Consider the following 72,089-nt stretch of genomic DNA (forward strand, 5'->3'; position numbering starts at 1 on the left):
ACTACTCGAAGAAAAAGAAGAAGAAAAAAATTGTTGGTGTTTGCTCATTTGGTTTTTATGTGTGTGAATAGCTCATGCATGACTTGTCGCCGCTCTGCATGCAACCGCACAGAGGTGAGGAGATCCATGTGACCATTAATCAGAATCATTCAGCAACCTTCCTTTCTTGAATATATACATTTTTTGTAATTTTTAATAATGGGAAAAAGAATACAATTTACGATTCAAACATAATAAATATTTATAGCACATCTGTTTGGAGGGCTATATGTGGTTTGTGATCAACTCTTAGTGTGAATTTTAAAAAGGGCGTTAACCCAGGCTTTGATATAGATTTAATGCCTATCTGACTCTGAACAAAATGTGCTATCTCTCTCTCTCTCTCTCTCTCTCTCTCTCTCTCTCTCTCTTTCTCTCTCTCTCTCTCTCTCTTTCTCTCTCTCTTCATTGCATGTACATGTAAGCTCACTCCAAGCCTACTTACAATCTAGCACTCCAGATGAGAATGCACAGACTTCATAGAGATGATAATAAACAAGATGATATGAGCATTCATCTCAATACTTGTTATCTGTCATGAAGTAACAGTGCTGTGATCACTACACGATTATAGGCCTCTTCGTTTCATCTCTCTCTCTCTCTCTCTCTCTCTCTCTTTCCCTCTTTCTCTCCCCTCTTCTTTGTTGTTATTCCTTCCTCTTTCCTTTCTGTCTTCGCAGTCCCCTTCCTCTCCCCCATCCCCTCCCTCTCCCCCATCCCCACTCTCTACCTATCCTCACACCAAGCATCCCATTCTCTTTTCCTCTTTATCTCCATCTCTCATTTCTCTTTTCCTCTTTCTCTCCACTCTCTTTTCTTGTTATTTGTTTCTCTTTCCTTTCTCTCTACCCATTCCCCTCCTTCTCTACCCATCCTCACACACCCCATTCTCTTTTCCTCTCTTTCTCCATCTCTCACTTATCTTTTCCATCATTCTTTCTCTCTCCCCTCTCCTCTCTTGTTATTCCTTTCTCTTTGCTTTCTCTCTACCCAGTCCGCTCCGCTTCCTTCCCCCTCCTTCTCCCTTCCCCCTCCTTCTTTCTTCTCCCACCCCTCCTTCTTCTCCCACCCCTCCTTCTCTACCCATCCTCACACCCCCCCCCCCATTCTCTCTTCCTCTCTATCTCCACCTCTCACCTCTCTATCTTTCTACCTTGCCCTCTCTCTTGTCTGACCCACTTAGCAGCTTTGTCCATCCCAATGGAAAATGGAATTTTAAGTGTGTTTATTTTCAATGCTTTCCCTATCCAGTAGATCCTCCTTAAAGGGATAGATTACCCACTTCAATTAAGATATGTGGTGAATTAGGGATCCACTCGTATCCTTGCCGTATCGTACAGATGTGTCGTGATCTAGTGGATAAGACACAGGACTGTGGATCGCGTGGTTAACGGGTCGCGCTATGTCACTAATGTTTTTTGGCAAGACATCAATCTACATTTGCATCTCTCGACCCAGGTGATGTGAATGGGTGTACCTGGCAGGAATTAATTCCTGGAAATGCTAGAGCTAGAGCGCCATAGTGGCAGCAATGCTAAAGCTGGGGTTAATTTAGGAGTGCCAACAGTGTGAAGTCTGACAGACATGAGCACTATACAAAAATCTCACTGTTATTATTATCATTATTATTACTATCATTATTATTATCATCATCAGTATTAATATTATTTGTTATATTGTTATTATTATTGTTGTACAACAAGTGACAATTGGGAAGATCTACAGTGTACCTGTATAAATGCATGCAAATGGATAGTAATAACTTGGTACACATTTGAACCCATGCGTCCAGAAATGTCCTTTAAAAGAAAATAGCAATAGAAAGTGCAGACACATCTGTACCTCATAATGGTTATTGGAACAAATAGTTTTATTCATTTATTTCCGTATTATTAAATAAAAAACATATGGTAAAGATAATTGCATTAAATCCTTCTGAATCTGAGAAGTCTTTGAATTTCAAATTCACCTGTGGAACTCTAATGCAAAGATAGGTCATTCATATTTAGATGGTAGACGTAGATAATTATCCAATGAAGACTGACAAAAAAGGAGGAGAAAATAGGAAAGATCCTTAAAAGAATAGACAGTCAGAGGGAGAGTGGACAATACCTCAAAGAACTGAGAGCGATTTAAGAGTAATTGAATTTCTACGACAGCTTCAACTTGAAATTGTGAAATGACCATGGACGCTAAAGTACAGTTACCCGAGCGGCCAATAAAAGAAAATACCTCAACAGGACTAAAATTGCCAGAGCTAACACAATAAAGCGGGAAAACACTGGCAAAGTTGGTTTTATCGGTCCAAAATTGAATTAGCCAATTGTCTCAGTCAGATGTGCTAAGCCGCCGTCGTCGTCGGTGCTGGAGGAATCTAGTCCCCCTTGGTCAAGGATTCGAAACCGACAAACGAAAGAAACAAGAGGGAGTGAAACGGGTCTCTGAAATACTCCATCAGCGTTACCATGGCGACTAACAAGCAGATGTATCTAATTCGAGCGGAGGGGCATGTTCAAGGCTGTTGAGTTACACCCAAGGGGATGGGTAAAGGAGAATAAACAGGGGAAGAAAGAGGAGGATTTCTAAGAGAGAAAGAGAGAGATCTACAAATCATGCAAATATTTAAGTCGGTTTAAAAAGAAACCTCTAGGAAGATAGGGGCATATGATTACCCAATTTATCAGCAATTTCTATGAATCAAAATTAAATTACAATGGCGACAATTCCTGTCTTTCAGAAAAAAGAGGGGAAAAGAAAGAATTGGAAATGAGCTGGGATGTAATTATTCAGAGTAAGAAACTTACTTTTGCTATAAAACAGATTTGCATGTACATTTAGATACAAGTGATATCTAGTGTACAGTAATCACTACTTTTTTTATATAAATAACTTGAACACGCTGAGATAATCAGTTGTTTTCTTTTGTGAATATAAGCCTGGCTCATGAAAATACAACAACTAATAACCCATATTATGTACAATTGCATCATTATTTTTTTTTTTATTCAAATCAGTATTTCACAAGCAATTTTCGTGTTCTGGATTCCACCTTTCAAAAACTGATATTTTTCTGTGTAGACATCCACCAACATTGTAGACTACACATGTACCTCGAAGCCTTGAATCAGTCGAAAGAAAATCTAAATTCATACCACATGTCTTTATGTTTTTCTTTCATTTCTGTACATTTCAAGTCACTGCTTTTGACATTTCCATATCAATCTTTCTCCTATTTATCTTACGCCCGTCTGACCTTCAGGTGGCAGTTATAAAGGTTTAACATGAATCAGTATCTTTGGATTAGGGATGAGAAGGAGACGTAGATATACTTGCACTTCTAATTAAACCTGGGGAGGATGTGACGTACTGTGGTCTATCTGATCAAATATCTTGGCTTGTATAGATAGAGGAGGGGGAAGAAACATGACTGCAAAGGTTATCTCCATCTCCTGGAGTTGCTTTTAAGGGCACATTCACACAATGGGTTATATCGTATAAAGAAACGCTTTTAAAGGGAATGTTAAAGTGAAGTGAAAGGGCATACTTGATGTTTTCAGCAAGTTGTTATTCTGAAAAGCATGGAATTGTGTAAACTTATGTAAAGTTCTTGTACTATACCACATTCAGTCCCCAAAGTACGAGACAAGAGTCATTCTGGAGACGGTGACTTGACATTTGCTCTTGCGACAGTTGCTCTGGGCTGTATATTTCAACAAAGGTTTAGGGTTGGGGTTGCAATTGGGTTTTTGTTTAATTTTAGGGTAAGAATTAGATATAGTGTTGGATCCAGGCTTCAAGTCAAGAATTGGGTTAGCAGAGATGCCAAACAGTATGATTAAATGGTATTTAGTACGATAATAAGAGTGGAATACAATAATACGATATCACCTCTTAAAATACAAGTTTTCATCTTTTTAAACCCATATAAACCCATAAAAACATGTAAAAATAAAACCCCACAACCCCAACAAAAGCTTTGCTTTACAATTTTCTCATTAAGTTTTAAAGAAAGAGCAAGCATATTACTTGACCGTAATTTTCAGAGTTTTCGTGAAAATCTGATAGTTTAGGATACTCTGTCTGTTTTTTGTGTCAAGAGGTTGTCACCTCTGGGTTAGGGTACGAAATTGACATGGAACAATTGTCACAGGAAAAGTTTCATACAATCTCTGGAGACAGTTCTTGTTGAAATTACACCTAAGCCTGGATGCTGTAACCAGTGAACAACTGCGCTATGTTCACATATATGCAAACTTTTCATATATACATCTAAAGTCAATAAACAGTCTGAATGGGGTTTAGGTACTACGGAAGTGAATGTCAGGGGGTGATAGCTACTCTATACTCTATACTCTATTGATACTTACCTTTTGATTTACAGCCTAAAGAAAGAAAAAGATCGAGAGCGATGTTTAGAGACCTGCGGAGCTGGGAGAGCGAGCGAGCGCTGGACGGAAATTGGCCTCTTGCCTAACAAACCCGACAGAGCAGGCACGAACGTCGAGCCAGAGCTCCCCCTTTCATTAGTGCGCTGGTGGCAGGAAACTCAGAATGCGTGCTTTTGTCCCAATTGTGACTTCGTGGATACGATGAAACGCTGGCGACCTGGGTGTATATAGGCTCTCTCGTTTAGAGCTGGAGTGGAGGACTGAATACATAGATAGAGAGAGAGAGAGAGAGAGAGAGATAGAGAGAGAGAGAGAGATGGCGTGAAGAGGAAAAGAGAGGGTTAAAAAAAAGGTTGTTTATTTCATTCAAAGGATTTGTCTAGAAATGAAGTGACTTTTCAAATGAGGTTTCTCCAACTTGTTCCAATTTCGGCCCACTTATTTTGACACTTCGTCGTAATTAAACAGTGTTCAATCTAGGCTAGTTCAATGAATAAATTACTCATGAGATATTAGTGAAAATTGGAAAATTGTTTTTTCTAGATGAAATTTTGTTTATGTAGGAAAGGCGTGACATAGAATGAGTGAGAGGATAAGAAAAGAGAGAGTTGAATAGAGATAGAGAGAAGGGGAGAGAAGAGGGGGGAAGAGAAAGATATAAATAGAGACAAAAATATAGCAAGCAGGAGAAAAAGAAGAAGGAAAATGTGTGGGAAGGGCAAGGGCAACCTAAAAGGGAGATAAGTGGGGGAAAGGAGTTGGAGAGAGAGAGAGAGAGAGAGAGAGAAAGATAGCTACGGTAGCTAGAAATAGGTGTATTAATAGAATGAATAGAAGAGAGAAGAGGAGGTTTAGAGAGAGTGAGAGATATATCTGTATATAAATAGAGACAGAGTAGATGGAGTAGTGGACTAGACAGGTAATGGATCACTCCAGCTTTGTATTTATCATGCCCTGTTCACACATACTCAATGTACGTCAAACTAGCGGAGGTACTGTTCACGTTATATCACAGCAGTCAGACAGTCCATGTATTAGTCTTCAGTATCTCCTCTCCTTTCATTTGTTGTTTTAATTGAGAATCATTCACAGCTTCTCAATTCAAAACCTGCAGAGTATGAAGAGTTTTACCCAGTATGTAACCACCAACCCTATAGGTTATACCTTGAGCCTAAAATAATCTGCATATTTGTTATGTTTGAAAGATGACAAATCCTATGTTTCTAACCAAAAGGGCATTAACTTGCATACTGTAACACCGAGTTAACACCATTCTGCCTCCAAACAGATGAAATATAAGATTTCCAATTTCAGATGCTTCATTTTGTAACACCAAAGAGATATCATACAGCTCTGATATCTTATTTGGTGATACTTCATATTGTGTAAAATAAAAGTATTACCACAAGCCCAGGAGTATATTGTTTGGAAATCTTCAGAGGGTTGTGAATGTGAAGCTACAAACAAATAATTTCAATTGCTTTGTTATGCAATATGCCTCAATTTTTTCTGTAAATTTTAGAATTATATAACTCTTGCACATGAATAAAATGCCTATCAAATGTTCTTTAAGTCTCTGCTATCTCCTCACCCTGAAAACACTCACTTTATAGGTTTCATACCTTTATCTCTCTTTCAAAATGTAGGTTTTGTGATGCAGATCGTGCAGCAATTCTTAGGTTTCTTGACATTTGTCCTCTTCTGGCATTCATCTTTTCAATACAGGTTGTGATGGTTTGAGGCTAGTCGTGTAGAAAATTACTTCACACAAACTCTCCAGAGAAATTAGCTAAAAAAAATCTTTCATCATGAATGTGATGATAAACATCTATGTTAAAGAACCACCCATTTATTAAGTCAACACAGTAGAAAAGGGAGGTATGAATGCAGTAAACTGTAAAGAATGCAAAAATCAAGCATTCCATTTGTGTTAAAATTCTGTTTGTACAAGAATTGAAACAAACAAAAAACTTGACTGTTGCAAATCATGCAACTTTATAACTCATTTTTGAATTTTGTCATCACAGATATCATGCAATCCAGGTATTGGAGAAGGTATTGAACACTTTTCATAAGCATCTAGATTCCATGGCCCTCTTTTATAATACTTGTTATCATTAACAAATGCTAAATTTCTATGACAAATCTGCTCTCAGTCTCAACCAATCAAATGCAGTATTTCAGTAGCTTTTAACAGTTATTGTAACTTGTTATTGATAAAAAAAAACATTATGAAACAGGGCACATTTATGTACCTTGCTCTTTAACTGCTTTCTTTAAAGGTAAAGACCAGTATTGGAAATGCCCCAATTTCAAAAAATGAAATGGAAGCTCTCATTACCAATCATGTGAAAGAATATGTTTTGACTAATACATGATGATAAAATTTTTGCTGGGAAACCGCCTACTAATTCATATATTTGGTAAATTTGTTTCTCTCATGGTCTGTGAGAGATATAGGGTAGTCCCATATACATATTTCTGTGTATAGTGCTTGTAACTTTACGAAGAATGGGCCAAATTTCTTATCATTTTGATGATTCCAGAACCTTGCAGATGCTAGATGCTAGATGATCAACCTTTTCTGATTGATTCCACAACATTTCTTTCACAATGCAATCGCATGACCATAACTGGTCTTTACCTTTAACTAATGGAACAACTTTGGACTGCCATGGTTATCTTTTGTCACACAATCAATATGTATGGAATGTAATGCACACAAAACAATGTGGCAGTTAAGGATTTCAGTCCGCAGCGACTAAACAATTTATATTTACAATGTTCCCTGTTTTTAATCTTATCAATTCCATACTAGAGACCTGAGCGGCAATTACAATAATGAGTAAAACAAATCATTTGTTAATATTTACTATGTTTTTCCCTTGATATTTTTCAGTTCCATCCCAGAGGCCTGTGCAACGATTACGATGACGATGAAACGGAATTTGGAACGGTTGCAGTGGTCAACCTGGAGTCTTCCTACATTGATCCTCATCCATGCCTCTCTGTGTATGACAAGGTCAGTAGATGGTCAAAGTTAGGGTATGCTGGGACAACTCGGCCCGCTGCAAATACGGGCCGAGTTGTCCCAGCATACCCTAACTGTAACCCTAATCCTAACGCTAAACCCTATCCTAACCCTAAAACCTAACCCTAACCCTAAGATATTTCATTCAAAATTCAATCATGCCGGTACAACTCGGCCCCGTATTCGTAACGTGTCCGAGTTAGCCCGACTCCAGCTCAAGATACTGTATAGAGCTAGACATTTTTGTGACGTGACTCTTTCATGATTTGTTAATGAGAGTGATTTTCTCGGAAAGAAAATTGTGAATTTTAAACTTGTGAATTGCAAAATTTCAGTTTTTGTGTCAAGATCAACTCCTTTCACAGCATCAAAACTTTTGCCAACCCGAACCACTCGCAATATTCATGAACATTTCAAGTGCACAAAATTTTCTGGTATTACATTACTTTGTCCCATATATTTCTGATAGTCATCATTCTTAGTATATAATATATACCCACTGATTTTATCAAGTTGACTGCTATAACAGAGTTTCTGTCAGACCTACCCAACAAGGAAAATGACACTTCCGATTATAACTTTTTAAAATTTTCAGTATTGGTAATTTGTGGGACATCAAATGACCAAATACGTTGGACTTTACGTAAAATAAATCTTCGCTATAGACACTGGAGTACAGACAGCAATTAACCCTGAAAAGCTCCTGGAAAAAGTCTGAAAACAAAAACAGTCAGGATAGCAGAAATTACACTTAAGAAATTTGCCATAAATCGTTCATGACGGAATCTTATGCAGAAAAGTAAACATTTCCTAAAATAAATACATATTATCAAAATGATGATACAATCATTCTGAAAGTTATTGTATGGAAGGCTCTTTGTTTCCTTGTATAAAGGTATAACAATGATAAACTCAAGTTACATTTAAAGAAACTCATTTGGGCATTATCCAATGAGCATCAGCATTTCCTATTTAATTTGTTAAAATTTATTTCTTATTATGTATTAATATGAAGAAGTGTTGTTTTAAAGTATCACAATGATTCGGAAATGGGCACTGTTTGACTTCAAAGCTTGTCTATTGGGGTCAAATGAACCAATGATATTTCAGTCATCACATGACCATAGCTAGTTTCATGTAATATGCATACAGGCTCATGCACATTAATTATAAATAATAATATTCCGCTTTTATATAGCGCTTACCGTAATACAATGTCTCTCAGGGCTTTACATATAAACTATTACCTTGGTCATTGGATTCAATACTTGCCCATTGAAAGTAATCATTCAAGAATGACATTCCGTATCTGATGTTCAATATTATACACGCATGGTTACGCTTGATCATTTCATTTAATAACAAAGGCAGCAAGCTTGATTGGCGACATTGTGCAGAATAGGATTGAATTCATGTGGTTTTCTCATGTGGAAATTTCCGAGAAACCTCCCCCATCAAAGACCCATCAATAGTTGAATGTCCAGTCCATTATATGTAGCTAATTATTGTGTTGACTTACAAGATATTCTATGGTATGACCTCTGGACATTGTTATGTTCAGAAACTCTTTTAATCAACTTAGAATGAGGGGCTGATTGGGGTGGGGGTGGGTATAAGGAGGGGGTGTGTGGGGGAGGGGGGTAGAGAAGGGGGTGGGGAGAGGGTAGAGAAGGGGGTGGGGAGAGGGTAGAGGAGGGGTGGAGAAGTGGGTAGATTAGGGGGAGTAGGGGAGGAGGTGGAAGCAAAAGGATACAAAGTGCTAAGAAAGGGGGAGTTGGGGGGAGGGGGGGGGGGGGGTTATGTGAAGGATTCAAATAACCCATTAAAAAAAAATCTGAAAATTAGCATCTAGTATGGATGGGATAGTTCCCAGGGGTTAAAGTTCAAATGAATAATGTAAAATTAAAAGTACAATGGTATCGAAAAGATTGTCACCAAATACAAGAAATGGTACAGTAATTATTTTGCTTTGGGTATTAGGAATATTTCTGACATTTAATACTGTCCTAATGTATACTAATCATAAGATACTTGCAATTAAATATAAGTTTACGTTATAAAACAAATAAAAAGAGGCTGTGTAATGTCTCATACACCTGTAGAATGTTATACTATTATGGGTAAATGTATAATCTTTGACTTTTATAAGCAGTTTAATAACTTTTCTTGTGATACCTAAAGAGAAAAAATTCACCACCCAACTGTAAGGTCCATCTTGAATTATCATTTATATTTATTCCACTTTACTTTCTTCTTAGAATGTGATGGTATCTGTCTGAGTCTCATCCTTCACGTGGCCCATTCATTCACGGTGATGGTGGTGTAAAGCATTATAAGCTGATTAGACTTGAATTTTGACAATGCGCATTCCAGAAACTAACAACCATCACAAAGGGACCGAACAATTATGCAGATTAAGTGCATGTTTTCTAGTGCAGAAAAAGGGAAAACGTGTTTGCATTGAAGATAAATAGCTTACAAATCCAGTTACTGACAAAGTAGATCAGACCGGAGTTTGGCGGTCTCTTCCTTTGATGTTGGCCCGAGAGAGAGAGAGAGGAGAAGGGCATAACAAGCGCACTCTGTATAGAGAGCCTGGTAGAATGCTTTGGTGAAAAATGGGTACATTGGTGTACCTTTCAAGTGCCGCCTTTCTTTCTCTGGCTTTTTCTGGCACTCTCTCTCCCTCCATCTGTCTTTCTCTTTCTATCTCTTTCTCTCTCTTTTTCTCTCCCTCTCTCTCTCTTTCTATCCCTATTTTCTCTGTTCCTCTTTCTTTCTATCTCCCTCTCTCTTTCTCTCCCTCTCTCTCTCCCCCCTCTCTCTCTTTTTCTCCCTCTCCCTCTTTCTCTCCCCCTCCCTCTTTCTCTCCGCCTCTCATTCTCTCGGCCTCCCTGTCTCTCTGTCTGATCTCCTTATTGTCGATTTGTTTGTTTAATCCTCTAATAAATTTTCATCCCTCTAATTATTTCTGTCTGACTTTTGCTAATTTTATTACTGTATGATTAATGCAGATCTTTTTGCGTACATGTCTGTTTTGAATGAATGTCTGTCTCTCCCTAGAAGGTCTTCCTTTCTTTGTGAATTTAATATAACATCATTACTTGCTTCGTACATCAAATTAAGGAGCTTTCTTTTCATTTCTTAATCTCTCGCTTTATTCTCTCTCTTTCTCTCTCTCCATCTCTGTATCTACATGTATCTTTGCCTATTTCTTCCTTTCTTTATGTAACTCTGTCTTTCAAAGCCTCATTGTATCACTCTCTATCTCTTCATGCCTCTCTGTTGCCCATCTCTCTCTCTCTCCCCCCCTCTCTCTCTCTCTCTCTCTCTCTCTCTCTCTCTCTCCACTTTGATCTGTATGTACATGTACATGCAGCTTTTCTTCCTTCTATCCCTCTTCTCTGTTCAACCTTCCTCCCTCCAATCATCCTATGGCAATAGGTCAATTGATGTAACAGTCTTGAGGATGTCTGTGATAGACACCTATAGAACAGGAGTTCAACAAGTCTCTCCTAGCCAGCTCACTTTACCCTTGATCTTCATAGCAGATCATCCAACATATGCTACATAACTTCTCTCTTTCTTCTTCTTCAAGTTTTTTTGTTAAGATGCCTGGAAGATTGTATTCCCATACATATTCCCATGGCGTATCTGCTGCCATTGCTCCTTCATTCGTTCTAGTTTTGTTGCAAGAGTAAGAATGTCCAAAGGGAATAGAGATTGTGTTTCACGTGAGATAAAAGCTTCTACAAAAATCTTGGTCATTTTATCTTGGTCTAGTCCATCAAATCTGATACAAAAGCCATGAGGAGGTGCAATATGGGCGATGGCTCATTGGCCTCGTAACCGGGAGGTCCTAGGTTCAAAACCAAGTCGATGCCCTACATGTAGTGCTCTTTGGTTTGGTAGTAATCCTCATTACCAGGACAAAACCATTGGAAAATATTTTATTTTTTGATGATCGTCTATTCATTTTCATCATTTCCCAGTCAAAAATTCATTCTAAAGGAAGATTCATTTTGTGTCTTCTTCGTGCAGTTGCAAAGCATTTTACAATTTGCCTCTCGTGTAACTTGGTATTTACATCTTCAATGCGGAATAAGGAAAATTACAATCCAAGATATCTAATTTATGCTCTCTAACCATATACCCTCCTTCAAAATCCAGGCAGTATGCACGTACACCCTCCCTTCAGAAGTGATAGGGGTATCTGGAAGGTCTATCCCTTTGTAGTTCGCACAATAGATCCTTTATCCACAGGACAATCCCCAGTCATCAGGGGGATAATCCCTCAACATAATTGCCTCATTCACCGGATAACATAGCTCAAAGGAGCGCCAATTTCTTAGAGCAATGTCCCCGCTTGGGCGACACAATGAGAAATTGAAATCAATCTTTGACTCCGACTCCTCTAATTCTACGGAGGGGTGTGGGGAGGAGGAAGAAAAAAGGCTTGCCCGTGATCCATTATTCGTTGGAATAAAGGAAGGCTAGAATTTATCTGGATTATGAGGGCAAGCACGGCTCCACATTAACTTTTAATTTGTAAGAGGGCGGTGATCATGATGATGTGAAAGATGAGCGGTCTAGTTATACCTTGTAAGTTGTAATGGAATAGGTTTGATTAAATTTGGGGGAGTTTTATAAGAGGGTCGTTAGCCCTGGGAATCATTGACTCTCTACGAATGAGATTTGTTTTTCTTTTCATGATTTTTTTCTTCATTATCTGTATCATCATCTATTCAGAGTTGTTCTTTTATGAGGGGATTTAAATGTAGAGCTAGTAAAGACTATATGCAAACTGCTACCCCCTCCCCCATTACTGCATTAATACGTTGATACATTTATAGATATAACATTTACATTTATCTTTTTTTAATTTTTTTTTGTTGTTGGCTGTTCAGCATATCTCACACTGTAATATGAGGCGTAATCAATACAGTGAATTGAAAGATGACCAATAAAAGGAACAACTGGTGCAAAATTTTGCTGGTAATTCCATAGATCTACTTTGTTTTGTGCAGGGTCCAACTAGTGCATACCCTTGAAATGATATAAGAAAGTAAACTATCTAACGCCTCGTAGAACAAGAATCCCTTTCCTTCAAACTTCGAATGCACATTTTCAAGAAGTTTAGTAAAGATTTGCGCACACGTTTAACAGTTCCACTTTCTCTTGAAAACTTTGAAAGTAGCGCCTTGCCTGGTCCCCTACTTCTCCTGCGCATTTTAGTTATTCTAGAACATTGGTCTTACAGACGGTAAGTCTGAAAGGTGTGGATAATGGTTGGATATGGAGGATTCCCATGCCCCGAAGAAGGCTTATTCTTGGAGGAAATTGTTTTATTCATCAGGTAGAGATAGATCGGATCGAAAACATGAAAGCGTTGTTCTGGAGGCGGTAGAATACTTGTCTCCATTTTCTTCCATGGTGCGTCATATGCACGAATCAAACTACATATTACCAAACGTGAACCTGTGCCCTCCTTTTGCATAAAACAAAGTTGAGTTAAAAAGTTACTAAAAACTTATTAAGCGCAAGTCCTGAACATGCGATTTATTGGTTGAAAATCAAGTTTAGTTTAATATTCTAGTTGTGCTTAGATGCAATGTGTTGTATGCAAGAGGCCCCTGAACCTGTATCTTCAGACTTCACATGAGGGAGACCTTTTTATCGTACAGTCAGACCTGTTTTAGTGACCTACAAAGACCTCCTGACTACAAAGACCACATTTTTTGTTTCCCTTGAAAATGGTTTCTCATTGAAACGTGTACTATAGGAACCTGTCTACAAAGACCACTTTCTGTGTTTCCTTTGGGCGGTCGCTATAGACAGGTATGACTGTACTTTCCATCTTTGATAACAAGGTTTCATACTTAGTGGAACCAACTCCAAACAAACCATGGGAACTAGTCAAACAACAAATTCAAGAAAAGTTTTCACTCTGCTTTTCAGCACTCTCTATAAACGGAATATTACGCTACCAATCTTTCAACCCTAATCAGTAGCCTGATAGTCAATTGCTGCACTAATAAGTAATAATCTTCTCTTTCAACTAAATTAAAAAAATTATAAAACTTGAAACAGAGTATAAGGTTGTTACTGTACTCTTAAAGACCAATTTACATTTGATCTTGGTACTTCAAGACCATTAACCTTAATGCTTAATTTTCCTAAACGTCCCTCAAGGATAATTTTCTGAAATGTTCTATCAACGGTTTCCTATGGGGTGCCTGAGTAAAGACCACATTAAAGGTACTTTGTCCCATTTGCAGGCCCCAAAAAATGAAAAGGTTAAATTCCAAGGGCATTTGAAAGATAATTCTGATTTAGAACTTCCCTCAAAACGAAAGGGCTTGAAAATAGCTTTAGATGGGAAAATAACGACCATTAGTTGTTGATTCAACTTTATTGATTGCAATCCATTTAGTAATAGTCTGAATTTTAGAGGTACCGGTATCTGTTGAATGCAGAGAGGCAGTAACAGAAACATATTATAAAACATTTTCAACCCAGATAAAAGAAAATGTACTACTTTTTTGTGCTTTATTATAGTAACTAAACCCCTTCTGTGCTGTGGGCGGCAAATCCTACCCAAGAACTTGAGGCTTGAACCGTGGACCAGAAGGTCCATGCTTGAACACTGCATTTGGACCATGACAGCCAAAACAAATTCTTCAACCAAAAAAATGCTACAACTATTATGTCCAGAAACATGGTGGCCAAGGGATTTAGGCAACTGTACTAATTTGCTACTTCTTACCAGTATTCTAAAGTTGTCTGTACATATTCTATTAATGTTTTTGGTTGTTATCTTTGTGTTGTGTTAGCTGTAAATGTTAAGTACGTAGGGAACCGTGTTCTTTATTGCTCTTTGCAATATTTCTACTCTCCTTTCTAATTTACTACCCTTTCTTCTTGTTTATTACAGGCCAAAAGAGCAATACATCGTGGCGCCACAGCAGTCATCTTTGTGGTGTCGGACAGCCCTTCAGCCATTTCACAGGTAAGACTCAATCCAGATATGACAACGATGTATGAGTTTGAGTTTGGGTTTGAAGTTTTATTATCCAAACAAAAAGTACATCAATATAACAATCAAATGTGAATGTTTAACATTGAAAGGATAAATGGGACCAGAAAATAGCATTTAATGCTAATCGTGTCTGGTACCGCTGACACAAAAAGATATCACAACAGTGAATGAGAATGTAATGAATAAATATGAAAAACTATTATGCATATGATCGCAAGGTAGTATCTTTATGAAGAGAGATCAATTGCACCAGCTCATTCATTAGATATTAGACAGATTTCACCCTTTTCTGTCATTTGACAGGTAAATTAACTCTTAATTATTCCCTATCAAATACTTCTGATTTGAACTGCATCTGAAATGGTGGTGACTTTCATATCATTATGAGCTGCCAGAGCACTTTGTATCTGCTGTAGCAGTTGTTCCCATGGTAATTATACCTTTCTTTATATATGGAGCTTTTGGGTGTGGGTTGAGTATGATACAACCAGTTTTGCATATAATAGAAACGGTATTATGCATTTAATGGATTTGTCCATCCTGATCAGAAAACACAGATTTCAAGGATTTATTTTTTATTGAACATAGTTTTGATAGAAACAAGGTATAATGCATTTATGAGACTTGTCCATCTTGATCAGAACATGCAGATTTTAAGAATTTATTCATTATGATTAAAAGGAATATTGATTCAGCTAACCATAAAAGGCTACTAGCTGTATTCAGTGTGCCTTTAAAGTTTCAATATTGTACGTCTTGCTTTCATTTGAGATCAATGAAGTATAAATTATTCAAAAAATAGTAATAATAAAAAAGTTAATAAGTTTGATTGGAAAAGTTCTTCGACCAGACTAGCAGTCGCCTTTGTCCTGCTTCTTACAAGTCCTTACATATGTTGAAACACAGTTTGAACAGAATCAATGGGCACTTGTCTACATTACACTACTCTGTAGTGTTGTGACTTCCCTCTGTACTGGGAAACTGTCAAATTCTTGCAAGTGCCACGGGGGTCAACTTCAAAGGTTAATGCGCTTTTAATGACTGGTGTTGCCGAATTTGGGAGTCCCGGCTTCTGTGAAAAATGCACCACAAGTTTCCATCTTGAAGCCTTTAACCGGGTTAAGTTGCGGATTGATGCCAGCATATTAGACCACATAAAGAATCAAGAAGAAGGAAAACAAATTAAGGGTACCTAATTAATGAAGAATTGACATTTGGACCTAGACTTCTACATATACGCTATAGCCTATGACTTGTCAGAAGAAACGTTGGCTATTTGCAAGGTGTTTCTGATGCCAGAATTATTTCAAATGTCTTCAATAGCAGAAAGAGGATAGAGTCTAGCTAGTGTTGCCATTTGAAACTCTTTAATGAGAGGGCCAAACTTGAGGCCATGTTGTCCTTTTGGCAATTTAATCTGTTAATATTAATTGTGAGCGTAATTTATCCTAAGAGAGAGAGAGAGGGGGGGGGGGGGTGTTTAAAACATGCAAATATTAAATATGAAGAGAAAGATATTGATGGATAGGAGGAGTTAGGGAAGTGAGATACATCATTTAATAAAAAGTAGCTCTAGGGAAAGAAAGGACAGAACATTAAAAGCACTAGACAGAAAATGGAAAAAAATGAACATTAGGGAGAGGGAGAGAGAGAAAGAGAGAGGGGGAGAGAGAGAGGGGGGAGAGACAGAGAGGGAGAGAAGAGGGAAGTGATAATCGAGATGAAGAGAACGAAAATTAGGGAACAAAGTTGGGAAAGTAAGATTTAATGGGAGAAAACAAGAAAAGGCAAGGTAACACGCGAACAGAAAAATCAAGAGCTATAGATCGACACAAAAGGGATAATAGATGAGCATTGAGTGAGAGAGAGAGAGAGATAGATAGAAAGAAGTGATGCTATCTGGAGAACAAAGGAGAGAGAAGGAGGAGAGAGAGAGAGGGAGGGAGAGAAGAGAAGAGAAGAGAAGAAGAGAAAGAAAATTAGGGAACAAAATTGGGTAAGTAAGATTTAATGGAAAAAACAAGCAAAGGTAAGGAAAAGAGCTATAGATGGACACAAAAGGAATAATAGATGAGCACTGATCAAGAGAGAGGAAGAGAGAAATAGAAAGAAGTGATGCTATCCGGAGAACAACAGCTTGCTCTTAGCAAAAGAAATATGTTACTGCATCCTGTTGAGATATAATATTTCACGTTGGCAGCGACAATTTATTTGCCAGGTCATCCATCCCCATTTGACTGAACCAACCGGACTCTGGAAATGGGCAATAAAAGTTTGTAAAACAAATCTAGCTGCTGAAACAAACAATCCAGTTGATATATGAGCTATATCTAGTCTCTATCAACAGACACAACTTCACAAGATATTCCCGCGCAACTTAATGTCATAGTTTTCCATAAAAATTTTTAAAAAGAGTTATTGCAGGACAGTGTTATGAATTACATGTAGAATGTCTCATGTGTCTTTTAATATAATTTGGTCAAAAATATTTGTTGGTGAGCTGTCATTGATTGAAATTGCTCAAAAATCTTATCAATAACTTGGTTTAACTTCTATTCATAAATTCTAGACCATCTCAAAGATGATTGAAAAGATGATCGAAGATCCGATTACCTAATTTCTTCAATTTATCTGTCAATCTTTTCAATCAAGCTAATAAAACTAATATTTTGATCTGAATTTTGTTTTTTGATTAAGTGATTTTATAAGGAATCTTGTTGCAATCACAAATTAATGTTATTAATATACACTTCTTTGTTTTCTTATGTTCTCAACATGTGAATGTACAAATCCCAGAGATAATGTAGAGATTCCCTTAAACTATAGTGATATGAAGACTGAGCTACATTAGGCCTGTACTCATCAGCTCGAGTTTGCCAAATAACCCACTATTTTAACTATCCCGATCGCGTCCTCATCAGCCCGTAGTTACAATTAGCGAATTATTTGGTCGAGAAAATATCCTGAGAAATGTTGGGTCTCTGTTCCATAAAAAATATCCCGTTATTTGGGAAAAAGCGGTTAATTTGCGCCCGTCCGAGTTAGTTTGTGATGAGCGTATCGGTCTGGTGAAGAAGCAATATCGAGCTTCAGGATAATATTCAGAGTCTGCAAATAGCGGTGTATTTGGCAAATTTAAGCTGATGAGGACAGGCCTAGAGTTACAGTGAGATGGGTGGTGGGCAGTATAGTCCTAAGCTGCTTGCAAAAGTAGCATCATCGTACAGTGATCTCAAGTACCTCATTTCCATTATCACTCTCCATCCATGAAAAATGGCCTGTTCGGACTACAGGAAGTTTTATGAAAAAACGTATAAATAAACGTAAAAAGAATCAATGTATCACGAAAGGGGCATTTAGACTAGATAATACCATCATATAAAGAAATTAGTTTTGAGGACGTCAATTGACATGGTAGCTTGTCAATCATTGATGTATACTCACGATAAGCTCCACCCAGTTATACGATATTCATACGATTTTCATACGATACAACGTTCAGAGTAGAAGGGGACCATGAATCTTTATCAAGATTTCATTTGAAACGATGCTCTGACATGCATTGCATTTCGCTATTATTCATGATGTTTCTTTATGAGACGTTCAGACTTAAAGGGTAATCACTTTTCTTACACATGTAGCTATATAATGTATTGGGTAGTCTGAACGCGGATGAGGTCAAAGGAACATCCTGCTATCAGCATGTCCACACACAAAACAATTTATCCCGAAACTCTATAACGAAACGTCGTATAAAGAATCATAGTATAAATTTCAAAGTGTCCACACACAAGAAACGTCATATAAATAATCATCGTATAAATTCAAGGATGTCCATAAACAGAAGAAAGTAATCCCGAAACTCTACAGTCTGGTCTCCTTTCGCTCGAGGTCACGTTAAGCCCCGCCCAGTTAGTTACACTAGTTACACTCCCCCTGTCCACACACAACATTTTCGTGATTAGGCGTGATTCTTTATTGAGTTTCAGTTCGAAACGATGCCCAAACCTGCGTTTCGTTAGACTAGTTTCGTTATACGACGTATCGTTAGTGAGCGTCCACACACACAATTTTATTGTAAAACTATCGCGAAACGGTATAGCTAATCACGGAAAATGTTGTGTGTGGACAGGGGGTATGTTGAAGAAGCTAAAGAGGATGATAGGGAATTTCCCTTATCTTCCCAGTAAATGGGCTCTTAAGGAGAATTTGAGAGGAGGGATTTATAAGGATCAATTTGATAGATTCTCCTAAAAAAATATGCACCTTTTATTACAACCTAGTTCCTTGCATTTTATTTCAAGGCTTGCTTGTACTAACTATGCATTTGCAAAATTTACATATTTTTTTTTTAGAGATAGATTTTGTAACGCTGATGTGCAGTTTACTTTATACCTATTTGAGTACACGTACGTAGGCTTACATACTGTGCATCATCACACACGGAAATACCATATACCGGTAGGCCTACTGACTATATACAACATACTTTCTGTAAAGGCTAAAACTGATATTCTTTCCTGTCATAGATAATCCTTTTTTTCTTCAAAGATTTTCTTTTGAGCATAGGTTTAGATTTTTAAATCAGACCACATGATCTGCTTAGAGGTCAGAATTCTTCTATACCACAAGGGTTTGGGCAGAGAGATGAAAAAGAAAGAAATTCTCTTCTATATTTCTGTCCAGATTTCAGAAGCCGATGATCCAGAAATTTGGATGACCCAAATTCAAACCAAATGTCATCCAGGAGCTTGGGTCAAAGGTCACTGGCATCACCCCCCCCCCCTCCCTCTTTGTTTTGTTTTCTATCTTGTTTTTTTCTCATATTTTTTTGAATATTTATTAGTCATCAGTTGAGAGGAAGTAGAGTGCACCTAGATAATGCCATTTTGGATCTTAGCAGATTCTTTTCCACTTTCTTGATGTTTGTTTCTTATTAAGACCCCTCTTAAAGTGTTGGGAGCCCAGTTTTATGGCAAATTTCACTTAAACTGTATCATAATGTGAAAGAGGATGTCATTAAGGATACATTTCAGCAAGGATTTTCATAATATTGATGAAAGAATACATAATTTTGGTTTTCTGCATACAACAGAAAACCCAAATTATGTATTCTTTTTAACCAATATTTGTCTTCAAACACATTTTTTTTTTTTTTTTTTTTTTTTTTGGGGGGGGATCTTTGTAGAAGTGTGTCATAAAACGACATCCTCTTTCACATTGTGATACAATTTAAGTAAAATTTTGCCATCAAATCTTTGGCGAATTTGGGGCTACCAACACTTTAGAAGGGCTTTAAGTAAAAACATATCTGTTTGGAGTCACAGGGGGGCATTAATGAACTCAAATTATTCTTCACTGCTTTGAGACCCTCCTGCCACCAAACGGATGACAGGTTTCTCCATTTTTTTCCATTTTTTTCGTCAGAATTCTTCAAATCAATATAGTTGCTTTGGTTCGACCTTGGTAATGTTCTCCCATTTTAGCAATGACGTATATGGTGTATCGCATTTCATATGCAATATTCACATCAATCGGTTACCTGTGGCAGCTTTCAAGAAAAAGGAATTCAACACATATCATTTGGCCTTTGGGTCGCTCGGGTATATTGCCATGACTATAACAGCCACAGGTGGAGTTCTCTCCATCTCCTTTAAGACGCGGAAAATCTTGGTGGATTTATTTAACCTTTCATTGAAGGGCAAGTGGTGATGAATAAAAAGTAGTTGCGTTCAAGAAAGAAAGTTATTTATCCCGTTAACCATGTTTTGTAATGCTTTAAAGGGATTGGGTATCTTTGCCTCAGATTCTAAAAAGAATCCTGGATGTAGCTTATGCTGCAGTCATATATTAGAAACCTTTAGGTCAGACAGGAACCCCATGAAATTTACAAGCTGATCGCCTGTCTGATTATCAAGTTATTTATGATTGGAATTTGAAATTTCAAAAACCTATTTCCCAACGGTGTTTATAACACTACAGTCTATTGGGGGGGAAATGAGTTCAGTAAAACTGGTCACTCAAAGTTTTAATTTTTTTTTTTTTAGGCACTTCATGATCATTTTGAAGTGCAATTTTGTTAGGGCTTCAATATTACACCATTTCACAGACACTGGTGACACGTAGGGCCATGCATATCAGATTAGCAAAACTGGAAACATTGTCAAACAATGCCTTTAAGTATGTGACAAAAATTGATTTGACCCGATTTGGGTTTCTTGAGAATGTGACGTATTTAAGTTAACAATTAAACGCATTCAACAAAGGCCCTAATTCAACCAGTCCACATTTTATTCATGTGTAAGAACATTATACATACGTCTTTTTTTTTAATGCAAAGGGGTTACCATGGTAGATGTGAACGAGTCCTAGAACATGCCAATTCTACCACAGTGTGAATGCTAGGTCAGTTCAGTGACTTAAAAAAAAAAGACAGATTTGATCAATAAATACTACCTAATCTCATTGAAACTATTTATGAAAAGCTCATGAATTTTTATTGATTTTAGAGTACGCTTTCATTTCCGTTTGGTCTGCAATACAGCCTGGCCTGGAGATCGATGGATACTGAAAGGACCTCGAAAATGATGGCCTGACATTAAAAGAAAATAATAATGATTGTGGCATAATTTATATCAGGTGGAGCATCAAGAATTTGTGGTGTTGAAGTCTTGCTTTTTATTTCTGTTTATTTCTTTATTCAAACGTTTAATTTTTTATTTTGTAATTATCTTATTTTGAACTTGATTATGAAAGTCAAATCTTCTAATTTTTGAATTTGTGTGAAAGATTTTTGTTCTTCATTTCAACTGAATCTGTAACTTGTGCAAATATGTATTTTAATCGAATTGATTCGTTTTTGGCTGGCTTCAAAAATGCAATTGACCTGTAAAAGGGCTGCATGATTCTTTGCTCTCTCATTGCTCTCTCTCTCTCTCTCTCCCTCTCTCTCTCTCCCTCTCACTCTCTCTCTCTCTCTCTCTCTCTCTCTCTCTCTCCTAGTACAAAAGCTATTATTTTCTGATCAAAGTAGCTAACGATCCGCTTACATTCCTAAGATACACTGATAGAGGTCACATTTCGACAGAAAGAAAGAAAAATCAAATTCTTGTGTGTGTTCAAGAAGAACAAAAACATTCCTGTAATTTGTAATCCACAATACAATTGACAAACAACACATTTAAAGGGGAAGTCCACCATTCCATGAATTCATTTTAAATGAATGTATAAAATCAGAAAAGCACCTTAGAGTCTGATTAAAATCTGATAGAGAAAGAGAGGTAAAAAAAAATGAATTAAAACATCACAAAATTATTATTACCCTCGCATCATTTGGTAATTCTATTATTTCCATTTGCAAGGTACAGTCTTTTTTCTTTTTTTTTGTATGTAGAATTTATTATTTTTTTTTGGGGGGGGGGGGGGGTAAAAGGGTGTACACATTTTAAAAGAGGTACACTGGAGAACTGGACACAGAAGAGCATTTTTTTAAAGGATACATGCTTGGTGCAAGCTTGAGAAAACATTTCTATTTAAACTCTAAGAGAAAATTAAACTGTATGAAATCTTATACATAACAAATGGAGACTAATTTGCAATGGGAATGCTAGACTTACATGTAGAGATCGTGCATCACCACTTTGGTATTTTTTTATTCATAATCAGATATTTCTAAAACATTCAATAATTCTGGTTTTATTGCGAAGGATGGATTTCCCCTTTAACTTCTTTTCTTGAGACTATGGATGTAATTTATGTTATAGCAGGTGAAAGGAGACAGTCTCATTTCCTCTGCTCGATATGACCTTAAATGACCTCAGATGGGATGTGTTTGGGTTTTTTTAGTGGTAGTTTTCACAAGAATTCACTGTGTCATTGTCATCGACTTAAAAAACTTACAATAAATCAAAAATATATATATTGTGTTTCCAAATTGCTGCAATTGATTGTAATTTACCATGCACTGTTTCTATCTGTAACATAAAATTAATCAGAATTTATTGGTTATTGTAAAGTTACAATTAAATGATACAATTATCATAACTTTTTATGTAACAGGGCCCAGAAACGTTCAAGGGAACAAGTTGGGTTAGACGAAAGCATTAGACTGAAGGAAAACAGGACCCTCTTTCACAAAACTTGTCCTCATTGACAAATGACAGCTTTTCTCATAAGCTAGTGCAATCCTTGCTTCTGATTGGTTATCAGCAGATTTGTCACTGATTTTTGTCATTTGTCATTGAAAAAGGATTTGTGAAACTGGCCCCAGATTGGTGAAAAATTGAGTGAAATCTGATTTTTTAAATGAGGAGGTTAAGTGTTTATTCAATTCAATTCAATTAAAATGAACATTTATTTTCTTCCAAACAATACAATTTATAAGTAGGAACATAAATATAATTAAAGAACTTGTATTACAAGGAAGAAGGCATGAAATCCGAAAAGCATAGCTTGTAGTGGGTACGCCCGAATACATAAATACAATTATACATTATAAATGGAGAAAGGAAGAAAGGGATAGGCAAAGAGGAGAGGAGGATAGAGAGCTTGGAGAAAGAGAAAAGAAGAGAGGACTGCAACATAGTATCAATGGAGTGTATGGCATGCATAAACAACATAATGGCAAGATATATATATATGTTGCAATTGATCAAACACAAATTGGCAACTCCCTAATGTACCCTTTGAAAACATGTTCATGTTCAGGGAATAGACCCTTCTTTCACAGCAACCAGTCGGAGCAGGAAAAAAATATTCAACTATTAGTTTTAGAAATGGGAAAGGTGTTAAATTGCAAGTAAATTATAGAGCTGTCAATTTGTATTTAGGTCAACTACAAATTTCAAATTCCATAACTTTGTCAGTGAAGATATATCGTTATGATTAAGATATTAATTAAGTATGCAAGGATATGAGGATAGCAACTGTTGAATTAATATTTACAATACAATACTTGGGTTTCTGTAAAGCTGCAATCTAGACGTTGGATTTGAATATAGTCCCTTTTGATTAGATATACATGTATATATATTTATATTTATTTATATATATATATATATGTATGTAATCACATTGCCATTTGGCATATGGAATGATGTGAGGGTGTCAACCGTGGTTTACTTAATGCTGCAAATACTAAAAGAATCCTGTTAGCTTATCTAATCTAGATGAAAGCATTATTGAATGCTTTTAATGTCTTACCTGAGTCAATCCTCTCATAATACCCGAAGGGAAGTTTCAGGATTGAAACTCCATGGTAATAGTCATGTTTTCAAGTACATTGGATTTGTCAAAAACTACGATGGAAATGTATAAATATGTCTCTGGAAATAGTTTCCTGAAAATTAAAGCTTTTTGAGGAAGACAGCTTGAGAAGAATTTGATATGAAAGAAGCAGAAATTGAATAACTTTCCCTTCAGCAAAATTAAAGGTTACAAAGATGTGTGTGAGCAGATCGCGGTAGCTCTGAAAATTTCAGAAGACTTCTGGCGAAATAAGATTAGGAGAGAATGAGAAAGAAGATACATATATTTCCCAAGGGAAAGTTCATGAAAAACAAGTCTTATTTCCAGAAAGAATTAAAGACATGAACATTTTTTTTTCTTAACAACTCTGAAAGAACATACCATGATGATTGAATTCCCTGTTGAATGCTTCATAGTCCAAGAAATTGGAGCACTAGCTGCTTTTTTTCATACTTTCAATTGAAAGAAATTTGAAAATGTTTGTATCTTTGACCAAACCTAAGATTGCCTCTGGAAACACACTGGTGAAAATAACAAATAGAAAGAGAACCCTCAGAACAAAAAGAAAAACCCTTGCAGTTGTAGGCCATTTCATTTCCTCTCGGTGCAAGCATAGTTTCATGCTGTAATTTGATAACACTTGAAGATTAAAAGCAAAACAAAAAATGAAAACAACACGATGTCGCTCTGTTTCTCGATACCCCTTCCCTTACCAATACGTGGGACTATTGTCCGGTTCTACCCATGAGAATGGTCTTGTGTAAGTGTAAAATATACTGATTGAGTGAAAGTTTATCTGCTTGTTTGTCAGTGTAAAGAATGCCACTTATGAATGATTGAATATCTTCCTTTTAGCAAGGCGTATCGGTGTTACAGATTCCTCTGATCACCAGGGAGGAGCGGGAGATACTAAGAAGGAGCCAGGGGGCGGGTTGCGGATGGGAAGGGGGGGGGGGGGGGGGGAGGGAGGGGTGGAGAAGGAGGAGGAGGAGAGATGTAGATTTCATTTGGATAGTTATAGAGAAACTGTGTCTCAAGGTCCATTTCATTGTTGCCCCAACAGCCTTCAAACTATGGGACATAGATAGCTAGATAGAAAGAAAGATAGATAGATAGATAGATAGATAGATAGATAGATAGATAGATAGTGAGTGAACACAATATGTGTAAGCTGTAAGGAACTCATTTGTTGCCCTCTCCTTTTTTTTTCTTTCTCCAAAGTTAGATTGAGCAGTTTTAAAACTTGGCACGAAAGAAGGAAACTTAGAGGGATAACTCTCTTTCAATTTTACAACACAGTATCAATGTTTTATTTTATTTTTTATTACAAAGGGGCCACATCTAAGCCTGCGTGCCATCTAATCATTTTTAATAAACCATGAACTGTAAAAACCAGAATATTTTGTTGTAGATTTCTGTGGCAAGAAAATGTTGTGATATGTATGCGAAAATTCAGGGGTCTGAATCAACTATTTTATCAATCTGTACCTGTTGTGAAATTATCAAAAGTATTTTTTCCACCCATTTTTTAATTATGTATCCTAGATTAGGACTAACACCAATTTTTACTATTGGAATATTCATGCAATACCTGGATAGCATTCTTGCATGAACCTTAAGAACAATTTATTAATATAATCTGTATGATCTAATATTTTAAATGATTAATTTGAAGAATTGTAGTTCTGTCCTAATGAAAGGAAGGATACTGGATACCCCCTTTAAAAATTGGTCCTGTATATATATTTGAAGCGAGCCCTGCTTGGCATTCCGTGGTGTAGGTCACGGGCGGAGATTTTCTTTGATGTTCTGAGATTGTATTCGGGGGTAGATGGGGGAAGGGAAGGGAAGGTGATGACTTCACCAGTTGTGAGGTTGGCGCGCTAGCTGGCTGGCTGGTGGCCTGGCCCATGGTAATGATGTTGAATTATAACGGTCTGCTCTGGACTGATAGGAATAAGGGATGGAACGAGAGAAAGACGGATGGGGAGAAAGAGGAATGATACTGGAAAACAAGAAACTTTCTCTTGCATGAATCTCATAAATCACAAGATTCACAAACGTTTCATGCCGTGAAAATTACTTACTAATATATGACCAAACTTTACAATTTTTGCACCTGCCTGAAGTTTCTTGCTGTGAAAATGGCATTCAGTAAAAAAAATTAAAAAAATAAAAAATAAAAATGTTTATAGGTGTTTTGTTTGTTTGTCTGTTTGTCTGTTGTCTTGTTTAGTCTTGTTTTGTTGTTTGTTTGTTACCAATTAGGTTTTTTGTTTTACAGTACAATGATAAGTAGAAATATAATTGAGAGAGTAGGGGGCTAGGTCGAGAGGAGAAAGTTGGAATGAAATCAAAATGATGAAGTGTGAACATGGAAAGATCGAGAGAAAGAAAGCCGTAAGCTTTTTAGTGTTTGCAAGCTCAACAAGGGCTTAGGTGGAAGGAGGAAGGATGAATAAGTAGAAGAATCGCTGCTAGCATTCTCCTGAGAAAATCCGAAAAGAGCTCTTGTGAGCAAACAACCAACAACGAAAAACAAAACATAGCAAATTCACTTGGGAATATCCCGATGTAGTGGGGATAAGTCTTCACTGCTGGCTAGCCAAAGTGATTGTGACAGGACGCTTGTTTAATGTCCACCGGCGGCACATGATGTCTTGATTAAGCATACATTTCCAAAAATCATTGGATAATTAATAGAGAGAGATCTCAGTCCCCTGTGAGAGCAATTAGAATGGTTGGAAGGTCTGCGACAATGACAATGTGTTTTGCATAGATAAGAGGCCAAAGACCCTTTTTTTTTTTTTTATTACTTCTTACTTCTTCTTTTAGTTTTTAAGCTATAAGCAAGTTCTAACAGTATTTTCTTGCTCCTGTATTCTTCACTTCCGGATATAACCCTTACTTGTGTGCCTCTACCTCTTTCACTTACTATCTCTGCCCATTTTTAAAAATAAATTTCTGTTATTTTTCACTCTAGTCTCTTTTTTCCCCTCAAACCTTTTCTCATATCCTGTTTCTATCATTCACCATCTCTGTTGTATACTCCATGCCCATATTCTATTTATATTTAAACCCATTGCTGAGTTTGGGCTTTCATCCAAAATGGGTTTAACAAAAGAATTTAGGCTGAGATCCTTTAGTTAAACATGATTTTAGAACCTAGCTCAGATTTGACTGAAATAGTATAGTACAGACCTTTATGTTTTCTCGGCCGAATTCCTATCCTATAAATTCTTTTTTTATCTGTCTTTCACCCTGGCCCTCTGGAAGACTCCATCGCTTTGTTATCAACCTGCAAACTGTTGATTCTTGATGCGATCTCCTCCTGACTGCTTCATCATCACATCCTATATCCATCTACCCACCACCCTTCTCCAATCATCCCAATCCCCTATGCTGTGAAGATCATTCTCCATATAGGCCTGTCTCCATCAGCCCGAGATGGCCAAATAGCTCGCTATTTCCAAACCGGGAAATAAGCCAGATCCCAAAATAGCGGGCTATTTGCTCGGGAATCTTCACAAGATATCTTCGGCTAGTTTGCAAAATAACCCCACTTTTGTGGTCCATCTTCACTAGCCCAAAGACTCAGGAAGATATCTTGATCCCTGCATTCACGTTAATTTGTTAGCTCAAAGGGTCCATCACGCACTACGCATGCGGGAACTCTGAGGACAAATTTCTCGAGCTTGAGTTTCGAGCTGATGAAGGCGTGATTTGTATCTTCGGGCTAATTTCGCCGGATCACAAAATAGCCGGCTATTTGGCCAACTCGGGCTGATGAGGACAAACTATATGGAGCTGTATTCCAGTACACCGGTACACACAAGTTAGTCTGATGTGAGTCATTCAGAATCGTGTGTCACATCATTTTACAGTCAGAATCTTCAAAGACACCATTTGGATTTGGTATTACCAAAACGTTTTTTTGTAAAAATTACCCCCAAATTTGAAATTTGCTTTTAAGTGAAAAACACCAGGACAGCACAGCATACACCTATGAAACTTTGTATATCGTACTTGAGGCCCCATTTCTCTTTTATTGTTTCTCATTTGTTGTCCATATACCAAATAACCTAAATTCTCCCTCTTCTTCCATTTCCATCTTCTTCCATTTCCATCTTTGTCTCTTCTACTGGTATCCTTTTTTCCCTGTGTTCCTTTTTTTCCTGTGTTCCCCCCCCCCCCCCCCCCCCCCCCCCCCCGTGTTCCTTTTTTGCAGTGTCATTCCTTTATTGTAAATCACTGTATTTTTTGGAACCAATTTTGTTAATATATTGTATTTTAATGTCATTTTGTATCTTTTGTAAATTCAAATTGTTCCAGCCGTTGGCTGCTATTTTGAATGTATGTTTTTTTAAAATTCAATTAACCCATCCAAATCAAATCAAATATATTTTAATCATTTTTGATATTGTTAATTGTATTATTTGATATTCAACCTTTTTATTATTTTTAAATTCCTTCAGAATTTATGGTATACGACCGCCAGATTTGGAGCGAGCCTTTAAGAGGCGTTCTCTGTCTCTCTCTCACCCCCCCCCCCCCACACCTCTCTCTCTCTCTCCCCACCTCTCTCCCTCCTTATTTATATCCTAAACTTGATAAATGATGAGTTGATCGCTCCAAATTTTCCATGCGCCAAGCGGCCATGTAGAGCGCCATAGTGGCATGAACTATAACAACTCTGGCAAATGGTTGACTGCAAGCAAGAAATGATTCATCCCAGTTATACCAGGGATTCAATTCCTGTAATTTTCAACAGTGAGAGGACGGGTGTACAAAAATGCAGATAACACAAGCAAACATTCCCTTACAAATTCTCCCCTTTTTTGTACTGTGAGTCATTTTGTTGACTCTTTGGTTAGCTAGGAGAATCATCTCTTCGAACTGGTTCACAGGTTCTAATAATTGAAGTGGAAAATGATTAAAATATTGAGGGAAGATGAGTGACCCTAAATTTGTGATAGTTCTCACTTCTTTAGTTTTGCATTTTTTTTGTTGGGGGGGGGGGGTGAGGGAGAGGGGGGGGGGAAGTTAAATGCAAGAAATATTTATGAATCTCTGAATCTAGGGTGTGGATCAAATATCAATAATGAAACCTTAAAAATGTCTTGGTATTGAGAAAGTGAATAGGATAGTGACGAATCCCTTTTATTTCTTCTTGAATATCATTTAAAATATACTTCTTTTGACTATCGAATTTCAATTTTTTTCTTCTGTTTTACTGCCCCAGGATACACCATTTTACTGTTTCACTTTTTTAAATATAATCCGATACTGTAATCTTTTCCAACCAAGTACATTGTCGCAAAGGAAATCGCAGGAACTGTCCTGGTAAATAGCACTTAATTAGTTTTACGTTACTTCATGATTTAATTGATGTAGATGATTAATACAAGGTTTTCAGGGAATTTAATCTTTCCTGTCCGAGTCTCAAAAAAGCTACCAGAAGCATTACGTTAATAACTGAAAATGCATTATTTCTAAACTTTTAGGTATTTGAAACTTCATTCAAATCTCATGAAATCCCTTACATCTGTACATCTGCTCCAGAAGCATTTTTATTAGGATGCAGTTGATCTACCTCTGCATATAAATGTAAGTTTTGCATTTTATTTTTATCTTGAAGATTTTCTTGAGGTTTATCGCTATGTCAACAACGTCATACAGCTTTAAAAAATATCAATATTGATTTGAAATTGAGAATCAAGCGGGAATGAATAATCCTCGTATCCTGCTGATCATGAAGAAAAAGATATTCTCTGTTCAGAGCCAGGAGGGCATTAAATCTATGTTAAAGTATATGAGTCAATGCCCAACTGGCTCCAAACATGTGATATCTTTTACAATCTCTGTGCGAGATATCGATTAGTATCGATGTATATGTAACCATAACTGTGCAAGCGTGATATTATTCGTAGAATTCCATCGATTTTTAGCTATATTTTCAGGATGCATATGTTATTCATAAAGGAAAGATTTCATTTGATTTGATTTTGCTTCTGATGATTTGATTAAGACAGCCTTCCTTTATCCCATTTTTATCACTTGTCCTACCCCGGGAATAAACAAAAATAGAGTTATGGCAATTATTAGTTATCAAGCTTATCCTCTGGTTCAATCAGATTTGTTATCATCTTGCATTTAAAGCGGAGTTTAATTCATCATGAGTAAGAAAGAAGGAGGGAGAGGGGGCGGAGAGAGAGAGAGAGAGAGAGAGAGAAAGAAAGAAAGAAAGAAAGAAAGAAAGAAAGAAAGAAAGAAAGAAGAGAGAGGGACAGAGAGAAAGAGACTGGACATACTGGACAGAGAGAGAGAGAGAGAGAGAGAGAGAGAGAGAGAGACTGGACAGAGAGAGCAGGTAGAGAGACAGAGAGAAGGAGGGGACCACAAAAGAGATATGGGAGCTGCGAATGCTATACTCCTGGGATTAATACATCGTCTAAAACTGGGAGCAATGGGGAATAGATGCAATCCACACCTTCATTTATTAGATGCAAGTAAAAACCAAGTGCTATTGAGAAACTGGAACATTTCTGCACAACAAATATTCAGGATAGAGATGGAAAGGTTTTGTAACTCATGAATTCTGTTTCAAAGGGCACAAGGAGTCCCCTTGGATTAGAGATTAGAAGACGTTATGAATAAGCCACCGACTGGCCTGCCTGCCTGTGTCCCTGCTCCCGACCGATTGCTGGACAGTTCTTCAAAGGTCAAGCGGAGAATAATAAACTCTCTCCAGTTGTCAGTGCCGATGTATCTATCCTTAAGAGTAAGAGAGTGAATACTCTATAAAGGAACCCTTGCTTTCTTCACAGAAAAAACAACCATTCTTCTTGCGGCTTCCCTTCCTCCCCCATCACATCTTGTTTTGAATCGCACTCCTCCGTGGTAATGACTTAAAAGTCTCAACTTCCAGTCCGTGATACGAGACGTCACCAGCGACGGAAGAGAGGAATCCGTCTTCCCGGGTGTTTTTTTGTCGAGGATGAGAGGGGGGAGAAGAAGATGGAGTGTGATTCACTTTGAAATTGGTTTGTTTTGGAGACCTCGGCATCACTCACTGCTATGAAACGAAAGACAGTGAAGATGCAATGTGATGGCTAAATACAGGATGTGATGCTTTAGAGGTAGAAGGGCAATAAGTCATATTCTAAAAAACGGAGCTAACACCCTTCCGGCTCCAAACAGAAGATATTTTGATCCGTTTAAAATGAAAAATAACAATGAGGAACCCACTCAACGTTTCATGAGCCGCTTTATAGCTTCGAAACAATCATAATTATTTTCTCCACTCCTAAACGACACCTGTTGGTGTAAAATGGGGACTAGAAAGACATTAAAAATGAGTTGAGGCCTTTTTGCCCCAGGGTAGATGGCGAATGAGAATTAACATGTTGACATCTACTGAAGATTAATTGCATTACCAAGGAACTGAAATATCCGCCATTTAAGCCCTTTTTGAGAAAGAAAAAAAAGGATAGCTGGAATATGCAGAGCCTGTATGGGGTAGTTTACATTTAGTTAATATTTTGCGATGACTTCCAATTTCTCTCTCTTTCTCTCTCTCTCTTCAATATTTCTCTTTCTCTTTCTCTCTCTCTTCAATATTTCTCTGTCTCTTTCTCTCTCTCTTCCTTCAATATTTCTCTGTCTCTTTCTCTCTCTCTTCAATATTTCCGTCTCTTTCTCTCTTCAACATTTCCGTCTCTTTCTCTCTCTTTTCAATATCTCTGTCTCTTTCTCTCTCTCTTCAATATTTCTCTTTCTCTCTCTCTTCAATATTTCTCTCTCTCTATCTCTATCTCTATCTCTCTCTTCAATATCTCTTTCTCTCTCATGATTACTCATTGTCATCGGCCACTTCTTGTGATTGGGGAAGCTGGGGGAGGATGGGAGGGGGGGGGGGGGTGACAAATCAGACCAATTGATTGACAGGTGGAAAATTAGCATAGGCATGTAGCGTGAGTGGATCTCAAGAGGCTGTGCGCTCGTGCTCAGGGCAAATTGGCAACAAAGATCAGCAGGAAAGGAAGAAGAGAAGATTTTTGTGTTTACAGAATAGGGGATGGTGGGATGGGATAAAAGGGGTGTTGATTGAAGATGTTGATGAAGGAAAGAAAAGGATAGGGAAGGAAAAGAAGAGGATGAGTAGGATGAAGATGGAGAGGAAACAAGATGGGGCAGTATGATGAGAAACATTCTTATGCAACAGTATGAAAAAAAGACATATATTCAAGTAGTGATGTACATTTAGATGTAAATGACAGAACTTGATTATAAACTAATGATGAATTAAAAACAAAAAGAAAAGAAAAGGATGGGGAAGGAGAAGAGGAGGATGAGAAGGATGAAGACGGAGAGGAAAAGGGAAAGGGGCAGTATGATGAGAAAGTTCTGATGCAACTCAATAAACCGAAGACAAATAATTTGCAGAGAAAAGATTAGTGATTTACATGTAAAAACAATTATATGTAAATGGCAGATCTTTATTTTAAAATAACGATGAATAAAATACATGTTCTTGGAAATTAGTTTAAAGATGGAGAGGGGAAAAGGTGTGTCAGTGTGGATGAATCTAGAATGATTATTAGGAGGAGGATTAAGTGAAAAGACAATGAATGTAGTGAAGAGATGGTTTAATGAATGAGGAAGACCAATTATGTGGATGTCAGGAAATCGAGAGGTGAAATGATTGAGGGGACAATCGATGAAACACAATGAGTGAAGCAGAATTAAGAGGAGTAAAGTAAAATTGACAAACTTGACCAAACGTGGGCAGTGGTAGGGACAAAATGTTAGTGACAGAGAGTGATATAGAAGGTGGTTAAGAAGAAAATTAGCAAGGTTAGAAACTGTACGGAATGATGGTAGAGGGGGGAGATTAAGAATGAAAGGAAGATAAATTGGTTGAGAAAAAGAACATGGCAGTGAATAGGAGGAGAGACCAAAAAATAAAGAATGTGTATGACATTAGAAAATATGTTATGCTTCAGAGAGGCATACAGACATGAGCATTGGCAAAAATCAATACAGCGGATCCATAGAGGACCTTCTGTTACATTCATCAACACTTGTAGGATGTTTTCCATCTCGAGCATGAACAGATTTTTTTGCTTATCTAATCTTCATTCTTCACACAAATACTCCCTGATTCCCTCAAAGCAAAAATCATTAGAGGAGCTCGGGGCATTTTTTTAAGCCCAACGATTTTCTCCTGTCACTGGGATGCGGTGGAGGCAGAAAAGATTGGTTTCCATGGCGATAAGATCCTCTCGGAGCCACGGTGAGAGAGAGGGTTGACCCGGTGGGGGATGAGTCAGGAGGGGTATTGATCTACGTCTGATGTGGACATGTTGATTGGCAGGCGGCGCACAGGCCAGAGGGGTTATGTTTTGCGTCAAGTGGACACGGAGGCTCGCTTTTATCATCCATGGATGGGGTTGAGCGTGTTTGCTCGTCGCTTCCACTCACTCGTTGGTTCAGTCGAAAGAGACGAATCGTTTCTGATTTCCCTCTTACCCGGTCTTATTTGCTCTATTACTATTTGCTCAGTGACTTAATTTTTTTCAGGAGAGGCTTCACGATGAGTAGCCGTTTGATAAATAGACAATGTTGAAGCTGCGTTCATTCACTTACTTGATTACTGGAAATGCAGATATCTTAAATGCATGAGAAGTAAATTAATTGATGCGTGTATGAGAACAAGATCAGATGATGCAGACTTTTCCAAAATCTAGTAATGAAACTGTCTGATGCAATGAGCTTAGTCATTATACTCCCATGTACATATGGCAAAATCGTTTCCTAATCTATTAGATCCAATGCTGAATTTGCCATGTTCCTTTCCCCATCTCTCTCTCTCTCTCTCTCTCTCTCTCTCTCTCTCTCTCTCTCTCTCGCTTGCCTTCCTTTGCTTTCTCTTTCATTTTTTTCTCTGTCTCCCAGTTTTGTATATGAAAATGTGGATTGAAAATTGAAATACATGTAAGCAAGAAGGATTTTAAGAGTGGGTGAATTAAAAAAAAAAAAAATGATCATTTGTAAGCTCAGATGCCAGTCAGCCCTATGTATAGAGAAACTCACGTTTAGTTAAGAAGAAGGTTGAGTTCTGGGAAAGGTGAAAGGAAAAGGTGAAAAATAATGTGTGAGCTTTTTCATTCTTTTTATGTTAGTGTGGAAGAGTGTCATAGAAAAAGAAAAGGATTGCACTTCAAATGCCCATACATGTATATTCGAAACATGACAACAGCTTAAGTTTGTGGACCACACTTTCATGCCACATGGTTGTGTAGCCCCATATACACATTTCTGTGTACAATGCATGCAACTTTATTTATGAATTGATTCTGACATATTTTGATGATGAGACAATAACAAAGCATCATTTTATTTTTTACATCATACACTTTTTTGTGTATGGTGCATGCAACTTTTAGCAAGACTATTTCATTGACGATAGTGATTTATGAATTGAGTCTTACCTATTTTAACGATGAGACAATAACCAAGCATTTTGTGTTTTTTCTTCTTCAGTTGGAAGCAGAGAAGTCTGCTCCGTTGGATCGTCCTATCGTATTATTGACCGGTCAAGATGCCCATAAGCTGATGGAGATAGTCAACCAGGTGGAGGAGGCCTGGGCTAGGATACAACCCCCTCCTCAACTCAACCCAGACCCGGTAAGTCTCACAGTACCCAACATTAGGGACTTTTCGATTTGCTCGTTCACTAGTAGACTGCTACATATGCAGTCATTTTTTAAAGCAGGGTTGTTGAGGCACGCTGACTGTTGTTTGTTAACCGTTTGATTTCACATGACGACGTCGCTCGCTCAGTGATGTCGTGTATAATGTTCACGCTCACACAAAATTTGATCGAATAGCTAAAGATCCAACACCAAATTCGGCGCATGGGACTGTACTCGATGATTATGCTGCAACATTTGGCAATGCATAGATAAAATGTGTTCATTTTATGGATTAATCTGCAACAATCTAGATTTAAGGGAAATTACAGACAAGAGAATGTGGTAATTTTAGAGAGCTTACGCTTCCACGTCTCTCCACTTGCAGAATTAGGTCAATTGGGTCCATTTTGTGACGTCAATATGCTGTTTCATATCTTAAAAAAATTGCTTACGAATATTACCGTCACATATTTTGAAACTACTGCAAAACAGGGGAGAACACGTTCAAGAATTCTGCTACGAACGATGAGCCCCCTCCAATTAAGGAAAAATATTAAACTTAATATCGTTGAATTTCCAATTCAGTTCTCTGATGACTCTAAGTAAATGTGATATAATTACAGGTTCGGAAAGATTTAATCACATGACTAATCATGTGACTGATTCATGGAAACAGTCTACTCCCCAAACTGCCGGCTCATTTTCAAACCGTGTAATTGTAGAGAATCTCTGGAGAATACTGGGAGTCAGCTTAAGCAAACAACAAGCAGATGAAGGGAAGGAAAGTGGATGAAGGCAGGACGACTAGGTCGACTTCGATTCCAAAAATTACTTCTGTCACTTTCACCTCCCAAAACTAAATGAGATTCTTGTCCAACAAATTGGTTTTGAGAAGATCTCGGTCAGAGGCTGAAACAAACAAAAGAGGGAGGGAGATGAAGGGAGAGAGGGATAATGAGGAAAGAGTGGTAGAGAGAGGGAGGAGGGGGGGGGGGGGGGGAGAAAGAGGAGGGAAAATTGTAATAGTGTCAAATATCAGAGCACGGAAATCTGAGGCAAAGCAGCATGCACCGTGAAACCACATCTCATGTGACTGGATTGACAGTGTGCCTCCAGCATGAAGCGAAGATTTGCTCAATTTTCCATTCCTTGCAACCCCCCCCCCCCCCCCCCCCCCCGAAAAAGAATTGTAACTCAAACACCCATTTTCTCCAATTTCTGCTCCATTAGGGAGAAGGTGATTGTCCTCCTCCTCGCGTAGATTAGAAAATGAATTCTGTTAATACCTCACACGGCTGCGGGGAATAGTGCAGACAGAAAAAAATGAAAAATGCAAACTTACATTTCAAGCAATCTCTCTCTCTCTGTCTCTCTATGTCTTACACCTTCACTGTTACTGTCTCTCTCTCTTTCTTTGTTTCTCTCTCTCTCTCTCTCTCTCTCTCTCTCTTTCAATGTCTCTCTGTCTCTTTCTCTTACATGATCTCATCCTACCTCTCACTATCTCTTGCTATATATACACTTACATCCCTCTCTTTCTCCTTCTCTCTCTCTCTCTCTCTTTCCTTTTCTCTTTCTCTCTCTCTCTCTCTCTCTCTCTCATCCTCCCCCTCACTGTCTCTCACTCTCTGTCTCTTTCTCTCTCTCTCTCTCTCTCTCTCTCTCTCTCTCTCATCCTCCCCTCACTGTCTCTCACTCTCTATCTCTCTATCTCTTTCTCTCTTTCAATATTTCTCTGTCTCTTTCTCTCTCTCTCTCTCTCTCTCTCTCTCTCTCTCTCTCTCTCTCATCCTCCCCTCACTGTCTCTCACTCTCTATCTCTCTATCTCTTTCTCTCTTTCAATATTTCTCTGTCTCTTTCTCTCTCTCTCTCTCTCTCTCTCATCCTCCCCCTCACTGTCTCTCACTCTCTATCTCTCTATCTCTTTCTCTCTTTCAATATTTCTCTGTCTCTTTCTCTCTCATGATCTCCTCCTACCTCTCCCTATCTCTCTATCACTGTATCTTTCTCTCATGATCTCCAAAAAACCTTTTGTGGTATTTTTTTTTTGTATGTGTCCTACTTCTGTCTCACTTGAGATGACTTCTCCGAAAAGCTTTCAGAAATGAAATTCATATCACTAGTGATCCCTAAGCATGACACTTGTTACTGCTTCAAACACACAAACAAGGGTATTATATATTTACATGTATACTGGTGACGAGATACGATTCGTTTTCCTTTGCGTCGGTCAGGTTTGGAATAGATACGGAATTGAAATTCATGACTACTCATCTGTGAGTAATATAAAGCTGTGACTTTTCTGCTGAAACGAGGGGCCATTAAAATGCATGAAAAACTTTAGTAAGCTGTCTCTCAATTCAGCCCCGAGGCGCTGGAATATGTATTCTTTTTTTCCTCCCTTTTTCACATGTTGTCAGTATAATAATAAAGTTTATTTATGGCCAACAGCAGAACAGAAATGAGGGAAATTAATTTATTGCAACCATCTTTATATGAATGACTAATTTGCATCTGTTATTAGTGACTTCGTTATTTGTATTTTGGAAGTCATGGCTAAATATTAACTGAATGCACGTGCTAGTGGAATCTGTAAATCAAGAACAACTTTCAGGAAATGATGTGGAATATGTATTGAAATCACATCACATGTAGTCTTTTTTATGGATAATGAACTGAAGTTCCATTTCTTCCAATCTTTCACAGCTGATAATTTATTATTTCATATTTTGTTCCCTTGTCAATTTTACCTCTCATCACATGATACATTGGAATAGAGATATAAGGTTAGTATATTTTATGAGGAACCTAAATGCTGCAAGCAACCTTTGTTGCATTTACATGTAGCTATGCCAATTAATGCTAATGCCATTTAACTTGTCTTTTAGTGAACTTTCAATGATAAGGTGATGGTATTGATATTTTAATAACATAGGTTAATTACTATAGAATGCTGTGTTGAATTCCTGTTGCTGTGTTTTAGTCATAATTGATGAGTTTTCTCAATCCTGACGTCACCATCGCTTCTATTCTCAAAATTTTCTCAGAGAGATTTTTTTTTGTTTTAATTATTACTTTGTTGTTATTCATAACTAGAGTCTAATCTGCACTGAGTTTCAGTCATACTGCAAGATTCCCATATTTCTGTTGATTTTGAATTCATTTTTTAGCCTTGTTATTTAATTCTTGACTTGCTGATGGGATATTTTGCTGAAAGGTTCCAGGCTTGTTACTGAGTTGTTGTCTTTTTCAATGAGGCCAATATTGCTGGTGGGTTTTTCTAACGCGGGTATAGGCCTAGTCGCTGTTTCAAATCTTCCGTCAGTGTTCGGAAAGTTTGCTGACGTAGAGTCTTGCAGAGTTTGGAAACGTTTTTGTACTCTAATTATGGTAATGGGTGTGATTATGATGATGATAATGAAGATGGTCATGATGGTAATAATTATAATAGAGTGTTTATTATGCCAACTCCATATGGATGATGCACTTAAGGTGCGAAAGAAAAGAAGAAATAAGAACATGACAAAAAACACAAATGAGACAGCTTACTAACTAAAAGTAGATCTACTGGAAAACAATGTTGAACAGATGAGATTGGACATTAATAAGCCTTCATATATTAGCTGAAAGGTTTTATACAGTTCAATATAAGACATTCAACTGATGTCAGTATGATAATGTCTTGTGGTATGCTATAATCCTTTATGGCAAGCATGCAAACTTTATATATGCTACTTAGGCTGAATTTGGAAAATAGGTTACTTATTAGGTGAGACAGGTGCTACTTTTGATTCTGACATTTTTATTTCCTGTTCAGACTTAGAACATATATATATATATACAAAAATCGTTTGAAGAAACATCAAATCAAGAATCATTGTATAGCGAAAGGAACGTACAGACCAGAAAATAACATGTGACGCAAATATTGTAATAAGAGGTCATTGATTTTTGTACAATATGACATTCGGACTCGAGCGAGAGTCTGATTCTTTATTGAGTTTTCATTCTAAACGGCGCTCAAATGTACGTTTTGTAGTACAAAATTGCTGTATATGACATTTAGACTAGAGAAAATAGTAATTACATGTCGTATAGCTATGATCTCCTGTAGCTGTATAGCCGTATAATTCTTGTATAGTGATATGATTAATTCTGGTAGGATTAGAATTTTAGAAAGCAAGAGAACGAGTGCCTGGAGATCTTAAGATTCATTGGCAAACCACAAGAAACCTAACCTGCAATCAATCATGGAGAGGGCTTCGGACGTAACAAAGTCGAATGATCAATCGTCACGGTTTCACCCCAAGAAGAGTCACACGATCTCGCAATTTGAATCCTTGTTTGTCAAATTGGCACAAATCATGCATCTGCAACCTTTCTGGGTTGATCTGCAGTGGATCTTGCATAGTGGTTTGATAATGATGAATGTGGAGGGGGTGTGTGCGGGTTTACTGGCGTAAATAATAATTTTCTGTGTGCTGGAGTTCTCTTAGGATTTGCTGTTGTCTCAGGTGGGATTTTAATAACATTAATATTCAAGTATTTGATTGTTATATTTCCACTGCTCTTTTCCAGTTTACGAGAGTTATTTTGGAGCTTTCCGGAGCTAATTCACGGCTTCCATGTATTTGTTTTTGCTGGTGGGCACTCGTTTTAGTATGTGTGTGCAAGCAGACTTTTAAAGTGACTCGGTAACATTGCCTCAGATTCTGAAACAAAATCCTGGATTTAGCTCATGCTGCAGTCATACTTATAGACCTACCGGTATAGGTCAGTCAGGAATTCCATGACTTTTACAAGCCGATCGCCTGTCTGATTATCAAGATATTTATGATCGGAAGTCAAAATTTAATTTTTCTTTTTCCTAAAAGTTTTTATAACACTACAGTCTATTGGGAAAAATGGGTATGGTAAAACTGGTCACTCAAAGATTTTTACTTTATGAGGCACTTCATGATTATTTTGAAGCGCAATTTTGTTAGGGCTTCAACATACAATATCATAGACACTGATCACACGTAGGGCCATGCATCTCAGATTTAGCATTGTTAAATGATGCCTTTAAGTAAGCTTATCTCGTTCTCAGTTTGCAGCTTTTACACTTATAGTTTTCTGAAGTGAAGGGGAAGGATGGGTTGACAACAATTAAAGGGGAAGCAGAGATGCCAACTATTTCGTTTTTGCTGTATTTGTTCCGTTTTTTCGCTATCAATATGGCAGTACGTTTTTTGTATGTTTTGTTACGTTGTTTTTTTTTTTTTTTAATTTTTTTAATTTTTTTAAATTTTTATGACGTTTGTCTTAATTTCTGATCATTCATGGGCTTTGTGTCGTAAGTGTATTATGCACCTACATCTTCAAATGATGCCCGCAGGATGGTGATACGGGCCCCAAACTGCGCACATTGCGAACAACCCACGTGTAATGTATGCACGTCGCACTCCGATCCGGGTACGTATACGTGGTACTGCCGGGTTTTTTAAGCTGCTCGATTGGGCGATATGTTAAGTTGAGAGATTTTTTCAAAAATACTGTTTTTTGTCCTAAAATATTGTTTTTTGCTCTTAAGAATACTTTTTTTTGTTGAAGAAGGTTGGCATCTCTGGGGAAGGATGATGTATCGACAATAAGCACCCATAATTATTCAGTACTGGCCATTAGTACCATGATCATAGCTCTTTCTGATGCTGCTGGTGTCAAGATTATCATATTTGTTGCTGCTTTTACTATCATCAGGATTCACTGTTATTGTAACCATCATCAATCAATCATTTTTGTAGGCATCCATCATCCATCTTTGGTTATTATTCATTTACTTAATATAAGTATGAATTGTTATTGTCACTCTCCTTTTCTTGCTCTGTCAGTCGGTGTCGATACATCTCCTCCTCCCCTCCTTTCTCCCTTTCTCTGTCTTTCTCTGTCTCTCTGTCTCTCTCTCTGCCTCTCTCCTTCTCTCCCTCCAGTCACTTTGCTTCGAATTCTAGCATCATCTGTCCTTAATTTCAAACCTGTCTTTAAATTCATCTATCATCTATAACATGAAACCAAGTCATCTATCCACTAGTGTATGTTTGTGCTTCTACACTGAATACATTGTACAGTACTTGTAAATGCCCTGATAGTATACAGCACATGCATTTCCAAAGGTTTGGATGAATTCTTTTTCTTGATTTTCAGAATATACCCTCTCTCTAGGGGTAACAGGCTCATGAGGTGATGCCTTAAAGAGACGAATCGTTCCTGTGACTTGTAAATGAATCCAGTCATTCCCAATATGACACTAAGCCGCCTCATGCATATTCATTCATCTGTTGGGTGGTGAGATTACTATACGACGACGACGATGTCAGCTGTGAGTGACATTAATAGCATCTCCACAAAAGTGAAGTCTTTTTTGAGGATCAATTGGGACTTGTTTGTTAATGCTCCCTGTGGCCAAGGCTCAGATTTGTTTCTCATTTTCGTCATAGCTGCCTGATATTGGTATCATATTTTTTCTCATTTGCATCCTTGAAGAGTCTGGCAACGACATCATTCATTCTCTACTGCCGTCATTCTACCTCGGGTTCAAGTTTCTTCATTGTCATCTCAAGGAATGATGTCATCAATGATGTCATTGTCAAAAATACTACTTCAGAAGACAGATTGTCTCGTGATGATATATTTTTGAGAATTACTGACATCATAACAAAAGTACAGGAACAATGAGTATTGATGAAGTGTCTTTGTAGTAGAATGATTCTATCCAGTACATTCAAGTGGAGCAGTTCGGTTGTGCACATAGGAATATTTAAGTTTTTCAACATGTGGTAAAATTAATAATTTAGCTTGAAAATAATTACTTTTACCAATTATTTTTCTTGGTTATGATCTTGTGTATATAATAATATACTTTCTATATGTTTCAGAATACCAAACTGTTTAGATAGAGCCTCCACATGATAAATCTTAGTTTGAATACATTAAACAAACATTTCTTCTCAAAACACACAGAAAGCTATCAAAATGTCCTTTCTCTCTTTATCAAGATGAGTAAAATGCCATGTTGTGAAGCAATGTTATGTTTGAGATGCTGGTAAATTGCCCCCCAACCAGGCCTCTATTTTCACCTCGGGAGGTAAGGAAGCATCCTATTCCTCTATCAAACGTTTGAGTTTCCTTAACAGCCAACCGCCGACTCTGCCATTATGTTGCTGATTTTTCCCCAAATTCAATCAATTTCCAGAGATATTGGCCCGTTTGCGTTCATGGAGAATGATAATGGCGGGGAGGCGCACTCTCGTTGCCTCAGACGAAGTGATGCGCTGTGAGGCGAGGAGCCTCGTTCAATTGCCGCTATTACTCCCTCACTCTACCTAAATCATTCCCTCGTTTATCTCCTCTTATGATCATCTGGGTAGAGCTATCTTGCCTCATCGTTTATCATAGACTTGACTATTTTTTTCCCCTCTCAAGTATTTTTCTTCTTTCTCCCTCTCTCTCTCTTTCTTTCCCCCGATTGCCATTTCCCCTTACATTACACTGCCCCTCATATTTAACTTTTCCTGTTTCTCTCACCCCCCCCCCCCCCCCCCCCCTCCAATTCCCTTTCTTTTTGTCACTGTATATCCTATCTCTATTTCTATGTCTTTCTCTCTCTGTCTCTCTCTCTCTGTCTCTCTCTCTCCTCTTTCTCTCTCTCCTCTTTCTCCTCTGTCGCTCTCTCTCTCTCTCTCTCCTCTGTCGCTCTCTCTCTCTCTCTCCTCTGTCGCTCTCTCTCTCTCTCTCCTCTGTCGCTCTCTCTCTCCTCTGTCGCTCTCTCTCCTCTGTCTCTGTCTCTCTCTCTCTCTCTCTCTCTCTCTCTCCTGAAGCATTTTTTTTCCTTCATCAAAGTGGTTTAGCTTTTAAGATCACACAAATCATTCTTTGCTTTCCTGGTCGATTGTTTAATAGATCAGAAATCAGTTATCTTTTTAGTATCACTCTTTTTTCTTCTCTTTCTTTCTTTCTTTTTTTAATCCAGGGGCTTCTTTCAAATCGGAACAACAGAAAGAAAATAGTAAATGTCATGTGGAAGGAGAGAAGAAAAAGATGTACTTGTACCTGTTGCAAAATCTAGAGGCTTATTGGAAGTCTACTTCTGGGCTATGTTTTACGAGCACCGAGAGCTTACTGCTTCAAGCCTTTATATATTTTGAGCACTTCTTATTTCTTACAATATCTACTTGTGTACATGTACTTTACATTGCAGAATGCAGATGTTAAAATTGATAGGAGCTGTCTAATTTTCCCTTGCCCAAATTAGCAAAATAGTATAAACAAATTAGCTTTTTTCCTTGTCTGAAATTGCCATATCAAATTGTAACATTCTATTTAATTAGAGGATCTATTGAACAAGCACATCACACAGATACTGAAACTACCACCAATTAAGAGCTTAGCTGAAGTTAGCGGCCTAATCGATAGGGAAACCATAGGGGCTGCATTAATTAGTCAGGTATAGAATTGATTTATGTCCCTTTGTGTAAGGCGGCCTGATCGGTCTCTCTTATCCAGTAATAGGGACCGCCTTTGCAGGATAATTGCTCAGTAAGTGAGCAGTTTCTGTGTAATGTTAAGGGGGTGGATCGAGACAGAGGTATTGATTTACTACGCGCTCGTCTGTTCAATCATTCTGTGGTGCGGCAGTGTGTGGCTGCATAGGCCCTGCATTGAAAGATCATGTGGAACTCCAGTGGTAAAACTAGGTGATATTTAAACAAATGTTTGATCATGTTTACAGAAATTGTATATTTATTCTGGAAAAAAATGTTTAGGTTTAAGACATTTTTTGTCTTCATAGTGGCCGTCATAGAGAGGCCGTTGTGAAGACAGGTGTCACTGTACTGTAGCGTTAATATTATGTGCAGTTGGAGGAAATAGTGACATAGACGAGAAGAATGACGTTGTTAGTGTCACAAACCGTTTTTAGAAATATCAGACTCTTGCAAGAAATGCCTCAAGAAGTTTGCAGAAGCTTGTCGTTTTGTAAAGGGCACGTCTTGCGTTCATGAAATGATTGATGGAATCTTTGGAAGGTAGGGAGAATCTTTTGAGTGATATTATCCATTAGCAGCAGGTAAAAATCGTGGGTGCCGTGGCTTATGAGGGATTTAGTTCCATTATTGACTAGCCCCGTTGAGGACACCATCTTTAATTGCCTGTTCAGACTCCTCGAAATTCATACAAAGAGAAATTTATATATAAAAAAAAACGATTATAAAGAATCGTTGCATTGTGAAAGGAGCCTAGAGTAGATTGGAAAACTACATGGTTTAACGAAACGTCATTTAAAGAAACTAATTATGACAAGGGCAGTTGACATGACAGCTGACCGATCATGAGTGTGCGCTCACGATAAGTCAGCACAATTATACAATTTTTTTATGAAACAATGGGACCCTGATTCTTTAACAAGTTTTCGTTTGAAACGATGTTTGAAATGATGTTCAAAGGCGTTTCGCTGTACGTTTCTTCATACCATGTTCGGATTAGGACAAAATAATTATTTATCTTATCGTATAGCTATACGGGTAGCTTTAAAGTATATGTTGGTAGTCTGAGCGCAGGATTATGTACTCGAGGAGGTACTTATACTAAAAGGGCCAGAGACTAGAGAAGAACATCATTGGATTATGTTTAGGATAGGATTTAGTTCATGCTTAGCTGGCGTCACAGTACCACGATCTAGTATAATTATGCCTCAAAGACTGTGAAAGCAATTGAAATCAGGTATTATGATCCATTGTTTGGATAAGATTATGGTAGAAACAGACATGGTATTTACCAGATTAAGACATGATTTCTGCTTCTTTCTACTGATTTATTTACCACAATAAATCAATGTATCTACCTATTATTTGGTAGTTAATCTAAACTACACCACAATCAAGAACTTAAAACATAACATTAGCGCATGTCCCACCCCCAATACATCGCCTTCCCAGGGTTCATGTGCGCAACTTTGTTGTTGTCATTGTTTAATTTTTAGATTTGAAAGTTTGAAAGACAACAAATTTATCATCTATTCTGATTTTTCTCCCTATCTTTCCTTTGTCTTTCTTTTTTTTGTTGCTATGGTGATATGTATAATATAAAGACTCAGTGAGAATAAGAATATTGTTGATGGATTGGTAGCACTGTCTTGTGACATAAAGAAATCACCAAGGAGCACTTTCCATAAATCATTTTTGCCCGTTACTTTTCATTCAAATTTGAATCATAAATAATTGGCCTGTTTTCATCAGCTCGAGTTACCAAATAACCCGCTATTTTCAGACTCTGAATGTTATCCTGAACCTTTCTCGCCTTCTAGGGATATTTTCTCTACCAAATATCCGGCTTATTGCAACTGCGGGCTGATGAAGATGCAAATTAGCTGGATAATTTGCGATCAGTGTAGTTAAAATAGTGGGTTATTTGGAAAACTCGAGCTGATGATGACAGGTTTTATGATACTTGGTTGGTGTGGGTACCTGCTGCCATTTTTTTTCTTGAATGAACAAATGGCAGCAGGTACCCTCTTAAACCTTATTACAGTAAACGGCAATTGATGTGCCTGCGAGAAGAGAGTTTGCTCAAGGAGTTATACATTTATTACTCCTTGGTTTGCCGCTACTTCCAGTTCATACCATCATTTGTATTGATATTATTATTTGTATGAAAAAAGTCCAGAAAAATCTACATACCGGTATCTTAGTCTTTGCGTAAAATTACATGGATGACCGTGCAATATTTTCCTCCTGTATCCCATGGTTTGGTGTGCACGAATGCATAAGAAACTGAATACACATTTGAAGACGTATATATTATGCATTATTATGCTCATCAGATCGTGGTACGGGAAGGCATGAAAAGTAAATACCTGTTTAGATATACATGCATACATTTTACCTGTCATGTCGACTAAGGAATTTTTTTTTTGTTATATTAAATCGTTTTTTATTCTTGTCTTTGCAGAGTTCCAACGAGTTCTTCGACATGGGCATCTTTGTGGCATTCTTCATCCTCATCTCCATCATATGTCTGCTTCTTGTTCTCAAGTTGAGATGGAGACAGAAGAGAAAACAGGTGAGTCATTTAAAGCGGGACTGCACTACTTGTAGCAGCTTGCGCCCTCTATATATAGCAAACAATGCCTAAGCGGTGCCCGTTGGTCCCCCATGATCCTCTTTTTCTTATGTTAATTGAGAGCTGATTTGATGGATGAGATAACCACCTGTCAGTGACCTTGCAGGGAGGTGTAATCCCTCCTGGCCAAACTAGTGCAGACAGGCTTTAAATCTTTATACAAAGACCTCCTCCTAGTGGTCTAAACAGGGAATTGCCGTTTGGTCTACAAGCACTTTTTCTACTACCCAATTAGTCTATTTACATTTGGTGTACACCCATTGGTCATTTGATAATTATTCTTATTATCGATGATTCAATGATTATCAGACCATATGGATAGTAGACGAAATGGGCAGCAGACAAACTGAGAATTAGACCAACTGGAAATTGGACTAAATGAGCAATAGACCAAATGGGTTGTAGACTTACTTGAGATTAGAGTAGACCAAATAACTATTAGCCTAAATAGTCATTAGACCAAATGATAAGTAGACAAAATGATTATTAGACCCCATGTGGATGGTAGACAGGCTGGGTGTACGTGTAGACAATATATTGGAATACCTGGTAGACCAATTGAGTAGTAGACTAACCCAAAAGGTCTCAATACCCAAAAGGTCTCGATACCCAATATATAAACTGTCTAAACTGTCTTTAAAGACCAATGCATGCAAAGTGGTCTGATGTTAAGTTTTCATGAATGATTCGAGTTCCCGAGTTCAGATGGATGGATTTGCCAAAAAGTTCATCTGTAGATGTGAGTGGGCTGACAAATACTCTGATGACAATAGCTCCTAGCTTTATATCATCAATGGTTCATGCTAGGGATTTGTATAGTGCAGGATATTAACTGCAGAGCAATTGTTGCTTTGACATACAACCTATGCATTCGCCGGATATTAACGCCTGCAAAATGGTCTTGATGGACAGATATTATCCTGTACGCTCTTTGCTGAAATCAATAAAAAATAATATTTAAAGGTTGCAGGGATCATGAAATGGCACAGACACAAATGCAAACCTTCAAAAATGTCTTTTAATAGAAAGTCATAATGAATAACCTGATGAGAAAAAAATCTGAATCTGTTATGACATGATTTTTCGTGATTTCTAAATGATTGACAGTAATTTATATGGCAAGAAACTTTGACAGTTTGCAGAAATTCAGTTTTACGCAAGTTATTAATTTTTGTGTGGAATTAAACTTAATGTGGAGATGTTGTGGCGTAGTGGTTCATTCACTTGACCCTCAATCCAGTGGGTGATTCAGGGTTCAAATCCTACCCCATCACCAACGTCCTCTGGCAAGATGCAAATCTTGATTTGCCACTCTCCGCCCAGGTGTATATGGGTACCTGGCAATTTGCTGGAGTAGTAATAATCGCAGGGTCCTCAGAAAGAACAGCTTTGACGCTGATGAGGCTTTCCTCAGTAAAACAGATTATTATTATTATTGTTAACTAAATCTGAACACTCTTGAAATACACAAATGTTTCATGTACATGAAAGTTTCTGGTTTCATGGCTTGGACCTCACAGGAGCTTGACTCCTTCTGTCAATCATATTCTGTTGGGTTGAGATGAAGTTCAGTGAAAAAAATACGCGGGGGCTCAGGGCGAATTTGCCCCCGAAATGCCCAAAAGAGCCCCTGTAAATTTGCATAGAGTTCAATGCAAAATAAATTTTAGAGTGTTAGTTTTATGCAGGCAAGCTTTAAAAGAAGCCCCCGAAAAATAAATATTAATTTTTTACCTGATTGAAGTTTCTTCACATGAAATGAAAAGCAGAGAAATCATTATCACATACTTATAAGAATGTCATTGCAGACTTGTGAACTTTCTGTCAATTGTTCGCCTTGTGCATGGATGAAGTCTTGTCACATGAAAGTATATATGCAGAGAAATCATTATCACATACTTATAAGAATTTCATATGTGAACTTTCTGTCAATTATTCATGAAAGAAGTATCTTCACATAAAAGTATAAATGCGGAGAAATCATTATCACAAAGACTTGTGGAGACTCCAGTTTGATTGAGATTTGATGAATAAAATACGTGATTAGAATCGAGGTTTTGTGTGCCACTCAAAAGGTCTCAACACGCATAAGGTCTCGACACCCAAAAGGTCTTGACACCCAGAAAGGTCTCAACACCCAGAAAGTCTACTTGATAGAATTGTAAAATACCAGTATCGTGTCTCAATCTTCGAAGAGATTTTTGTCAATCCTATGGATGGGAGGAGACCTTCATTCTTCTAACTGTCATGTAGAGAGGTTTTGCATATCTATGTAATCAACATTGTAATCAACAATATTTGTAATAGGATGAATTTTCCGCAACTTAAAGGACAGCCTTGTAGCTGAAAATCAAGAGCTCACAGAGGAAGCTATTTCTAGGATTGGACATCAGGCTCAAGTTTACATTTTGTGCAAATTATTTTATAAAAGCGATATTTCAAAACAAAATAATTTATTTGGCAAAAGAAATTGAACGGATGAAATAACATGTGATTCGGATCAGAATCTATACATCATAGATACAATACAAGTATGCTTGTGGTGACATTCACTGTAAAGGCGCAGCGATGGGACTCACAATGTTCCATAGCAGCGTAAAGAGGACCAACATGGGATAGTTTTATCAAGCAGATGGAACGAAATGGCCCCTTACCCTCATGACGAAGTTTGTAACCAACCACAGAACAGGAGACGTCCTGTGAAAAACGATCGACTTTCCTCTTCAAAACCGCACGCATCCCACAATGGGTAAATGTTCGTGGGCCGGTTTTCAAATCATAACAAACCCAGACAAAGTATGGAGTGGCCATCTGTAGATGGCTGTAGAACCCCTCCATTCGGGTCAGCTATGTCAGTCTCTGGGCGCACGTCGAGCCTCGGGAACGTAGCAGCGCCAGTAAGAGACAATAAAGGTTGCCTTATTTTCTTAACCAAGATCTTATTGTGGACAGTCGTTTAAATCTAATCAGTTGGTTTAAAGGTAGTATGTCCCATTTGCAGCAAACATTTTTGTAGAACTTTGCAGGAACTACGATTATGTCTCGTATTTCCTATCTGTGAAATTTAAACGTTAGCAGAGTCCTGTTTACTTTCTAGACTTCACTCTCAGACACTATTGAGTGACTGACTGACTTCTTTCTTTTCTTTGGTAATAACATATATAAAATGAGCTGTAAAGGGTACATGAGCATCTGTCTACATCAATAACCACTTCTTGTAATGGCCCAAATTAAACTGATTCAATCTTTGCGCAGCACAAAATGTACAACCATTTGGTAAAAGGGTCTGAAAATCAGACCATTACTTTAGTGATTGCAACCACTAAAGTCGATTTAACAACTAATAGTCGTTATTTTCCCACTAAAAGACATTTTCAAGCCCTTTCGTTTTGAGGGAAGCTCTACATTAGTATTATCTTTCAAATACAGTTGGAATATTTAACTTTTTTTAAAGAAAAAGTGGCCTGCAAATGGGACATAGTACCTTTAAATCAAATCAAGTTGGTTTAAACGAGGTATGCAGTCACTGTGACTATTGGCCCCAGCCATTCTGTTCTCCCTCCTCAATTGCTAGTTGGTGAGGAGACTGCGGAGCGATGATGAGTTTTTCAGAAGTGCGTGAGGGGTCAGTTTTTTGCCGAAACCTTAGGTCCTTAATTGTAAGACACGCCAGCTCGGAGCGAAGCAATTGATGCAGTTTATCTGGATGATGATGATACCAGGCCTTGGGTGGGTTGGACCAGTCAGGCATAGCTATACTCTCTGAAGCATAATTATTTGGAAGAATCAAGAGAAATTGACTGAATCGTGGTAACAAACTCCCATCATGAGAGAAGCATCTATTACAAATAGTGTCCATCTTGTGTTAATTAATGTCCAAAGTATGTGTATGATTTTTTTTTTTTGTGATGAACCATTTTTTGTGACTTTTGCTGAATCAAGATACATTATTTTGGGGGTACAGTTATTCATTGTTTTGAATGTTGTATTTTTTTCAAGGAGAGTATTGATGTGATATAATGGCAGAATTCTTTCAATTAGAGTTATATTAAGGGGGAAAGCGATCCATTTTAGTCTAGTACTATAATGGAAAATAAGGTATTTGGAACTATGCTATGCCTGAGATAGTGGAATGAAAGTTTTTGAATTTATGACAATTGCCACTAATATGTTCAAATTCATGGTTACCTTTCCTTCATTTCTCTCCGTTTCTGTATTTATGTTTACTACACGTCTACCTGTCAATATATCTACCCTTTGTTATTCACTCTATCTCTATCTCTCTTTCTCTCTTCTCTCTTTTCTCTCATCTTCTTCTTCTTCTTCTTCTTCTTCTTCTTCTTCTTCTTCTTCTTTGTCTTCTTCTTCTTCTTCTTCTTCTTCTTCTTCTTCTTCTTCTTTTACTTCTTCTTCTTCTTCTTCTTCTTCTTCTTCTTCTTCTTCTTCTTCTTCTTCTTCTTCTTCTTCTTTGTCTTCTTCTTCTTTTACTTCTTCTTCTTCTTCTTCTTCTTCTTCTTCTTTTTCTTCTTCTTTGTCTTCTTTGTCTTCTTCTTCTCTCTCTCTCTCTCTCTCTGTCACATACACTTACTCTCCCTCTTTTTCTCTCTCCCTCTTTTTCTCTCTCCCTTTTTTTCTCCCTCCCTCTTTCCTCCCCCTCCCTCTCCCTTTACATAAGTTCATTTACTCATTCCAATATTACACCGCTTTTCTTCCACTCTCTCCCTCTCTCTTTGTCCAGTCCTCCCAAGCCAGGCAAGCCATGAACGCACTCTCCAAGATGGAGGTCAGGAAGTACTGTCGTAACCACGAGCCGCGGTACTCGCAGAAGATCCTACCCGATGACCGTTGGGCTACCACGCTCAGTATAGCATCGGACGGTACCATCTGTGCTATATGTCTAGAAGAGTTTCGAGAAGGAGAGGTAAGGCTCACCCCATCAACAACTTCCTTTTACATCATACAGTCGATAGCTACCGCCCAAGGGAGACACTAGTGGTCTTTGTAGACAGGTTCCTTTAGTACATGTTTCAATGAGAAAGCATTTTCAAGGGAAACAAAAAATGTGGTCTTTGTAGACAGGTGGTCACTAAAGCAGGTTTGACTGTATGATAGTATCGATTCCCAGTGGATAATTAGATACTTAAAATATGAGTTTCTATTTTGTCTTGTTCTGCAATTGTATGTAGAAAGAAGAAAAAGGGAGATTTTGAAATGTCTGAATTCCATGGCCTTTAATCAAACAATCTTTCAACCTACATGTTTATGCTCCAGAAATGGGCTATAAGACCTTGCCAATTGCTGTCTCAAGCCTTCATCATTTATCTTTGGTTCAGACAAACCCCTGAGCAAGTGTTGAATCATTCTAAATGAGAAAAGATAGCTTTCAGTCCAGTTCCCATGACATGATTAAGTAGTTTTATTTTTCAACCCATGCAGCAGAAGAAAAAGAAACATTTTTACTCTGATGTCCAAGTGTAGGCCCCAGTGTATTCAGAAAAACTTAACTCGTCAAGACGTCGACCATAGCATGATTGCACCAAAAAGTATGAACTCTCTCTAGGTGCGTCTTCATCATCTTGAGATTGCCAAATAGCCCGCTATTTCTGATTTGGGAAATAATCCCGAAGTAAGAAATCGCGTCTTCACTATCTCCAGATTCGACCTCGAAACTTGAAACTCGACCTTGAGAAATTAGCTCGAGATATTTTGCTTAGCGTAAGCGCATATTGCGAATCTTCGGTCTAGTGAAGACGCACGGGCAAACAGCTGGATATTTTGCCAAATAGTGGGATATTTTGCAAACTATCCCAAGATATCTTGGGATGACAATCCTGACCAAATATCCTTCTAATTGCTACTTCGGTCTGATGAAGACGCAAATTAGCTGGATAGTTTGCGATCGGGATAGTTCAAAATAGCTGGATATTTGGCAATCTCGAGATAGTGAGGACAGGCCTTCTCTAATGTCCAAGTTATTCAAGGACTCTGCAATATATCTCATCTGACAACTTATGCACTGAAAAAGATGAACTTTCTTTCCATTGCCAATCAGCTATGCTGTAGGCGAGAATGACTTTCTTTCCAATGTTAAAGTTTTTTGTAATATGAGACAGCATCTTGCAATAAATGCTACTGAAAAAGATGAACTTTATCTCATTACTTAACATCTTAACTTATTTCCAACTCTCTTGTTATTTTTTCTCTCTCTCTCTTTCTTTCTCTTTTATCTCTCTCTCTCTCTCTCTCTCTCCCCCTCTCTCTCCCCCTATCTTTCCCCTCTCTCTTTCTCTCTCTCTTCCTCTCTCTCTCTCCCCCTCTCCCCCTTCCTCTCTCTCTCTCTCTCCCCTCTCTCTCTCCCCCCTCTCTCTCCCCCTCTTTCTCTCTCTCTCTCTGTTTCTATCACAGGAAGTCAGGATAGTACCGTGTGCACATGAGTTTCATAAACACTGCGTGGATCCGTGGTTGCTGTCAAACCGAACCTGTCCTCTGTGTATGTTTAATATATTAGGTAAGTCTAGAAACTGTCTCTTGTATAACCATCTTAGCACTTTTCTTATTGTACAATGGTAGTCAAGGTTTAGTTCTAGTAGGGAAAAAACTACTTGATCAAATATTATACAAATAATACACAGCATTGAGGGCATTAGTAAGAATTACCCACACAAGGTACCTTTGGAACAGTCTAACACGCCCGAGGCGATAGACAGGGCGTTTGGACTGTTTTGAAAGTACCTAGTGTGGGTAATTTTACTAATGCCCGAACAAAATGATGTGTTTTATTTGTTTTATAAGATTATGTTTTTTTATTTTTATAAAACGATGTTTTATTACATGATTTTGATAATGACCGGTCATTACCACAGGATAATGATCGGTCATTATCCAAATTACGCGTGGGCAAACAAAAATGCCTGGTCATGTGTACGCTTTCCACCAATCATTTGATTAGGATCCACGTCATCATCTTATAATACACAGAAAACCTGCTCTAATCCTTAAACTACTTTGCAAGTAATAGTTGAAATAGTTGACATACATATGAAAGAAAATGAGCATTTATTACTCACGTTTTATTCCAGTCTGTGGATTAGTATCATCCAGATCTTTAATCTTTAAAAGGGAACAGGGGATTATATTTGCTACTAATTCATACATATATTGATAGCTGTAGATCCTATGCTATTTACTCATATTTCATTTAATATCTCATGTTTTATATGGTTTATTCTATCCTAATAAGGGATTATATTTGTTACTTCTTCATTTATATATTGATAGCTGTAGATCCTATGCTATATACTCATGTTTCATTCAATATCTAAGATTTTATATGGTTTCTTCTATCCTAATATAATAATAATTACCCATGTTTCATTTAATGTCTTAAGTTTTTTAATGGTTTCTTCTATCCTTAGAAGGGATTAAATTTGTTACTTATTCATACCCATGTTTCATTTAATCCTTAAGTTTTTTAATGGTTTCTTCTATCCTAAAAGGGGATTAAATTTGTTACTTATTCATACCCATGTTTCATTTAATCCTTAAGTTTTTTAATGGTTTCTTCTATCCTAAGAAGGGATTAAATTTGTCACTTATTCATACATATATTGATAGCTGTAGATCCAATAATAGTCACTCATGTTTCGTTTGATATGTAAGTTTTGATATGGTTTCCTCTATCCTAATAAGAGATTAAATTTGTGACTTATTCTATATGTATTGATAGCTGTTGATCCAATGGTAATCAATGTTTCATTTAGTATCTCATGTTTTTAGATGTTATCTTCTTTTTTAATAGTAATCAAGTATCATATCTTGGTGTTATCTGTCTCAATATAAGCACATAATTCTACCTTGTGTGTCAACCTATAGTCTGTGATAATTGATTACATCTTAAAGGAACAAATGTTATTTATATTTAGGAATATTTATCTTGCAAGGGAATTACCAAAGATCAGCAATAATAAAATTCTTTTTGTTAGGTTAAAAACACACTCCTTGAATTTCTAGAGTTATGGTCTATGCAATGTATTCACATTTGAAGCAGAAATTACCAACCATAAACATGTTATTTGATGTTACAACATGAAAATCCAAAACTATACACCTACAACACATTGTTGCCAGGTTATCATCCTATTACATATAAATGATAATGATTTAATACTTGTCAAAATCATCAAACAATATCATTTCTCAAATGACTTAAATGCATTTTATAAGATATGTATTATGATATTGTATATATTTGAATTTATCAAGCATGTACTGTTAACACATTATATTAAGTGGTAATAGAATAAACAAAGGATTTTCATCCACACAAGCAAGATTCTGAGAATTGCCAACATTTATGCATCAAGTGCCACTGAGTAGAGCATGGCCAGAACTGTAGATGGCGCTCTTGCACTTTTTGTATCAAGAATACATTAGACCTTGTTGAATCTTTACATTTTGGGAATTGATACTGAACTGATAGCAAATGCCTATTCATGTTTCATGATGCAGCAAAACAATGTAATCAATAATAGTTTTTGATTTTTCTTCTTCTTTTAAAAAAAAGAAATTCCTCACTTTTAGTTTTGATAAAGCTTTATTCATTACTGATAATATCGTGTGTTACGACTTGATTTGCTCAGTCATGGATATTGTAGAATTTTTTACAGATAAGATTTTATGCATGTTCATACAGAAATGAAATCTTAAATTGTTTATTTTAAGAGTAAAACATATCTGTTGAGTTGGAGAGATGAATCTAGCATGTATTGACACCTTTTTTTTAAGCTCAGTGAATAAAGCTTCTTATTAGTCAGATCATAAACTAACAAGAAGCAACAAGGAAAAATGTATAAGCTATTGGCAGTTAAGCCCATGATGTAGAAACAAAGAAATTATGTTTGTTACGATTGTGTCCTTTAGGGAGAAAAAATTGAAAAAAGAATAATTTAAAGTTTTCAAAAGTGATCCTAGAATATTAAATGATTTTCTTCTTTTTTCCTGCCAGATTGTGGACTTGATGGAAAAAGTTCTGAGGCTTCCCCATCAGGTCATGTCAGTCCCGTTGATCAACAACTTCGAGTCAGCTTGCCAAATTCACCCACAAGAGATGCATCCTGGGAAGGCGTGTACGCCGCACCCCCAAACCACCATCACCACCGAACATCATCATCATCGCATCACCACCACCACCACCATCATAAACATTCCAAAAGCCGCTGTCCACAGTCGATGTCCAAGCGGGATCACCGGTCAGCGGCAGTGAGTGGTTCCAACGTCCGGGAGGGTGTGCCGCGCCTCCCGTCCACCTCTCAAAGCCAGCTGGAGAGGTGGTTTGGGCGTGGCCCGTTAACGTGGCAGTCAAACTGTGAATATGTGTGCTCTCATTGCCATAGACATATCAACTGTAACGGTCAGTACAACTCCCGGTGCGTCACACCACGCCAGCTTGGTCTAGCTTCGTTTGAAAGCCACTATGTGGTGAATTCATCGTACGTCCCTTGGAGTGGTGGTGGTGGTGGTAGTGGTGGTGGGGTTAATTGCTCACGTGGTGCTAGCGGTAAGAGGGGTGTGTCTCAGGGATCCAGACATTACCGGGATCAGTGCCATGTGCCGGTCCAGGTGCACCTGGAGGCGGTCACGTCGACGGCCTGTCAGCAGGGCGCCACCAACCAGCTCAGGGGTTCGGAGTCAAGCAGCAGCCTCAGCTTATCAGCGTTCAATGCAGACTTTGAGTGCAGTGATTCCACCAGTAGCCCTGAAAACTTTGACAGCACGCAGAGCGTGTATGGTAGCTCTACTACATGTCATAGTGAGGTAACAGGATGTGACCCTTGTGTGTATTCAAGACCAGGGGTCGTTCAACAGTATTGGAATGTAGGCCCACCGGCACAACTAACACCTTCATGCTTAATCAAAGGAAAAGTACAAAATGCAAATCGTAAACAGAATAGCAAATCAGACAGTGATGACCCGAAGCGATCGGGGAGCGATGCCAACGCCAGCGCCAGCAGCGGTAGTAATTTCTCGACGCGAGTCAACACGTCGAGAAGAGACGGCATCCAGCCCTACAAACCTCAGAGCAGTGTATCAACGGTCACGACACCAGACTCTGTATCATCCCAAGTTAGGGGTAATCATGTGTGCTCCCCCTCCTCCAAATCCCCTTCCCCGTCGGAGTCCAAGACGGGCACGCCAAACACCATCACCCCTCAGACGCATTATCCGCAACCCTTGCCCAAATCATCAGACTCTAGCCGGCAGCAGACGCCGTGTGCGTGCTGCTGCGGTAACAACGAGGTGTGGGACCAACGGAGCCCCGCGCCGTCACCCGAAGATAAGACTCCCTCTGGTGGCAAACCTGAGAGAGGGTCGAAGGGTCATCGGAGGTCAAGTAGAGGGACACCCACCAGGAAACCAAGAGCTCATCTGACTCTGCCAGTGCAATCTGTAGCTACTCTCAAGAATACCCAGGGTAAGTTTGACATTGGAAGCAATGCCACCAAACACGTATAATAGCTTAAAGACCGTCAACACTATTGGGCCAGCAGGGATTAGACCACACAGCGAGGTCACTGACAGGTGGCTATCTCATTAACTCAGCTCCCAACTAACATAAGAAAAAAAGGATCATGGGGGACCAACAGGCACCGATTGGGGAAGTTTTCTATATAGAAGGAGCAAGTAGCTACAAGTAGGACAGTGGGGCTTTAAAGGGATTGGGTATCTTGACTCAGATTCTAAAGAGAATCCTGGATTTAGTTCATGCTGCAATCATAATTATAAACCTTTAGGTCAGTCAGGAACCCCATAAATTTTACAAGCCGATCGCCTGTCTGATTATCAAGATATTTACGATTGGAAATCGAAATTTCATTTTTTGTTGTTTTCCTAACAGTTTTTATAACACTACAGTCTATTGGGGGGAAAATGAGTATGGTAAAACAGGTCACTCAAAGATTTTTAATTTTTTGAGGCACTTCATGATCATTTTGAAGCGCAAATTTTGTTGGGCTGCGATATTACACCATATCACAGACACTGATAACAGGTAGGGCCATTCATCTCAGATTTAACATTGTTAAACAATGCCTTTAAGGCTTGTACAGTAAGCAATTTTTTACATTTTCTCAATCCTATGATCCTCTTTATCTTTTTGCAGGAACAGTCATCACTATGCCTATCCAAGGGACTTCTCCTTCTGTTTCTGCTGCCAACACATCACGCAAGGTCATGGAAGAAATAGTATGACCCCTGACCTTTGACCTTGTGCACACCTACCCTTTGTCAACCAGCTAGCCTCTGATGCATACACCTATTAAAGTTATTATCGTTTTGCACGTACATAAGATTTAAAAAACAGGGTAAAACAATTCAGTACTTTCACCATTCCATGCACCTAAGATGTATGTTCCACAAACCAACCAGCATTAGATAGATAGCTCAGCAAAATCTGCAGGGACAGAAAGACACATCGAGAACGCAAAGTGCATGATTGCTGAAATCATATTTGACGTCACAGAGTTGGCACCATATTGTTACGGCATTGAGCCATAAAACACTGCTACTACCTGGATAAAGCGTCATGTTATCTACATTCTAATGCAGCTTTGTCAAATGACAACTTTTGATTCACTAACATCCCCAGTTATTCTACCTTTTGTGTTACAGGGAGACCCCTGTGACATATATCCCATGCGACATATTACACTTTCCAATTTATTTCATCCAGGAATGACAAATATCTACATGATCATCGTGATACCAAGTGATACCAAGAAAGAACTAATATTCACTGATTATATCAAGAGATTTTCATTTTTGAATGAAGTAAACGGATAAAATTCATATGTCATACGATACACGTTGCGTGGAATCGCCCTTTAAGATGTGTCTTTTCGTGCTACCATATTTTGCTTGGCTATCCTAGTCAACAACCCCCCCCCCCCCCCCCCCATGGATCTCAGGTGTAGAATGACGAAAGAATGATGAAATTCAGCAAATAGATAGAGCATTTCTTTACTCATGGTCTAGGAATTATCACCTGGGCAGCGTCTCGCGTAACCATCATATGTACAAGTTCAGCGACATCCCATTGAAATGCATGTATTAAGTTTAACACGCATTTCAATGGGATGTCGGTGAACTTGTACGTATAACGGTTTCATGAAATGCTACCCTGTTTAACAAGTCCCAAGGTATATCACATATGTCACCAAGTATTACCGAGTCTTGTTATTGCATTGTGAACAGAAATTGACAGTCAAATATCAATTTATTTGATGTCACATCTGATTCACGGCCTAGTTGGACTATCAGATAAACTGAAATCTAAAATGTTAATGGTAACGTTTGGCAGAAAATATCATGGACTTACCTGATTCATAATTTGCATGTTCACTCCTGACAATCGATTGTGCACAAAACACGAGTGGAAAATTTATATTTTTTATATTTTGGCTGCTCTCAATACTACATTTTATATGAGGGGGGCGGAGGGGGGGATGGGTAGGCAGAATCAAACTCTTACCTTGCATTTTCAAATGAAATTATTTTAATGTATTGGTGGGACTGAACTATGTTAAAATGTGGAAGGAAGGGGTGGAGAATACTTATGACGAAATGAAGCAGAGTAGAAGAAGATTAGTATTAGGACAAGTGGTGAAGAAGAGAAAGATTTATCACAGAGTGTATGTAACTTTGTATTATACAGAACTAACCGTATTTCAAATCATCAGTATTTATTGCAAGGAATCTTTTCAGCGGCACATTAACATTCAAATGATGTGCTTTTACAGATGGAGCATATGAATTTAAAGTACTATTTAAAGAGAAGAATATTGTATTTTATACCAGATTAATTGAAACTTTTGCCAATCATGTGACAAGAATTTTATGATACCTTTAATGACGAGTAGACTTTTTCTGTTCTTGGGAATGTATTTGTTGAATCTTGAATGCAATATTTCATTCGGGTCTGAGCATTTTTTAATTTTTTTTTTTAAATATCATGATCTTGATTAGAAAAAGAAAAGAGTCTTAACATTTCTGAAAGTTAGTAAATGTGACTGGCTAATGCCAGTTGTCATACTGTATTACAACAAATATGAAAAATGACTCTCCCAATACCAATCACTACAGATATCACTGAACTAATACCTCATAATTTTTTCTTTGGTTCTTACAGGGTGAGCACCTTTCAGTTGCATAAGTCAATTTAAAAATTGGATTAAATGATTTTTCATAATTATTCTTCCATATTTGTTAAGCATCCTTGCAGTATGACAGCATGCTGCTCTCAATCGCTGGCTATTTTATAAAAGTAAACTTCTTACCTCGTAAGTTAAGAGAATTAACATGTTGACTCATGAAATATCTCAATTTAATGGGTTTTAATGCAGGAGCCACTCAGTTCCCATAGACAATGGATTAACATGCCAGGGTTTTTATTTCAATTCAAATGAATTTTTTACAGAAAAATGAGAGATCTTCAAATTATAAGCTGTCTTGGAAGTCCAAAGACTGCAAAGTACTATACCATCATCATGTATTTCAAAAAATTGTAACCCAACTTACAAAAAATGAAAATAAGAAAAAGAAAGAAATAAGATAAATATCAATAAGAACTTTTCAATTGTTCATGCTTTGATGGATATGGGGGTTGAATTCATGTATCTAAAGACAGTATTACTCATATAAGCATTATTATGTTATTCAGATGTATGTTTGCTAGTATTGTTATAAGCATAAATCTGTCTTTTTTAAATTACTTCTTGTCATGTACAAAGAGAATTGTTTTATTTATTTATCTCAGGGTACTTTGTATGTATTACATAGAGGCTTGTTAAGAATTATCCTCGCAGCTCAATGTCATGATAAAACTTTTTTTAATGTGGTAAACTGTACATGCTCCTCCCAAACTGGCCTATTACTCATACACTGTATATAGAATGACAAGAAGTATCGATAGAGATTAGATTGTAGACTTGTGATAATAGCCAAGTTGGATTTTGATCACCGTGCATCGAGACATTAACCTTTTCTTATACTCAATCATTTTGATAGTGGAATAGAAGAAAGTAGGGAGATCATTGACCGGGTTTAAACATTTACAGAGTTCTTAATAGCGCTGGAATTTATTAGTGATTTAGTGAAGTTGACTAACTGCTTATATTTAGGACATCTTTGTATCACATGAATTTTAATGACCTCCCAGAAAATATGAATTGGAAGGAAGTGGTTAGGGAGAAAATTAATAACAATCAAAATTTAATCATGCAATTTGTGATTTGTCAGACAATCAAAGAGGTTACTATTTGTCCATTACCTGTTTCTTTTTATTCAGCCAGAGTAAATCCCAGCTTAATTGATTTTTTTTCTTGTTTTAAATGAAATTTACTCTTTCAGTGTGATAAGAGTGCTATTCTGTATCGTCTTCTATTTAAACTATTTTCATCAGAAATTACATTTTACTGATACATCAGTAGCAGGGTTTATTACAAAGGTATAAAAACACTACAATGAATTATCACAATATATCTGTGCTAGTATATCTCATTATGTAACTGGGTTATGTCTCAAGATGTTTATTACTGTATCCTTAAATGACCAATTCAAATTGAAATTATTTCAAAGGGTAGACCTGCAAATGGTTATTCATGAAATAATTTCAAAACTGTTACCATAATATGATCGAAGATAATATTCTAGTCCGTTCATACAACCTTGGTGCTTTGTTGAATTAATGTTCATAATCTTATCGAGTATGAAGGCTCGTTGAGATATGACACTTTTATTAAATGTGGACGTAAAGTATAAAACGTTTCACGTTTCTGTATCTCATAACACAGAGTTCGTGAATACGTGCAAGTCCTTCATTGCGCGCAGTAGCCATTCATTTACACATTATAAACAATGGCATTTTGTGTTTTTTTGCAGCGGTTTACCATGCCATATCCGAACAAGCCTTTATTTTCATTGTTATCTTTAGAACGTGTTTTTATTCACTGACTTGCGAAAGGGTTTTGTAAGACTACCTCCCATTAGTTTCATACACAAAATCAAACTTTGAAATGTACATCAGTATTGTGTTTTAGACCCTTAGTAGAAATCATTGAAGGATAAATTCTCAATATTTCGGCAAGAGATTGTTTTATTGTGACTATAAGACAAGGTGTAATTAATAGCTGCGTAATTCATTATTTGTTGGATAAGGTACGATGAAGGATAAGAGAATACAACCATTTTCTTGTGCTAATATGGTCCCTATTATGCCGTTTTTCATCTCTTTTTGTGCTTCTTTGGTGAGTGTACAAACTGTGCTTTACTTTGATGTCTTTATGCAAATGTTACTGTTTCTATACATTTTATTTCACATTGATATATCAGGTATTCTAGACGCTAAGTTAAAGTATTTATACATGTACAGATTTATCTGAAATCGAACACTCGCACAGTTATTGACTAGTTATTATTTTGCAATTTTGAGGTAATTTTATTATTGTAATTAATAGAGACACTATTGCCAAATTACTGCATACTGTACATAGATACATTTAACAAATCTTTCAATAGACTGTGAATTCTTATGATATTGACTATGAATTTATGAATTAATGTGAATGAAAATGTAAGATCTTTATGAATTCATATATATTGTGTATGATAGATGATGTTTGTGTGCTTTTCAATGTTTCTATACTGTATTCATAGATGTTAACTTATTTTCCCTTATGAATTGCTTCAGAAATTAACAACTACGTTTCCCTAAAGTGACTTAAAAACTGTTATGTTACAAATGGGGATAAACATTAAAAATAGTGTCCTGTTTAAAGAAATGGAGTATTGTATTGAGGAGTAGATCAGTTTAACTCTCAAACCAAACGGCAAAATTATTAGACACTTGGGTAGATCATGGAACTGTATTACCCTGTTATTGTAGTCATTTTACTATTCAAATTTATTTATATGTTGACACAGAATTATTAGAATAAGTAACCAGTGGTGACTCTGTTTACAGAAATCATGTCATCACTTTTATTATGAATTCATCATTAACTGTTTTCATTTCATTTTGTAGGATGATGTTGCATTTCTTTTTTGTATATGCAAAATATCCTGATCATTTCTCTTCTTCGTGTGTCTCAGTCTGTTTCATCTAATCTTTCTGTTACATTTCCTTATTCCTGTTCTTTGTCTTATTTCATTTTAATTTCTTTTGTTCCTTCACATCTGTCTGTATATCTACTCTTTCCTCTCTCTCTCTGTTCTCTTATCCTAGTCTCTCCTCTTTTCTTTTGATCTCTCTCCCTCTCTCTCTTCTCTCTCTCCTCTCTCTCGCTCTCTCTCCTTTTCTCTCTTTCACAGCTGCAGTGCTTCCAGGTGTATCCATCATCCAAAAATCAAAGTTATATTTTCTATGAATTGTGTTTTATTTGGTCATAATTTACCATAATTACGACAGACATAACCTTTTTAAGCATTTGTAAAGGGAGTATTTATGACTATGATTTTCAATGATTTTTCTTGTGATATTACCTGTAAACTTATCCGTTATTGTGAAATCATGACATTGTGTAACTGGAGACCCTTGTACCAGATTGAATTGCCGATGTGAAGATGTTTTACTAGGTGACTCACCTGGAGATAAATGACATAACAAAAACATTGAGTGTCCTTGTAGTTGTGCCTTGGTAAAGCTTGTTTTGGTTTTTAAATAGTTTTTAACAAAACAGATATAAAACTATGATGAAATATAATGATCACATACTAGTACAAGAGAGTCGTGAAAAAAGGACACCCCCCTCCCCTTCCCCCAAAAAATAATAATAATAATGATAATAATAATAATAATAATAGTAATAATATTTTAACAAAATCCCCCCCAAAAAACAAATCAGCATGGATATCGATTGTAATAAATTCTTCTCATCATGAGAGAAATAAAAGATGAAGATGCCAGATAAGGTTTCAAACTACCAATTCCAAAAATGAAATGTTAATTTACCTTTCTTTTTGGGTAGGGAATTGGTAAAGCTTGATGGTATATTGGGTGGAGAATGTGGGACCAGGGTAGAAAAGGTAGGAGACCACTGTAAATATGTTTTAGTTATGTGAAAGAAAAGTGTAGAGAACAAAGTGTGTGTAGACATTCTGGGAGATGAAAATAAAAGTTAGACGAATGAGACACGAGAGAGGGACAGAACGAGAAGAAGGGTAGACACAATTGAGGAGTGAGAAAGAGAGAGAAGGACATGAGCTGAAACTGAGGAGGAGAAGAATAAGATGAAAACAAATAATGAAGAGCAGAAGAAGGAGAAGAGAAGAAGAAGAGATAAAAATGAATGGGTAAAGCAGAAAACATTGTGTAAGGAGAGAGATGTGTGGGAAAAGGGGGGAATAAGAAAGTGGATGGACACCTAAAAAAAAGGAAATAAAGAAAAATACAGTGGAAAATGAAGAAGGTGAGGAAAGCAGCGTACAGTTGCCCTTTCAATCCAATACATGGGAAAATTTTTGTTAGTACACTAATGCGATTTTCAGCCCATGCGAATACACACTGAAAGGGAAGAGAGAGAGGGGGAAGGGAGAGAAGGGAGAGAGAGGGAGAGGGGGAGAGTGAGGGGAGAGAGAGTGGGAAAGAGAGGAGGTGGGGGAGAGAGAGAGAGGGGGAGAGGGGGAGAGGGAGAGGGGGAGAGTGAGGGGAGAGAGAGTGGGAAAGAGAGAGGAGGTGGGGGAGAGAGAGAGGGGAGAGAGAGGGTGAGGGAGGGGAGAGAGAGTGGGAGAGAGAGAGGAGGTGTGGGAGAGAGAGTGGGAAAAAGAGAGGAGGTGGGGGAGAGTGAGAGAGAGGGGGAGAGAGTGGGAAAGAGAGAGGAGGTGGGGGAGAGTGAGAGGGGGAAGGAGGGGAGAGAGAGTGGGAAAGAGAGAGGAGGTGGGGGGAGAGTGAGAGAGAGGGAGGGGAGAGAGAGTGGGAAAGAGAGAGGAGGTGGGGGGAGAGTGAGAGAGAGGGAGGGGAGAGAGAGTGGGAAAGAGAGAGGAGGTGGGGGGAGAGTGAGAGAGAGGGGGAGAGAGTGGGAAAGAGAGAGGAGGTGGGGGAGAGTGAGAGGGGGAGGGAGGGGAGAGAGAGTGGGAAAGAGAGAGGAGGTGGGGGAGAGTGAGAGGGGGAGGGAGGGGAGAGAGAGTGGGAAAGAGAGAGGAGGTGGGGGGAGAGTGAGAGAGAGGGAGGGGAGAGAGAGTGGGAAAGAGAGAGGAGGTGGGGGGAGAGAGAGTGGGAAAGAGAGAGGAGGTGGGGGGAGAGTGAGAGAGAGGGGGAGAGAGTGGGAAAGAGAGAGGAGGTGGGGGAGAGTGAGAGGGGGAGGGAGGGGAGAGAGAGTGGGAAAGAGAGAGGAGGTGGGGGGAGAGTGAGAGAGAGGGGGAGAGAGTGGGAAAGAGAGAGGAGGTGGGGGAGAGTGAGAGGGGGAGGGAGGGGAGAGAGAGTGGGAAAGAGAGAGGAGGTGGGGGGAGAGTGAGAGAGAGGGGGAGAGAGTGGGAAAGAGAGAGGAGGTGGGGGAGAGTGAGAGGGGGAGGGAGGGGAGAGAGAGTGGGAAAAAGAGAGGAGGTGGGGGAGAGTGAGAGAGAGGGGGAGAGAGTGGGAAAGAGAGAGGAGGTGGGGGAGAGTGAGAGGGGGAGGGAGGGGAGAGAGAGTGGGAAAGAGAGAGGAGGTGGGGGGAGAGTGAGAGAGAGGGGGAGAGAGTGGGAAAGAGAGAGGAGGTGGGGGAGAGTGAGAGGGGGAGGGAGGGGAGAGAGAGTGGGAAAGAGAGAGGAGGTGGGGGAGAGTGAGAGAGAGGGGGAGAGAGTGGGAAAGAGAGAGGAGGTGGGGGAGAGTGAGAGGGGGAGGGAGGGGAGAGAGAGTGGGAAAGAGAGAGGAGGTGGGGGAGAGTGAGAGAGGGGGGAGAGAGTGGGAAAGAGAGAGGAGGTGGGGGAGAGAGAGGGGGAGAGTGAGGGGAGAGAGAGTGGGAAAGAGAGAGGAGGTGGGGGAGAGAGAGAGAGGGGAGAGAGGGGGAGGGAGGCAATCAGGCGCGTAGCCAAGGGGGGCGGTGGGGGCGGTCGCCCCCCAAAAAAACGCCGGCTAAAAAAAAAAAAAGAGAGAGAAAGAGAAGAAAAAAAGTAAGAGGACGTAGGAAGAAAAAGGGAAAGGAGTCGATAACGGTACAACGAATCGTCTTCTTTCTCTAATAATTTAATGAAACGTCAAAGCTTCCGCGCGGAACGGGGGAAATTGAGTTCAAATTAAGTATTAAGAGTCGAGAACGGAACAAAGAATCGTCTTCTTTCTCTAATAATTTAATGAAACGTCAAAGCTTCCGCGCTTCGAAAGAGGGGGACTGAATACAGATAAGGATTAAGGGTCGAGAAAGGTACAACGAATCGTCTTCTTTTTCTAATAATACGTCAAAGCTTCCGCGCTTCGCGCAGGAGAAGGGGGGGGGGGACTGAATTCAGACAAGGATTAAGACTCGAGAACGGTACTTCGAGTCGTCTTCTTTCTCTAATAATTTAATGAAACTTCAAAGTTTCTGCGCCTTGCACGGGAGGGGAGAAACTGAATTCAGATAAGGATTAAGAGTCGAGAACGGTACATCGAATCGTCTTCTTTCTCTAATAAATTAATGAAACGTCAAAACTTCCGCGCTTCGCGCGTGAGGGGACTGAATACAGACAAGGATTAAGAGTCGAGAACGGTACATCGAATCGTCTTCTTTCTCTAATAAATTAATGAAACGTCAAAACTTTCGCGCTTTGTGCGTGATGGGGACTGAATACAGATAAGGATTAAGGGTCGAGAAAGGGACAACGAATCGTCTTCTTTGTCTACTAATACGTCAAAGCTTCCGCGCTATGCGCAGGAGGGGCGGACTGAATTCAGACAAGGATTATAAGTCGAGAAAGGTACAACGAATTGTCTTCTTTCAAAGCTTCCGCGCTTCGCGCGGGAGGGGGGGGGGGATTCCCCCCTCCCTGCACCCACCGCCCCCCCCCTAAAATGAAATCCTGGCTACGCGCTTGGGGGAGAGAGAGTGGGAAAGAGAGAGGAGGTGGGGGAAAGAGAGAGGGGAGAGAGAGTGGGAAAGAGAGAGGAGGTGGGGGAGAGTGAGAGGGGGAGGGAGAGGAGAGAGAGTGGGAAACAGAGAGGAGGTGGGAGAGAGAGAGAGAGAGAGAGAGAGACAGTACAAAAAGGGATGGGTAGGCCTACGGGATGACATCGGACGGTGCCTGCCACTGATCTCTACGAAAAATCGAGATCAGTGGTGCCTGCACCCAATGAATACGTGTCGCATCAAGAAAATGGCCCTATCTATGGCAAGCAATCGTGTCACAGTGATAGAGTTCTACAATGGCAAAGTCTTGTACTACATCATGCAAAGACAATTTAAATCGCTTTGTACATCACCTTTTGAAATATGCAAACATGAAAATGATGTACTACGTAATCCGAACATGCTTTCTCTAAGAATAGGATAATGAGATTGCTCTTGAGTAGATTCCTCGAAGTCTGATCATGCTATTTATTTTAATGTCTCAATTCTCTCAGTAAATAAACCTATTTCATCGTTAAACATACCTTAATCTGACCTAAGATCCATCTGTTAAACAGAAAAGAGTTGTGCAAGTGTTGGTGAGAGAGAGAGAGGGAGAGAGAGAAAGAGACGAGGTTTGTATGTACGAGATAGAATTATGTGTGAGAGAGAGAGAGATAGAGAAACAAGAGGTGTGTGTAGGTGGGGTGGGGGGGGGGGGGGCAGGGGCGGATCTGGCTTTTCCAAGAAGGGGGGGCGAATTTGAAAGCGCCGACCGATATTTCGCTGAGTGGGGGGGGGGGGGGGGAGAAAACAATACCCCCAAAAAACATGCACCCGACATCAACAACAAAAATGTCTTACTTTTTTTTGTCAGACCAGGGGGGGGGGGGTTAAACCCCCCTAAGGCCTCCCCCCCCCCTAGATCCGCCCCAAGGGGGGGGGGGTAGGATGTAAACTATGCAACATTGGCATTTTTAGCATTGCATGTGATCGCTTGTTATTATTTCGCAATTCCCGGTAATGTGGTAATGTGGTAATGTGTGTAATTTCCCCAGACAGATGTTGCGCAATATATGTAGACAATGTCATAGCAACATACCATACATATTTATGCCTAGATAGGGGCGGCGATTTCTTTTCATGCCGGGAAGGGGGGGGGGGGGGGGGGGGGGGTGTGCGAGGGACAAGGGAGCATAGCGTAAACTGTACTTACGTGAAACGAACGGAATACACATTTTCTACAATCTTGACTTACTTTGTACATTTTGAAGGATATTAATCTAGTGAGAAGATTTTTGCATTTTTATTAATTTTCCCGGGGGAGGACGTGTCCCCCCCCCCCCCCCGGGGATCGCCTCCCCTCGGCCAAGGCATACATTATTTGAACATAGTGGTTGTCTTTCAGGAATCATAGTATTGATTTATGATATGATTAATCAGATGCAATTAAAAAAAACTAACACCAATCAATAACAATTATTATATACCTCATACATAGATTGTCATTCACTGATTGGTCAAAACAATATCACATGTCAAAGAGCATTTCGATCTATCAAGTATTATTACGTCAGAGGGTTTGATAGCTACTATCAAACCCCGGGATAGGACCCCTAACCCCTCCCGCGACTTAGTTACGCACACCAATTTTTTGAGTTGCTAGGCTACCGCAATCGCGCGCACGGTTACGCGCAGCGCGTAGGAATTCAATACTCTTGCCTTTAATTTTGACTTGATGTTGGATTTTTCTTATTCTGGTGAGTGAATTCCTCTTGATCTCGTTTCCTGTTTTTTAGAGCTAGATCTAGACATACAGCTAGAACTAATCATGAATCAATAAAAAGGATATTCATATTCATATTCATATTCAAATTTATTGTCCAATGATTGGAAATTTGTTTCATTTGCATGTCGGTACAAGGTTACACATTATAAACATCAATAAGATACATATGGGTAGAGAGTAGAACATTTAACTTGGACATAGCACATAGGTAACAATAAATACGATAGTTCAACATGCAGACTAAAATTCGATTCATAAATTAAGTAGTTAAATTCAGTTCAAGTTCGGATTAAATTCATTCGCAATTCAAATTAAATACAATTAAAAATTTAAACCAATTCAATTCGTAATTCAGATCAAATCCATTTCAAATCCCGATCACATTCAGTTCGTAATTCAAATTAAAATATAATTAACAAAATCAAATCACATTCAGTTTATAATTCAAACTAAGTAATAAAATTAAATTCATAATTCGGGTTAAGTTAAGTTCACAATTCAGATTCAATACAGTTCATGATTCAAACAGATTCAATTCATATTTCAGGAAATAATTCAATTCAAATCCCGATCGCGTACAATTCATAATTCAGATTAAATTAAATTGACAATTCAGGTTAAATAAATTCATAATTCAAATTACTACAATCTATAATTCATATCAATTCAATTCGTAGTTCAGATTAATATAAAATTAACAATTCAAATCAAATTCAATATATAATTCAAACTAAGTAATTAAATTATATTCATATTTCGGGTTAAATTAAATTCACAATTCAAATGCAATACAATTTATTCTTCAGACCAATTCAGTTCATATTTCATAACATAATTCACCTCAAGTTCCGATCACCTAGAATTCATAATTCAAATTAAATTAGTTTACAATTCAGATTAAATGCAAGTTATAATTCAAAATAGGTGATTACATTCAGTCATAATTCAAATTAAGTTAGGTTCACAGTTCAAATTAAATTCACAATTCAGATTAAATTCAGTTTATTATTCAGACTTAGATTAAACCCTCCTCGTTCATCAGCCTGATTGAGCTTGGTATATAAAACAAATATGGACTGCTCTGTAATCGGATGATGGTGGGAACTACCACTCCCTCGGTGGTGTTCACACCGGCCCTTCTATCACCCCCTCGGCTTCGCCTCGGGGATGATAGAAGGGCCGGTGTGAACACCACCTTGGGAGTGATAGTTCCCACCATCATCCTCATGAGCAGTCAATATTTGTATACTATCTGTATATAAAATGTAGATCCGTTTGAAGGGATCAAACTCATTAGGTTTTTCCATTTCATTTTATTTTCATAATAGTGGTTTTCATTTCAAAGATATTACGACTGTTATATTAATAAATATTATATTCCACATACTAAGGATCTTGCTCTACGATTGGTCATAAGTAAATCACGTGATCAAAGATAGTTCGCCCATCATTGATGGGAGAAGCAAAAAGTTCGTTGTCCTTTGTAGATAGTATTACTATCTACAAAGGACAACGCACTTTTACTGAAGATAGAGGTACTATCTACAAAGGGCAACGCACTTTCACTGAAGATTATCCAAAGGCGCACTAAAACAGGCGTAATTAAGCGCGCATTACCAATGAGCGCAATTAAAGCAAACACATGCGCGCACCATACCCTCAAGGGATTGTGTTAAACTTTTACATTTTTTGGTGTGAATTTGGGCCTGGTGTCTTTCATGTAGATGCATACACGTCCTTTTCTTTTTGTAGTTAAATTGTTTTAGATGTGGAATATAAAGCAAATAATCACCTTTTGGTTTCAGGCGATGGCAAACTTTACTTCCTCGTCGATCAGAATGTATACGCTATCTTTCCTCAGCTTCGCTTCGGAAAGATAGCTATATCCAGATCGCCTCGGAAGTGATAGTTTGTCCCATCACCTTCACCAACGGTAGTTATTTGCTTACTATTCATAATTTATGCACAACAGTATTGCATTTGAAATAGAGAAATATCAATAAAAACAGGCAATACCTTTGAAAAAGAAAAGTAGAATAAGTTCACTTCACGAACAAAGAGGAGTTGGGGTGACAGACCATTCATTATATCAATCATAATATATAAATCGTGGTAGGCCTATTAAATTGACGTCTTTAAAATCACGACGCCTCCATATACTGTGAAGGTTTTGTGGTATAGTGGTTCATTCACTCGACCCTCAGTGACTTGTCGTAGGGTTCGAATCCCAGCCCAGCACTAATGTCTTTTGGCAAGATGTTAATCCACACATGCCATTCTCAAGCCTAGTGGTAAATGGATACAATATTTCATAATTTATTCTTCCTCTTCTCTTTCTTCTTCTTCTCACTGTTTGTATTATAATTCGTATTAGACATGTTTGATCAATTGCACTGAATCTATAAGTAGAATTAACAAGACCAAGCTATTATTAAATATGATGACATGATGTGATGTGCAAATATTATTGTGAACAGCTTTTATGCTTTAATCATATTACGTGACTATTGACATGCATACAATGGTGATTTGAGACGTGGAATTCCCCAGGTCTAATAATAAACCGTGGCTTTGATCAGCTATAGACACGGCATAGATCATACAGACGGTTACACTCCCATTCTAATATCACACAACTTCCTCGATTGACGTCACTTTATATGTCCAACTCACTGACTCTGAATTGTAGGCTCCTAATATCTTTAATTCAATGACTGCAGAATATTCGTTCGACCGGAAAAGCTGTTATAAGGAGCGAGTTACATCGGTTTTCAGAGTTATAGCCCTAAATGTGAATCACGGCGCTCGGGAAATCGCCGCTTGAACTACTGCTCGATATTTCCCCCTGATGCCAGTGTGGAATCTGAAGGGAGGATACTCCTGAAGTCATCAGAGTATTGGTGATCGGTGAGTTTAATAGTTGTTTTTAATATTTTTTTCTCTAAGGATTGAGACCGATTTGGTAAATGAACAAAACAGATTTTAATCAGCAATCAGTTGTATTCTTGAATATTATACTGAAGGAATAGAAAAAAAGAATACTGCAGGGAGCGAAATACATAAAGGTTAATGATACTACGATTTGCAGAACAGTATAATGATGAGGTAACCCTGGGTAAACAAGACATATTATTAGTATCTTTCTTTTTATTGTTATTTTATGACAATGATATAGTACGTAACCCGAACGTGATGTCTACAGTCAGTGGCGTAGCTAGCGAAAACTTTTTTGGGGCAGAATGAAACCCCCAAATCACCACCAGGTGGCATAATGGGCAATTGTTTTTAAGGCGCGGTGGGGGGGGGGTGCGGATATTGACGATAACGGTCAAGATGTGGGCCTACAAACTACTCTTTTTTGTTATGTTAATTATTCATGAGGCTAGAGTACTTTACATCTACCCAGAAATCTAGAAATTTGTTTTCGAACCGTTTGCTTTTCGTGTTTATCAATCATAATTATTATACACAATGTTCACAGTGTTTACAAAGTATTTCATGCGGCACAGTCAATAATTATGCTTACTAACACGCCATTCCAATTTTTTTTATACGGAGGAGTGTGGTGTGGGTTAAGCTCAGGGGGTATTAGGCATTCAATTACGGTCAGATGAGCATCCAGAGGCCCACCTTAGGGCCCCTGGTGGGGTCCAAAGGGCAAAGCCCCCTGAAGCTCAGGGGGTATTAGGCATTTAATTACGGTCAGATGAGCATATTTCGATACCTTACTTGTGACATCGACGGGTCACTATTCTTTCCTTCTTTCTTTATTTCTTTTTCTCTTTAACATACTTTTTACAAAAAGTGGAGGGGGAAGGGGGTGGGGGCTCGAGCCCGCCGAGCCCCGCCGTTTTGCGGGCCCTGACATGTCGGCTGCTTGATATTTTTTGCCTGACTGTTAATTTGGTGATTTGTAATTTTCCAATAAACGCATAAAAAAGTATAATTACAAAAAAAGTGAGAAAATAATCTCGGAAAATCATTTCATTTCAGCAACATTTGTAAATCATTGGTATCGAAGTAGAAATAAACCACATTTGAATTTTATTGACAAGCCCCCCCCCCCCCCCCCCCCCCCCCCCCCATCAGTACGCCAGTGACTATAACAACATAATCATTATGATTGGATTTCATGGATGTGGGAATCTCCACCGGAAACATTATAAATGACCCATTCCCAATCGACCCCAAATCAATCGACAAGACCGGTTATTTACAAAAATTCATTCATAATAATGCACTTACTTATCGTCCTTCTGTCGACGTAGTATCTTGACGGTGTCAATGAAAATGTTGAATATTGGTCATGCGTTAGCGTAAGGACGTCACTAGAAATGTATTGAATACGTACTTAACAATGGAGAATTAGTATTCACTTGTATTTAAAAAAAAAAATACATATTTAACTTCTTTATGTCTTTTTCGTCATCTTAATATTGATTCATTTTTTTGTAGTATACCATAATCTAATGACAAGGGAAATATTTGAGGTAGTGCAGAATTATTGCAAGTTGACTAGAGGTTTGTGTGCAAACCATTGAATTGGTATTATTGTATGGATAAATAATCAAGTCCGTTTTATTTTTCATCCTATTCTGTCATTTTAAAGACATCAGCCCAGCTCTCCTTGCGCAGATATACCAGATGTAAACAT

At 38.1% G+C, this 72,089-nt stretch overlaps 1 protein-coding gene across 1 annotated transcript; it reads left to right on the plus strand.

Moving 5' to 3' along the window:
• The first annotated feature begins 7,325 nt into the window (after positions 1-7,325).
• LOC100888221 (E3 ubiquitin-protein ligase ZNRF3) lies at positions 7,326-57,005 on the plus strand. Its single transcript, XM_030992035.1, has 8 exons — positions 7,326-7,449; positions 14,393-14,467; positions 34,289-34,432; positions 45,425-45,535; positions 50,334-50,516; positions 52,001-52,103; positions 54,600-56,066; positions 56,754-57,005. Exons 3-8 carry the CDS (start codon positions 34,361-34,363, stop codon positions 56,840-56,842), a joined length of 2,025 nt encoding a protein of 674 aa, XP_030847895.1. The 5' UTR covers positions 7,326-7,449; positions 14,393-14,467; positions 34,289-34,360; the 3' UTR covers positions 56,843-57,005.
• Positions 57,006-72,089: the final 15,084 nt, after the last annotated feature.

The sequence above is a fragment of the Strongylocentrotus purpuratus genome, unplaced genomic scaffold (genome assembly GCF_000002235.5).
Source record: "Strongylocentrotus purpuratus isolate Spur 01 unplaced genomic scaffold, Spur_5.0 spur5_scaffold_2, whole genome shotgun sequence".
NCBI lineage: Eukaryota > Metazoa > Echinodermata > Echinoidea > Camarodonta > Strongylocentrotidae > Strongylocentrotus > Strongylocentrotus purpuratus.

Excerpts from the sequence above, each read along its gene's own strand:
- LOC100888221 (XM_030992035.1), top strand. The coding sequence starts at position 34,361 with ATGGAGATAGTCAACCAGGTGGAGGAGGCCTGGGCTAGGATACAACCC. Across the intron at positions 34,433-45,424 it reads CTCAACTCAACCCAGACCCG|AGTTCCAACGAGTTCTTCGA; the intron begins GTAAGTCTCACA and ends TTGTCTTTGCAG. Across the intron at positions 45,536-50,333 it reads GGAGACAGAAGAGAAAACAG|TCCTCCCAAGCCAGGCAAGC; the intron begins GTGAGTCATTTA and ends CTCTTTGTCCAG.